The 71622-nt window shown below is 46.9% G+C and overlaps 3 protein-coding genes and 1 long non-coding RNA gene across 5 annotated transcripts in view; 1 reads left to right on the forward strand and 3 right to left on the reverse strand.

Moving 5' to 3' along the window:
* Window positions 1-1385: 1385 nt before the first annotated feature.
* On the reverse strand, window positions 1386-28354 carry arhgef3 (Rho guanine nucleotide exchange factor (GEF) 3). Of its 2 annotated transcripts, XM_084705290.1 has the most exons (11): window positions 28140-28354; window positions 26237-26299; window positions 11763-11870; window positions 10810-10983; window positions 10095-10157; window positions 9396-9492; window positions 9219-9295; window positions 6500-6757; window positions 6162-6332; window positions 3918-4104; window positions 1386-3657 (listed from the first exon to the last, which is right to left on the reverse strand). In XM_084705290.1, the coding sequence occupies exons 1-11, from the start codon at window positions 28170-28172 to the stop codon at window positions 3305-3307; spliced, it is 1584 nt and encodes a 527-aa protein (XP_084561416.1). In that variant the 5' UTR covers window positions 28173-28354; the 3' UTR covers window positions 1386-3304. The 2 variants fall into 2 exon arrangements, with proteins under 2 accessions (XP_084561416.1, XP_084561415.1); XM_084705289.1 differs by lacking the exons at window positions 26237-26299; window positions 28140-28354 and adding an exon at window positions 16054-16323.
* Window positions 12771-15952, forward strand: LOC146273148 (uncharacterized). The gene is made up of 2 exons (XR_014766601.1): window positions 12771-12828; window positions 15624-15952. It is a non-coding gene; the product is annotated as an uncharacterized LOC146273148 (long non-coding RNA).
* Window positions 28355-47737: 19383 nt separating the features above from the next.
* Window positions 47738-69397, reverse strand: il17rd (interleukin 17 receptor D). Its single transcript, XM_084704880.1, is given in 15 exon segments — window positions 47738-47875; window positions 48147-48323; window positions 48326-49061; window positions 49278-49406; window positions 49897-50081; window positions 50291-50401; window positions 51136-51190; window positions 51289-51354; window positions 52403-52554; window positions 52666-52710; window positions 52980-53100; window positions 53435-53553; window positions 56282-56407; window positions 57374-57434; window positions 69218-69397. Coding segments are annotated over 15 exon segments (2328 nt in total). The 5' UTR covers window positions 69338-69397; the 3' UTR covers window positions 47738-47750.
* A 1587-nt stretch (window positions 69398-70984) lies between these two features.
* The window catches only part of hesx1 (HESX homeobox 1), a 955-nt gene continuing 317 nt past the window's right edge, over window positions 70985-71622 (reverse strand). Inside the window, exons 2-4 of the mRNA XM_084705955.1 lie at window positions 71543-71622; window positions 71283-71384; window positions 70985-71092 (exon numbers count right to left, since the gene is read on the reverse strand). The exon at window positions 71543-71622 is cut by the window's right edge and continues 96 nt beyond it. Of these exons, the coding sequence (XP_084562081.1) occupies window positions 70985-71092; window positions 71283-71384; window positions 71543-71622 (290 nt within the window). The remainder of the gene's footprint in view (window positions 71093-71282; window positions 71385-71542) is intronic.

The following is a 71622-nucleotide window of genomic DNA, read 5'->3' on the forward strand; positions in this document are numbered from 1 at the left end:
TAGCAAACACATGTAAGTGCACAAGTTATGGCGAGATGAGTGATGGGAGAGGTGTCCATGTGGTCGAGGTTGTCGAAGGACCTGCAGATATGGCTCCATCTTCTGGACTGCAACTTCTTGCTGCGCCAGTGAAAGACCAGCACATGGCAGGCAAACTCACTTGGGCCACATCTTGGCCTTGTTCTCTAAAGATGGCTTTTTTTCATTTGGAGGCAGAGAGCAACCACAAGCAGAGAAGTTTGCGAGAGTAATCCACTTGTTGGTCTTAGATTTAGAATAACATTGAACACTACGTGGACCTTTGAGCTTTCTGCATTTCTGAGATGTTTTGTCTTATAGAACACAAAACATTGGAAAAACAATGAGCCCTAAAATCCCACTTAAGAAAACACAGATGTTTTCAGATCTTCTATTTGAAACAACAACCCTGGACTTTACATCTCACGGCAATACTACAGAACAATATGATTGTTAGCTGGATATCACTTGGAGACTGTGCCAACTGCAACTATTTCTGTTGTGAGAACATCAACTGTAATTTATCTCCAAGAGCTCAAGTGAACATGCAGGCTCGTTCCCCTGCTGGGCTCTTGTGACCTCTTGACCTCTGACCACCTCACCTGGGACAACCACGCTCAGAAGTTGTCTGAGAAAATAACTCAATGCTGTGCATTGTTTTCACAATGCATATATTTATGACACCCTCTAATCTAGTTGGATAACTATTTCCAGCCGCCCCAGTCATAGGATAAGGTTATAATTAAAATGACTGACATTGTACACATAGATGAAACAAGTAATCTAGAGGTAATAATCTTGCTATATGCTTCTGTATACAGGACATGGTGCAGCAGTGAGCATGGAGAGGAGATCTCTAGAACCATGGGACGAGCCATCTCTCTACACTGTTGGTTTGTTCTTGACCTTTAGAGGGAGACAAAGACCAGCAACTAGTAGCCAACCATTTCCTAGTGACCAACACAGACATTGGCCGGGTTTCCCAGCTCTTAACGCTAAGAGCTTCTTAGCGTTAAGAGCTTCTTAACGAATCTGGGAAACCCGGCCAATGTCAAGTATATGTGCATTCAGTTCAGGTGCTTTGACAACAACTGTTTTAACATTAAAAGAACCTTACAGATGGAGGACAGGATGTAACCAGAACAAAATAAATCTTTACGTGTGATCAAACGGGACAAGTGGGATCAATGTTCAGGATGTACACAGATATTTTCTTGGCATTGATGGCTGATAAATCACCATCCTTATTTCCTTCCTCTGCGTTAAAGTGGAGACTATGTCCCTCAGCATAGTATGGGGGTCATACTTCTATTGACAATGAAGGTGAAATGTTAAATAATTTGAATGATTTGAGTGATGACACAATCTCTAATGTATTGGTTCATTTATTTTATTTGGTACAGTCAGAATTCCATTATTTACATTTCCATGTTAATCTTTCTCAGTCCGTATGTATAGTGTATCTTCCAGGGCAGTCCTTTTACCGCTTACTTCCATATACAATAACTCACACAACATAATGCACTTCCTGTTTGGTTCCTGTCTCCACATCACCTGTGCAATTGCTTCAAATTTCTTCTCTCCAGAAAAAAAGAATAAAGTGAACAGACCTAACCTCAAGTCAAAGTGAAAAAAGAAACTATAAATAAACACACTAAACATTCTTTTTCTTATAAGACACATATAGAAAAAGATCAGTATTTTTGGTATAAATGTTTTTTTTTATCACTTAGTCAAGCATATTTGTTAAACCGATTTAAACAAAATTAATACAAAATAAAACCTTTGGGCAACAAGGAGTAGTCCCAGTGTTTGCAGCAGCACAGCAGGTCAGCGCTGATGACTGTATTGTAGCTCTGTAGGCCTGGTTATGGCTCGAGAAAAATACTGCTTTTAACTAAATTCTCCAATGAGTTCTCTAACACACACACAGATAACCAGTAGGCTCATATCAAGGATGACTACCTGAAACCCTTTCATACATCCAGCAATTTTACACTCGTCTTTACTGCAGTTCTGTCACTCGGTTCCCCTCCACAGGGAACAATCACTTCTGGGGAATGGCCTCACTTTACCATTCTGTCAAAGGCAGCTCTCCCTGTTTCAAGCCTCATTAGTTAAGATTGTCCATTTTATATATAACCATTTTACTGGAATGAAACTGTAGGTAGGCTGACACAGGAATAGGATCTGCAAATCTGTCTACTACGTAGATAACCTGACCTGCTGGTCTGGGAATTGTCTTTTGTGTATAACCCTGGGTGGTCATTAACCACATTCGAGTCAGTTACAACCGATGACAGAGCATGACGAGTAACCTTGCCTGAGACACAAAAACTTCCAGAGTAGGACCTACACTCAGTGGGTTAACACTGTCTAACACACCTGGGTTGGATACCGTCTCTCTCCATCACAACTCTCAAGGGCCGGACTGTCGAGTTCACTAGTGGAGTCACTTCCTGTTTTCAATATCACCAACACAGATTGTCTTCAAGGAAACATTCACCTGGTCTTAACAAGGTGATTATTGTAAAAAAAGAAGAAGAAAAAAGACATTGTGTGTGTATTTAAACAGTACACTAATATACATATATCTTATTTATAAAGAGGATAACTTAATATTGTCATTCTTCTCAAGCGACAGTAGTAGACCAGTGCACAAGGGTTGGGCAGGAAAGAAGGCTTTGAGATCTAGATTGTTCCAACTTCAGCAAATGCTTTCAAATTCATCAGATGTACTTGGTTTAGAAGCTTCATCAAACATAAGCAATGGGATCCTTTCCCATTGTGCACAACCTCCTTTGGCTGGTATGCCCAGATGACTATATCAAACACACCTCAAGAATTTGAGAGCATTTGTAAGGGACTCTCAATCAAGGTCTGTTATGATTCATGATGGGATGGTGGTAAGGCTGAGGGTGTAGCAGAGAGTTACAAAGAAAATCAAAGGAAACTCACGTAACCTTCAGAAGGTCCCAGTTATCACATGCACACACACACATAACCAAGATCCATGCCACGGAGACACAACAAAGTAACACCGGATTGTCTTCATCAAACTCGACACCACAGTCTCAAATTAACCGACCAGTGACTGACAAAATAAAGTGTGAAATCCAAAGTAAACCTGAAGTCAAAAGCTAAAGATGTGAAGTGCTCTGTACAATGCTACACTGTCTTCTTGCCCGCCCCCCCTCACCTCCCCTCATACTGGGAATGGCCAATTTGCAATACTGCACAGGTTCTCTTCTCCTCTTTTCGCCCACACCCTCCTTCCCTCCTGAGGTCACACGGCTTGCGGCCGACAGCTAGAGTCTGTGTGCTCCATCTGAGGGCAGTCGGAGCCCGCCTCGCTCGTGTCCATACTGCACTCTGAGGCCTCACTGTCGCTGTGGTCCATAGCTATGGGCTTGGCACTCTCCACACGCCCCTCCTCCCTTGCGGGGGGGGTCCCCTGTGGCTCGGGGTCTGAAAGCACACGTGTCCCTTGACCCACGGCCACGGCCACCTCCAGGGCTGCTCCTTTGGCTTGGCGGATGCAGTTGAGCCACTGCTGCTTGTTGAAGGCGTCGCTGGCCTGGAAAGAGTGGGACTGGAGCTGGCCTCCGCTACGACACCACACCCTGAAGAAGTTCTTGGCTGTGGGGGGTTGGGGGAATGGAGAGGAGGAGGGAGATGAATAACCAACTGAAAATTGCACAGGAAGGACATCACATAAACAGAGTGCTTGTTTCACATTACAGTTGGTGCCTGGGTGCTAACACGTGAAACACACAACAAGCTGGCTAAACCCAGCTTGGCCCTTGACTGGACGTCCAACCTAAAACTACAGCCCACCCAAAACAGTGGGTCTCTTTCGTTCTGTCAGACAAGGTGTGTGGCGGTCGAGAGGGACTCACTCCTCTCGTTGTTGCTGAAGGCCCCGCGAATAGACCCTCCCAGGCGGATCTCCCCGTCCTGCAGGTCCTCCCACTCCAGCAGGCGGACAGGGATTGGCTGGCGGTAGACATGGTAACGGAGCAGCTCGTTGAGGGTGATGGCCCTTGTGATGACCAGCACGTCCTGGAACAGGAAAACGTGCAGCTTCTGCAAGGAAACACAACGCACTCGATTAGAGACAGGGTGGAGTAGAGTACAGTACATTTGGTTAAAGTAGGATGGAACTTTAAATGGACACAGTAGCATGTGTGTACTGATTCTAATAAAAATACAGAAGAAACACCAGCAGCCATCTTAGCAGATTTCAAACCTTCACTGGTGTGACAGAACCAACACTATTCCTCTATTTAAACACACCCCGAGAGATATTTCATCTAAACAAATAGATAAGACTCGTCCCTTGTGTTTCTCTTAAATGGATACTTTCCAGCTTGCTCTGAAGACATCTGAAAAACATTTCACATAAGAGTGCCTTTTTCTTGTGACTCGCTTCAAGTAGAGAGGGAATCGGGAGAATGATGCATGGCCCCAACACTAACAGTGTTTGACTGAGAAGGGAGTTGTGTTTAGAGAAGGCTGAACAAGTGAGAGGGAGTAGGGATCTGGAGGGGTCACAGAGGGTTATGTAAGACAGGACAAATACACACAAAGTTATATTTACATATACACACAAGCTCTAAAGAGGGGGATTTGACTGTATTCACAAAGTGAACCACACAGCGGGAGTTCTGTGTTATTCTCTCTCTCTCTCTCTCTCTCTCTCTCTCTCTCTCTCTCTCTCTCTCTCTCTCTCTCTCTCTCTCTCTCTCTCTCTCTCTCTCTCTCTCTCTCTCTCTCTCTCTCTCTCTCTCTCTCTCTCTCTCTCTCTCTCTCTCTCTCTCTCTCTCTCTCTCTCTCTCTCTCTCTCTCTCTCTCTCGTTTACTCATACCGACAGTCTCAAGTACACAGGGTTATCAAGCCTTACCTTAGCTAACCTTCCCTCAACGAAACTCAACAGGCCCTCTCGTTCTCCTAGCATGTCATAAAATAAAAATCCAAATGAAACACAAAGCAAAAAATATATACAAAGCATAAAAACCTCTTTTCCACATCCTTACCACTGCTTCTACTCCTTTTTCCGGAGTAATGACTTTTGATTTATAGGTTTATTGTAATAAAAAACACAATACGGTTTTGTTTGCTTCCCACAATACATGAAAGGCAGAGTCTGACTGCCAGACAGACGAATGACCATCTGTTCTGTTACTGCCTTTCCTGTGATTACTCCAGCTAACTAACTGCCCTCTCATTATGGAGACTGCACAGTATGCAGCATGGGAACCATATCAAAACTATACCTCCCAGCACCACCCTGGGCCGGGTACATCTCCAGGAAGGTAGGAAGGCTACTTTAGACTATTGAAATGCCACCCAACCTAAGAAGCAGCATCTCCCAACCGATAATAACCAGATGCTTCCCATTAGAACATGGGGGCGCAATTAAGGTAAAAAAGATCAACATTAAGCCGAACATCAAACAAACGACAACCCCCCACAAAACCTCCTATGTTTTTGTTCATGTTACATACCTCCCACAGTCAACAGCTTTCTCTCCAGCTTGTTATAATGATCCCCAAGGTGGCCTTACATTATTGATCTGGAATTATCTGAAAAGCATACGAGTTTCTATTCTACTCTGCAATTGTGTGTATAGGGTCCCTGGTACATCATAGGTGAGCCATGTTGGCATAGAACTTTGATCCTCTAGTGTCCAGCTCCCTGTTATTGACACAGGCTGAGCAGTGAACTCCTCACCTCTACTTCCCTATTCTGCGCTACCTCTCTTTACTGTGCTTTGGTGCCCTTCATATGTTACTCTTATGTTACCCAACACGGCCTGACACCTGAGAACATCTATTTTGTGTCTTAGAACTTGTGGAACACCTGTACTTGACCTCTGGCCTGAACTGTACATCACACTCCCTGCCTGAGGTTCCAGTGGGGGGTTTTTGTACTGGAGTTGACATTCAGCTTGATCGATTGGCGTGTTGCGGACATGTTATCGTGTGTTATGGAATGTTGTGCGTGTTGGCGGGAGGGGGTACAGGATTGGAGGTCCGGGCCACAATGACTCCGTTTCGAGGTGGAAGTCCTCTCTATCCGCCCAGGTCACACGGAGGGGCAAACGCTAACTTCCAAACAGGTCAGGTGGTTGTCCACTCACCGCTCCTCGGTTATTCTTGAGCTCCCCGTGGCAGCTGAGTGTCCGGGAGCCGTCTATGAGCAGGTCCCTCTGGCTGTCCTCGGGGTACAGCAGACGCTGCTTGTAGAAGCGACACTCAGACTCCCCAGTTTGCCTGTTGATCTTTGCCACGATGTTCTGGATCATGCTGATCTGGAACGGAGCAAGACAACGTTTGATATTCACACGAGCGTTTCCGGGAGTCGAGGTGTGTGTGTTTGTGTGTGCACTTGTGTGTACACGTTTGAGCATGCGTGTGTGCACGTGTGTGTATATGTGTGCACGTGTGTGTGTGTATGTATGTGTGTGTTCCCACTCACTGCTTCATCCAGGTGCTGCCGGTCAGGGTGGTCGTTGGGCGAGTGTTTCAGGATCTCCCTGAGCAGCAGCGGGTACTTGACCAATCGGCTGCGTGGGATGTCCAGGAAGTTCCACAGGTCCAGCTTCCTGCTGAAGGGGGACTCCAGGCAGCGTTGGAGGAAGTCATGGACCCGATGGTCCTGCTTCTTGTGGTCCAGCAGGGCCTTGGCGGCCACCTGGTTGCTGCAGTAGCTGTTGTATGAGTCCAGGCACGGCAGCTGGGGAAGGAAAGAAGCTTCCAATGAGACAACTGATGTCAACAACTTGGTGACAGAGGTCAATGCAGTAGGTGTCCGGGGGCAGTCAAAGTTCTTAGACCAGGCTACTAGGAGAACAAAAGGGCAGGCGAGCGACCCATTTCAACGGAGCACCTCGCCCTCCCCTCGCTGGCTCAAGGGACACAGTTCACACAACAAGAACTTGGTCTATCTGTAGCCCATGATCTATCAACCAGCTCAATATATACTCACCAAACAATCAACAACATGGTAAGTGTCTATAAACTATCCCTAACCAGTGTTTATCAGCAGAGTTTTAGTTCTGTTAATACTTCCCTGGTGGCAAGAGCATCTATTGTACAGATGGTTTACTATACATGAAGTGTAAGTGAACACATCAGGTCAGTGGATCAAATCCAAGACCCAGATCCAGTGTCCTCCAGGTTAGAGCAGGTGAGCTACTGTTCTGTAATGTACGTGTGAAGACACAAACCAGGGAGGGAGGGAAGTCTGTACTGCCTCAGCCATCATCAAGTTTACTAGAACATTCTTCTGGAGAAACCGAGCGTGAATCCCTCCTCTTGTTCTTTTCGGACGCTAACTAAGCAGAGTTGGGAGTAGAGAGCCTGGTAGGACTCACACCCTCTCACATAAACAACCTGCCAAGCAGCCCTGACACACCCCTCGCTGCATTTGATTAGAGAGAGCAGGGAGCGGTCTGGTGGGGGTGCACCATACACGCTCTGATCTGAGGTTTCCACAAGGAGAAGTCCCCCTTCCAGCACTGTAGACGTGACCTGATACTCCTCTTCAGAAGTGACCAATCCAAAGCAAGCCGGTCCACCATAGTGAACCAGAGACCGAAGTGGACTTGGGAAACCTCCCCCTGGTTATGTAACCTTATTGATTGAGCTCCTGCCAGTCAGAGAGCTGTGTCTGTGGCTGGCGCTCTGCTGTGACGAGCACAAACAGTTCCTCCCTAGCCATGCATTGTTCGCCATGGCATCCCAGTGTCAACAGGAAGAAAGGATGGAGTCGGAAAACAGCATGCTTACACAATGAGACCCTCGTGCCCGGCCCCTGGAGAAAAGCTCCAACAGTCCTGCACAAGACCTGTCAGATCTAATGGGGAAGGTTTCTTGGTCTCATGATAGCTGGCTGGTAAGAAATATACTGGGAATGAATCCCTTCCATATTAGGATGTAAATGGACAACAACTTCGTCTAATGAAGGCATTTGTCCCTATCTCAAGTGATTTTGGTTGAGCTCTTGGAAGGTAATGTACTGCTCAATCCAAAAATGATACTAATATGAATCATTGTAAGTATAAGTAATAAGTGTCCAACTTTCTGAAACCTTATTGATTTGATAAATGATGGACATTTATTCTAAGCTGAAATGTACACCTCACTCACCCATAATCACCATTACTAACTTGCTGTCTAATCAATACACACCCTGTCCAGAGTTACAGCCCGATGCTGTATGACATGGAGCTGACAGCACAGTGATAACATGATGGTCAGATCTCTGCAACTCTGGCCGTGACATGACCAGGGGTCAGAACAGTACAACTATGTACGTCAATAGCTCCAGAGTGGTAGAAGGACCCCCGGGGGGCAGAGGTCACGGTTCACCTCACACCAAGGTCTGAGCACACAGCCAGATTGATAGCTGACGACTCAGCCAAAAGGTCACCGTCTTTGTTTTCACCCAAAAAATGTCCTCATTGAAAACAAACATCATCTCAAGGGGTTGTGGGAAGCCCTGGTTCTTTTTTACTAAGAATGTTTTGTGGTAATTTGTTGATGCTTCATGGTGTTCTACAGGGGTAGTGACATCTGTGGTTGATGCTTCATGGTGTTCTACAGGGGTAGTGACATCTGTGGTTGTCCGAAGGTTTATGTTCTAGCACCCTCTGTTCCATATCAATCCATCAATAACAGACATCTATTCACAACAATTTATATTGCTGCATCTTTAAAAGTGGGAAGAGAGTTGCATATATCAATGTCACTATTTCCACAGATTCCTAATACATGTTCAGGAGGTCTATCTATTATTTAGTTGTATTACATAATCAACATCATCTGAAAATGTGAGAGACAGATTGCAGATGCTGTGAGATTGACACAGGAAGCAGGCCAGATTAGGGACTCAGCCAGGCGAGAGAGATCAAGCTCGCTCTTCCCACTCGTCTCTCCACTGTGGCCAGAACACAGCACTGTGGGCTCCGACCCACCACAACACCAGGGGAAGTGAGAGGGAGCGGGTCAAAAAAGCGATGCGTTTGGCCTGGAGCTAGCACTGGTACACTCTCTCCCTGATACAGAGCAACGGCACGTTCAATAAAGTCCACGGCGTCAAGCCCAAACTCATAAAGGGAGAAAGCGAGAGGGAGAAAAGACAGGGAAGGGAAAGGAGGAGGAAGAGAAAGGACGCGGCGTCCAGATCCTCTTACCCAGTCCACCAGGATGTGTCCCACATGTTCGGTCGAGCCGTCGGGTTTACGGGCCTCTCTCAGCCGACTCAGCAGATCTGAGGGGCAGGGAAGAAACCCCAAAATGTTGAACACCCAGATGAGTGGTGTGTTTGTGTGGGTCCACGCTTGTGCGTGTGTGTATATGTGTTTCCTCACCTTCATGTAAGGGTATGAGAGAGTCCAAGGTCCCAAAGATCTGGTTGAGCTCCTGTTCTGTCATGATAGACAGCTTGAGCATGGGGTCATGGTAAGCCTGCAGGGACAAAAGCCGGTTATGCAACTGGAAACCAAGGGTACACAGCACCATCCCAACCTACGGAAGTTTTCTTTTTCAGTACTTGAAAACGCTTGAAATTCTCTCACATAAGAGCGATGGTGAATCAGAGCAAGGCGGAAAAACCCCAAAAGGTTCTTTCCGTGACACTGTGGTGATACTGACATCCTAACCTGTGGATCACCCATGTCAGTAACCAGGAAACCAGGTCAGCTCCAATGGCTCACGTAAACATCCCCCAAATACTGATGAAAACAACTTCACTCCTCTGTCCTAGATATGAGTCCCACCACTAAAAAAGGCAATCGATGTGTGGAAAACATGGAGGTTTTCCAGAGATAAAACTAACAAATATCTAGCAGGGGCAGACACTCTAAGAGCATATCTAATTTTAGCCCTAAACGCATAAAGAACCACACTGTAAATTCTCCTGAATTTTTCATAAAAGGTTAACACAGAAGACAAGGACACACAAGCATGCATGAAGAGGAAAGCCTGTCTGGTCAAAGGGGTTGGATAGCCAAGTCTGGTCAGGCTGGATGAGAAGCTGAACAATGCTGAATACAGAAAGCAGATGGTACCTTCTTGGCCAACTTCAGATCCTCCACCAGGTCTTGCTCCCCCTGAGATAGCTCAAAGATGGCCTGTCGGCAGAGTGGAAACACAGAGCAGTAGTGAGACCTGAGAGTTCTTCTATGTGCTTCACCTACATGTCATTACACAGACTACTGCTGTGTGTGTGTGTATTTGGGACATGCTTACACACATATAGACGCAGATGCATACGCGTGCGCACACACACACACACACACACCCAAACAGAAGTAAACAGGACCCATCTGACCACTAAAAACCCAATACTTCCATGTGAACATCTGGCATCTGTTATACACACCATATAGCCTTGTTCTTTGAAGCTTGAGTGTGTGTGGCCAGGAGGGATCTAAGAGAGTGTGTGTGCGGTGTGGGTGTGTATGTGTGTGTGTGTAGGAGGACAGCAGTAATTCCAGTTGATCTTTCAAACTAGCTCATCAGAGAAACAAGTCACCATTTTGAGTGCCCTGCTAAGTGACCCATCTGCTTCTGTCTGTCTCCAATTATAATGATAAGAATCAATAAGATACATCAATATTACTTTTGTATACTGTAGGTTCCTCTTCATTTTTAAAGGTGGTTTGGAGGAAGGACCGGGTTGGAAGATTATATGCCCATATCCCTTACAGTTTGGGTTCAGGGCGGGGTTCAGGTGTTTGGGTGAGGTGTAAGGGGTCACAGTTCAGAGTCAGGAGGTCTCACCTCCTGCCGTTTGATCTCCTTGGAGGACAGCGTCTGGTGTCCGAGCCGCACGTCAAAGGTCTCGCTCCACAGCTTGCTGTCACGCCGCTTGGCCATGGCTGTGGGGGCGGGGCGGCTCCAGGGGCGCGGGGCCATGATCTCCGTCCGACTCTCGCTACGAAAGCTGATGGACCGCTGTGTGGGGTGCGGAGACAAGACGGTGAGTTCTGGCGGTGGAGCTACTCAGCCAGCAGCTGCACTGTTGGTGGATTGGTGTGTGTGTGAGGAGGCTGTGGTTGTGACTGAGTCAGGGGTTTCGGCATTTGGGAGAGAGGTGGGGAGGGAGGGAGGATTGGGATGTTGAGAAGGAGGTGGTGAGGGAGGGAGGATTGGGAGGTTGAGAAGGAAGTGGAGAGAGAGGGAGGGAGGTTAGAGGGAGGTGGGGAGAGAGGGAGTGAGGTTAGAGGGAGGTGGGGAGAGAGGGAGTGAGGTTAGAGGGAGGGAGGTGGAGAGGGAGGGAGGGTTGGGAGGTTGAGAAGGAGGTGGGGAGAGAGGGAGGGAGGTTAGAGGGAGGGATCCTGGGAGGGAGGTGGAGAGGTAGGGAGATCCATGTGGACAGATGGCCTGTTGTTTGGACACCACAGTGATGACAGTAGCAGTCAGTCTGACAGTCCTCACTACTGAATGATACCATACACCTCCTTCACTCTCCTCTGAAGACTACCAGATGTGGACAAAGCCTTAGATCCCCCCCCCCCCTGTCTCTCAAAGCTCCATTCTGGGGTTGTAGATCTTGCTGCCCACCAACCATAACGTAAACAAATGCAGTCTAACCCATCAAACACATGACATGTTCATGTGAAAACATCTGCACCGAGTAAGACAAGTAAAAGGCAGAATGAATTTGAGAATATGAATTCAGTTTATTGCTCACAGTCAAAAGCAGAAAGGAGGGATTGAGATTATAGCTGTACCTGCAGAGTCTGTCCAATCCGTTTCAGTGGTGCCGTCTTCACTGGAGGTATGAGGCTGGCCAGAGATGTGACTCTGGAAAGGGGCTTCACCCTCTTGATACTGGGCTCCTGGAGAGGGGAGGAGAGGAATGTGGAGGGGAGAAGAGGAACAGGGGGGAGAGGAGGGAAGAAAACAGACAGGTGTAAACAAACAGGCAGCACATCATCAAAGAAGCGCAGCAGAGACTACAGGTACATCAAATACCTTCAGGTTCACAGTCTCCATCAGCCTCCAACACCTGACCAGTGCTCTGAGCCTGGAGCAGCCTGATAAGAACCAGCGCTAGCAGCGACTTTCGTGAATGGGACGATGTTCTTCATCGTATTCGTCCTCATCAACCTCAGTAATCTCGGCCCGACCCCCTCTTCCCGACCCCCCTCTCTTCCTCGTCCCTGCCAGACAGGTTCAGCCTCCCCTACGGTCACAAGCTGACGCACCAGTGGGAGACACCGCAGTCCCATCAACACTCGACAACAAGCTCATACTGGAGCCACTTCCCCTCAAGGTGATGTCTTCCCCTGGTCGTTCAGTCAGCCAGGCAGCCAGGCAGACAGGCAGGCAGCTCTCCTGCGGGTGATAAGGTACCCCTCAGCCCCTCAGAACTCCGCAGACACAGGACTCGTCTCCATGTCACCCCTCCCAGGGAGCCGACACTGACTTGTCAGTGCTCAGTCAGACATAGACAGGGGAAAAACGCAGTATGGGAGCAGGAATGTCAAAGACGACTCGAGAAGCTGCAGCTTCACATCCAAGCAGCATCAGTCTTCCCCTCTCGCTTTCCCCCTCTCTCCCCTGTCTCTCTCTCCCTCTCCTCTTCTCCCTCTCCCCTTCTCCCTCTCCCCCGTCTCTCTACCCCTCTCCCCTCGTGTTATTGCAGTTGCAGCATGTCCCTGGGTACGTCACTGCAGCAGCCAGATCAGTATTCTGGGAGCAGACTTCCACAGCACACTCAGCAGTATGGGAGTCCATGACATCTCAAACCAGACAGCAGAGGTTGAAAGCCGGAAGAGAACGAAGATAGTGGAGGTATGTGTACATGTCTTAGCCTTGTTAGAACCTCACATATTTTTATTTGCTCTTAAATAAGACTTTTACAGCTAGAGGGACATTTTAACATGGATTTTTGATTTTTAGGGATTGGATTTTGGATGTTTGTGATAAATTGTGTTTTTGTGATTGTGTTAAAACCCATCTTTTATGAGTTTACTTCTATACTTATGCAACAGTCATGATCTCCAGACTGATAGGATGGACCTGAACGTTTCACAGCTAACACACTTACAGAGACAGCTGAACATGTTACACAACCACTTCTTGCCCCATGCAGGCTGTCAATCAATGTCACCACATGTGCCACCCATCATAACGGTTATGCACGCGCGCACACACACTCACACACAAAACCACACACACAGTTGCACGCAGTCACACACACACATTGAAACAGGATGAAGATGCTAGTAGCTTGTCTGGAGATAAGAAGGCAGGGAGATATAAAACATCTATACAACCTGATAACTGCTCCTTTCTAGAGATTTGTAGGGCATCGAACCTAGGTATCTTGCATGCAACAGGCCCACATAAAGCTATAATAGCTACCTATGCAACATTGCCCTTTGATACTAATCTGAGTGAGTAATTAAATTCTTGCCAGAGAACATTGGCAGAAGACAAAACACTTTTCCTGATTAAAATATTGCGTGTGAGTCTCACAGATGATGAGGGTGAATGCCTTAACCGAGACACCTCTCTCATGCCAACCATGACATCCTTAACCACAGAGAACTGTCCAGGCGGAGCAAGAGGCTGGTTCCCATGGTGCTCTGATTGGTCCAGGCTGATTCAATCACTTCCTGACAAGAAGGTCTATTGTGTCTCAACTAAGGCTCCTACACATACAAACAGCCCCCCCCACAAACACACACAGGCAATGGTAGATCTGGTCGCACCCGCCACACACACACACACACATCAACACACCGTGACAGAGGGCTAAGAAGGATGAATGTGGCCTTAAGGCCAGCCTGCCCTGGATAGGAGCTAGCTTCCAATCAATGTATGCATGCAATGTATATTGGCTCATTATTGTGTTCTATCCTGGTGTGAGCATCAGCCTATATAGCCTATATAGCCTACAGCCTATAGACTCACTCACTGTAAATCTACTAGGTCTGGGCATTCAATCAAAACATTGGTATTGTACAGTTTAAAGGCTGTGAGGGAAGTGCAGTACTTGTACCAGCTGTGCTAACTGAGACATTGCAAGTCTTCCATTATGGCTCATTTTCCAGATAAACAGAGCACCAGATGAGATGGTGGCTAACCTTATTAGCTTGCTCAATTACTCCATTAACTTGTCTTTCTTTGAATAGTGGCATGTTCAGCTAAAGCAGAAACATTTTGTGAACTGGCAGAGTCCTGTACATTCACAGGAGAGAGAGAGGTACAGAGGGCAGTCCAGTCAGGTCCAGCTCTCAAAAACAAAACAAATATAGTCAATGAAGCTGAAACATGACAACTAAAACCATCTGTGAGACTGTGTGTGTGTCAAGTGATTCTGAGCCAGAAAGCGAGAGGGAGAGACAGAAAAACAGAGAAAGCCAAAGAAAGAGAGAGAGAGAGAGAGAGAGAGAGAGAGAGAGAGAGAGAAAGAGAGAGAGACAGAGAAAGAGAGAGTGAGAGAGCGAGAGCGAGAGAGAAAGAGTGAGACAGAGAAAGAAAGAGAAAGAGAGAGACGGACACCTCCAGGCTACTGCTTCTGCTGAGTACAGGGTCTGTTCCAGGGAGGAGCACAGCGATGAATCATAAGTCTGTCTGGAGAAAAGGCTTCAACACATCCAAACTGTGGTAGGCTCATGGCTGCTATGATTGGGATCATAACATTGTTTATATCTGCGTGCGTGTGTGCGCGTCTGTTTTCAGTGTGAGTTCTACGGGTGTCCCCCTAGCCTTCTCGCACCACAATGGCGTCCAGTAATAGGACATTAGTAACAGGACATTAGTCACCTTCCGTGAAAAGCCAGAGTAAAGAGCTGAGCTCAGTGACAGGCAGTGAGGGAGCCCAGCACAGGAGAACATAGCCTCAGGGGGGAGTCAGCAGGTCTTACAAAGCACTGTGCTGTACGTCTGCACTGACTCACTGACTGTGTTCCAGCAGACATAAACACCCTGCAGCCTCATCCCGGCATAACAGCACCATTCACCACAGGACTCACTTTTAGAGTCTGAGTGCCTCAGGATTAGAATGACTACATGATGTCCCTACTGAGGCCCCTACTGAGGTGAAGACAATGTACTGTAGGCTGGAACAAGAGGAGGCTGTCAGAGATTCAAACACGGGGCTCTGCCCAACTGGGACTGTGTTAATCGCCTAAACTGAAGCCTCAGTGGGCCAGCATAATGTTAGGTGGGCAAGCCCTCTTACATAAGATTGACTTTAGCCACATGCTGCGTGTGACTAAGCTGTACTGGGGCTGCCTGAACACAACCTAGTCTGGACAAGAACAGGTGGGAAGTTGGCTCTCACGCAGATGACAAGAACATACACATCCTCCGTCATTCTTCTACCTATCACCACCACAAAGAGAGGGAGAGCTTTCAGCTGTTTTGGGATAGTTTCAAACTTTCAAGTTGATGCACATTTGTTTGAGCCAAAGTCTTACCATTGCTCTGCATTCTGTGACAGAACGTTCCTTGGCATCCATTTGTACGTTGCACGTTTAAGAGCGTTTTTCTAAATGAAAAATTAAATAAGCATGCAAAGAAAAAATCTTATTTTACATTCTGTATTCTCACATCTGCCCATGCTTCTTTGTTTTCAGGTTCACACAGTGAGCTCCACGCTCTATAAATAATAGTGAACATCGTTTGTGGTCGCGTGAGAGATGACGGTCTGACAGATCCCACAACAGACGCACCAGATGTATTTGAAGCAGCTTTTTGAGGCTGGAGAGCTGGACCCTGACTGAAATACTAAAACACTGGCGGACCATCACAGAGCCGCGGTGGCGGATCTCACGCATGTATATGGTATAGCCTATTTTGTTGTTTCTATCACATGTACAGCCTGGTAGAACTACAAATACTGCAAATAGCCTGCACCAGTGATTTAGCATGTTGGCACTTTAACTAAATAAATAGAAGACCAGTTGATAGGATTTTTTGTTCAAAGAAAGAAGTATCTCGTGTCTGTAACAAGCAATATGCATTCGGTTTCACACATTTATCAGTCATCTTGAACTAAATGCCTACCTCAACTTCTTTACCCGGTTTGGTGCTCACAGTCTGCACTTCCAGGGAACAATTTGCCCTCTTCACGACAAGGTAAAACGGGTATTCCGTGGCCACCATGCTGTCACTTTCCGTTGTCACAGCGGTGCTTATTGCAGCAGAGTAGTCGCAAGCCAGTCTCGCAGCCACGGTGCCAGCCAGATCTGCAAAGTTCCCGTCTCTTGTCTACACCGCTTACATGCGTGTTCATTCCAGCGCACTGTTCGTCTCCTCACCAACTCAAATCGCATCTGAGAGGAGTGAGAGCCCTTGAGTGAGTGAGCGACCGTAAACTCCTCCTGCGGTGCGCTCGATCGCTCTTTGGAACACGAGAGATAGCGTGAGAAACAGCGCCCCACGTTGGCTACAAACTCTGAGCTACCAAGCCTGCATAGCTGACATGCAAAATATATTTTTGCAACGTCTCTCTCTCTCTCTCTCTCTCTCTCTCTCTCTCTCTCTCTCTCTCTCTCTCTCTCTCTTCTCTTTCTCTTCTCTTCTCTTTCTCTCTCCTTCTCTGTCTATCTCTTGTTTTCTGTCGATTATAGGCTCTGGCATCAAAAAAGCTAAAACATACAGACAGTAGGCCTACTCATGCGATATTGTTCGAACAACTCCCAAGTTGCATCGTAGTTTTAATAACTGTGTGTTGTTCTATCAAACTGTGATGAGAGATTTGGTTCAGGACCCCAACATTAACAGCACAAGCCTAAAGACATACTCAGCCATAAACAATGCTCTGCTCCTCTTGGGGTGCCTTGCGTGCTCCTGCTAATGATTTGGTAATTTGTTGTAAAAAAAAAGAAAAAAAAAAAAGAGAGAAAGTATTTACAGTATCTAACAGTGCAGATTAAATCTTTGCCCCCCCCCCCATCTCTTCTCCTCAATCTCCTCTCACAACTCCTCCTTTATTCTCCATCTTTATCACTCACTTACTCATTCTGCCCTGCAGCTCCTGTGTCTCTCAGCAGGAAATTGATCCCAGTTTTAAGAGGCTTTGTTCTGAGAGGCAGAGAAGTTCCTGTGTTTGTACTCTTATCCCGCACAGGGAAGTGTGTGTGTATGCGCGAGGCAGAGTGTAAAAGTTTGTGAGAGAGTGTGTGTCCCTGCACATGCTTGCGTGTGTGCAAGGCCCCTGGGTCCCTCCAACCAAAGCCAGACTAGAACAGTAAACAAACTGTGGCTTTCATAGTCACTCAGCGAGGTGTCACTCAAATAGACCAGAACACCTATGAAGCACTGAAGGCCTTCAATGGTGCCAGAAAAGCACACAGACTCAGTTGATCCTGGCCTGCAGGACATTATTGTTCCACCCTGACTGATGTTTTTCTCTCTCTAAATGGTTACAAGCGATAGTCTATTCTTGATTCCCTTTTACAAGTTCTACAAGATTCCCTTTTACAAAACTATCTTCTTTATTTGCAATAAAAGAAAGATACAAAAATCCGTGAGTTGGCCTATTACACATATCTCAGGGTGAGCAGACTGACCCAGTTGGTACTTGTTTGTAACTCTGCTGTTCAATTAATAATTGGAAATCAAGACCAAAAAACGATCTGTGTTAATTACTCCACTACATGGAGCTCTGCCTATTAGTGCTCCCTGTGAGCATGGTGGGTGTGGTGATTGGGAACAGCTTCACAAGCTCGCCAGATGTACTCACCTTAAAAGGAATTACTATTTTCCATGGAACATTATAGGAAAAGTTCTAGAATAACACTAAAATGACTAATCTGTTTCAAATGCATTATTCATTTCCTAAGGTTTGTTTTCATATCTTAGCCTTGTCACCAAACTCCTTCCTCTACTTAACCAATGGGAAGCCACCGATTGTGGAGAGATAGAGAAGACTGCTGGATCAGACAATCAACTGAAGTGATTGGCTAGGGATCAGGGGTCAAATCACTGCTCTGGATCAAAGCCTGAGTCACAAAAGTTCTAATTCCCACATTTCAATCCACAACAGGAGTGTATAGTATCTTGCTTTGTTGTCATGTTAACATAATGGACAATCAATTACTATAACGTATACACATGGTGAATTACTACACATATATGTATCTGCTTGTTTATCTGTTAAACCTTCAACAAAGGTCAGTAGTTCACAGTCCCCTGACCTGTCCTTTTGTTCTCTAAAACCTCTGATGGTATTACTGCAGCAACCCAGCTATTAATACATGACATTTCTGATAACCTTCCAGCCAGGTAATATTGATCATTAAATCCTTCACTGTTTTGGATGTGTAATAGGTCAGTCAAACTCCACTATTGTATTTGGTCAAATCATTACCATCCCTTGTCCACTTTATGTTATTCAAGTTATGTAACAAGCAAGCGATAACCGTTTTGTTTTTTTACTTGAATCCTTTGAAATCCCATTCAAAAGTCAAGGATATTTATGATGAAATAGAAATAACATTTCAGCAGTTCACAGAGTCCTTGTTGGTTACATAAATATTTCTCAAAAACTGATAAAGAAATCACCATTCTCATCGTTGGTTGGGATGAGTTTGATATGGCTTCACACGGCTACAACCAGTGAAGCAGGTCAGGTAAGAACAGTCAGCCATGCAGGGGAGCCCTGAGTACCAAATCAAGCTGCCTTCCTCTATATGAGCTGATCTCATCAGGGACTAATGAAGATCATTTTACAGCCCTTTTAAATAGGTACCTAGAATGACTCAAGATTTTCAGTTGATCGAATGGAGCAAAAAAATAATCATGAGCGACATTTTCAGAGTGCTGAGGTTCACTGCCATTGCAGAAGTGCACCCTGTCTTTGTAAACATCCATACATCAATATTCACAGTGGTCCTTTCAGCCAGCTGCCTCCTGGGGCTGTGTCATCTGCACTATGAGCACACATTCTGCTGTTGACGTTGGGCATGTCATTCTTTTTTGTCAATTTCATCAATGATACAGACCAGTGCAGTTTTTTCTTTTTCTTTCAATATGGTCTCCATAACTGGACCCTACAGAAGGATATTGCAGCGGAAACACATGACCGTCACCGTTGTGTATTGTGTCTTTTTGCTGTCTGTAATGATCCTGATTCCATGTTTTATGTTGCAAGTCTCTGTTGTGTAAGACATTATAATATTATATTATAATATATTGTAGTAGGACATAAATCATTTATTTCTATAACGTTTTCCTGAAAAACTATTTTGCACACACACAACACAAGCACACAAAAACGCTCTTGACCGTGTACACACACGAAGACATGCACACACACACAAAGACACGCCAGACTCAGGGCTATATATCAGTAGACTACAAGGCAGGTGTTATGCAACACTATAAGAACCCTGCTTGGGGCCCTGTCAGACACAACACTGCTGACTGCTTATAAAACCCAAGTCAAGATACCTCCATACCTCAAGGACACATGTGACAAGGTTGACAAAGTTGACTTGAGTAAAACCGTTTGCGGTTCTACTCATCATGTCGATGCTATGTCTGTGACTACACACGCCACAATGCAAATACGACCCCTTTCAACAAATGCTAAAAGAGACATATCTTATTTTTAACTCACACAGTACATTTGATACATCCTCTTTTATGTATTCTATACATTTGGACATGTGAAAACATGAAGAGAATAGAGCAAAACAGCTCTTTCATGTTGGAATTACATGTCTCGCTCCACAGGGCCTGTTTTCAAGCCCTGAATTACCTTTCATTCAAGAGTTCAGTGCGTTTATTACTTCAGTGTTCAGTGTTCTCTTGGTCCTCTGTTCCTGCCCATGGTCAATCTAATCATGGTTTTGCTTGAAGGACCAGTATTGCCTCCTTACAAACAAGCAGGATTACAGTAATAATGTGCCTCATATTCACTTTGTGACCATTGACAAGAGCTGAATAAGCACACTTGATTCAAGCCATATTCCTTTGACCATTTTGCTGGCCATTTTTCAAGTGCCTGTGACCTTTTACAGATGAAGTCGGGGGCCTTACAATCTCCAAAATAAGGAAGGGGGGAAAGAGGATGAAGGGAAAATTCAATTGTGGAGGATATTTGAGTTCTTCGGTCTACTATTAAATCGCTCCATAATTGTTTTCCGGCCCTTGATGAATTGGTAGGATGAGCATGATCATGTTGATATCATGGTAAGTGCACCTCCAATTCCTTCTTCATAATGAACCTTAATATGAAAATGTTGTTCCTAATGCTGGAGACAATAAGCATCTGGGTATTTCCCTAACATATGGAAACCACAATATCCTACAATCAAAACCCAGTTCTGTACTCAAACACTACATTATATATTGTTTTGTATAACAAGGATCATGAATGAACAGGTTTGGTATATAATCAGGTGTGTGGTAAGAGGAATGAGAATGAGAGAAAAAGAGAGAATGTCGGTTGGCACCTGGTTCTCTGGGCTTTCTGTGGTGCATGTTCTGGTGCACAAAAACATATCCCATGATAAGAATTGGGATGCGAAAGAGTGGACAAAGAGATGGAGCTCTTGGTGAAAAACTAGGTTAGGGGCGGAATGGCTGAGAAAGTAAGTATGACGTCGTCATCAAAGTGCCCAAATGCCTTTACTGTTGTGTTTGGGGTGGGGGAGAAGTTGAATCAAACACTGTATCTGGGTCAGAGCCAGGTGGGGGTTGCCATTGGGTCAGTGGGTGACAGGCACAGAGATACGGGGAAAGAGAGAAACAGTCTCTGAAGCCAAGTTCTAAAAGCTGGGTTTAAGGTCATGTTTATTCCTTTCATCTCATAAGAGATATAAAAAAATCTCGCTTTTTTAAACAGAAAGACGCCACATCTTCTGAGGAACAGCCTCCAGCTGTAGCCCCCCCCCCCCCTTCCTACCTCTGTCTCTGTGTGTGTCAAGTCACAACCAAACTCAAAGCAAGTTGAACAACAGATAACGTTGTCTCCTAATGGAATCTCACTGGAAACTTCCCTCTAGAGACTGGCCCAGTACAGGCTACTGTTTCAGCTCTCACTTATCTAAATGACAGAAGGGCTGTTTACATGCCACTGACTGATCCAATACCTAAATCTCACTCCGTATGGGAAGTCTTCATTGAAGCTGCCTTTAAGGAGACTTGGAGAAGACGAGGACAGAGGGAGAACCAGGAAGTCAGCCGGATGGGTTCATAAACAGCTTTGTCCGCAGGCCAGAGATATTTAAAGACTGGGTTTGGTGTTTGCAAGGAGAGTTTGTACCTGTCCATCTCGTCCGACTGGTCAGGGATGTCTGAAGAAAATCTTGTATGTGTGTGTATGTGTGTTTGTGTGTGTGTACCACTTAGTATTTATACAGCAAAAGAGCAGTCTGTCTCCCCGAGGCTCAATAACCAGTGCAGACGAGAATCCCCCAACGCTCTCGCACGCTAGGCACAGGAATGCTGCCCAGAACGACTTTTTATAACCCACAATTTCACTGTTGCCCTCACAACCTGTACAGGAACAAACACACACAGCACACACTCAGACAGATGGCCTCTTCTAACCTTGGTTTGACCGGCACACCTGGCTGCCAGCTCATAGCTTCAGCAGTCTTGGGCACTCCTCAAGGGCTAGCCCTGCAACACACACACACACACTCACTCAACCTACACACACACACACACACACAACAATGTTCTTTTTTGGACCACTTGGTCATAGGCATCGCCAATGATCTGTTGACACTCATCATGACAGGAGGCGACGGAACGGACCGGGGGTGGGGGGGGGGGGGGGTGGGTCTCTTTAAAACAATCTGGGGTGGACAGTAGGGCCTCCCAGCCAGTCCAGTTACACCCAGAAGGAGGAAGGAATGAGTCGGATACTAGAGACTCACTAGTCCTCACTGATATTTATGTATAATCCATCAGTCATCACCTTGAACAAAACATCCACAGATTGGCTAATGAGCAGTCTAAATAAATTTATTTTGTGTTGATTCAATTACATAAACCCCCAAGTTAGCTAGTGTCAGAATTATTTATAGGATGCCAGCTAATGTACACCTTCCTGTGAGACCCATTTCTATTCTCTGACTGGCTGATGAACACAGGAAGTACAACCCCTGGTCCAGCTCCTTGTCCTTGAATAGCCCTGCTGCAGAACAGATAGCCCCCTCTTCCTGTCCATACAAACTGATCACTGTTCTAGCTTTCTGACCCCTAAAACACAACGTTTTGTCTTTTAGGGGTCCTTTCTCAAGTTAGTTGTGTTTAGGATCAGTTTTGTTGTCTCTTTGCCCTTAAAAAAAAGCTATCTTGATTAGACTTAGTATACACTTATTGGAATATAGTAATTTCTGCCAAGATATTATTGATACTCAAACACACAGACAAACAGATTTTTCTCGTTGGTTTTGACCTGTCTGAGTGTCATTTGGGACTTTTTATGTGAATGGTTAGACATTTGTTTCTGTTCCTCATTCACAAATGGGGAGCAGAACAAATTCAAATCTAAACAGAACCATATTTTCATACTAAGTACCAGTGATGTGTTTTCATATTGCACCCAGCTCATGGGTCAGCTGATGGGCCAGGTTATGTTTGAGAGTTTTGTAAGATGTCATGCAGTTTTATATTATGTCAAGGGAGTGATTCTGACGACTTGGGCAAACTTGGCCAGACTATACAATGTGACACATTATAAATGTTTCCAAGTGTTGCCCATTTTACTCCAAGATTTCTATTTTTATGTTCGACTGTTAGTGTAAATGGCCAGGCTAGTTTAGAGTAGATTTGGTTTTAAGGCTTGTTTTAATGCTCTTTCCTGTGTTATTAATAGCCCCTTTTAGGCTAAACACTATTTGGAGTGCCAACTAAACTTGGGTCAAATATTATTTGAGATCCTTTTATGTGAATGAATATTTCATAAATGGCACCAGTAAAATAATGTTGAAATGAAAATTGTTGCACTCCAACAGGCTCAAGAATTTCTCCATAGTATGTAGCAATCTATGGAGGACTGCCTTTCATCACCACATTGACAATTTAGTTACCTAGCATGGGAGGCAACCATTCATTGTGCTTGAGGCTATTAGTCATTACATAGTCAGCTTCTATAATGTCATCTAGGGTTGGATTTATTTGTGGTTTCTCTTCTCACGTGAAGGTGCTCACTGCAATCCATCTATTGTTGGTGTAACCAGGATTACATTGTTCACAGCAGATCGGAGTTGTTTACTCTGGAAACCCTCTTGCCTTTGACAGATTTGTAGCTGATTTTTCACAGGCTTTTTTTAGGCTCATGATTCACGTGCACAGAGGACGGGGTCATGAAAATATATCGACAACTTACTGATCTTGTATACTGCTACCCTAAAAGTTCAAGCATGCCATTGTATGGAGTTAATCACAAACCCTGATCTGATCTGAAGCCCAGTTGGTGGGCTGCCCTGTAGATAAGTGACCGGCAGTCAGTCACCCTGGTTGTTGTTATGTTCCCTAGTGAGGCCCTGGATAACAACCAATACCTTGATTGTGGAGGAAACCCTGACGACCAGGAGAGGAAAACAATGGCTGTGTAGGGGTGGGGGTGTGGGTGTGTGTGTGCAGGGCTGGTGGCATGGGGTGGTGGCAGGGGTGGTGATAGGGGGGTGGTGATAGGGGGGTGGGGGTGGTGATAGGGGGGTGGGGGTGGTGGTAGGGGGGTGGTGGTAGGGGGGTAGGGGTGGGGGTGGTGATAGGGGGGTGGGGGTGGGGGTGGGGGTGGGGGTGGTGGGGGTGGTGGTAGGGGGGAGGGGGTGGTGGTAGGGGGGTGGTGGGGACTGAAACAGGGCTGAGCTGCTGGCCTCGTCTCCCAGCGCTCCCTGCCAGCAGGCATCTTGCCCAGTTGATACGGTCCAGGCTATTGTGTGAGCTGGCCGGTCACTTACGGGCACTGGCCAGACAGACTCGTGTCACCTTGCTCCCCTGCCCGTGCTGCCATCGACAGCTCAGCACGAAGGCCGGGACAAAACACACAGTTCCTTGGTACTAATCACTATAATACTCTTGTAACTTCTAGTTACTTTATGAACTACTATGTACGTGACTTTGGATAAGCGCATATTCTAAATGCTTCCTATAAATGGAGTCAGACATTGTTCTCACTTCTCTAAACAGGTCAAAAATACAAGTTGAAGTATTTCTACTATACAACATAATGTTTTTTTTTCTACTAATGAAAGTTATTAATAACACTCAAATGACTGACATGAACTCATCTGCAGTCATTTTCCAGTATCAACACAGAGCAGCAGATCTTATCTACTGTATTTCAGTCTGAGTGAATCACTGAGTTAAAGAAATGATGACTGAGGGGTACTGTAGCCTACACTAACAATAGTCGGTAACATCACAATGCTCCTAATTTAAACCTCTCCATACGACCACACTACCCCACCCAAGCCCTCCCACCACCATATCCTCACCCCCACCTGCCAATCACAGTCCAACCCAAGGCCACTGAGCAACATCAACATTAACACCGACCAGTGACTCCCTGACTGGTTCCTGTCCCACCCTGGACCTGCAGCCTCCACCCACACCACAACACTGCCCTGGGGGAAGATTCCTCAGGTTCACTGTTTAGACATGCTCCCTCGATCAGCCATGTATACTCATGGAAGGCGCTCTCCAGTTGAAAGGAGCTATAAGTCATCTTCTGGGAGGTTGTTATCCTGCCTCCGCCCACTTGACTGCTCTCTGGGCTGTCTGAGTAAGGAGAAGACACCTTCAGCCTGGCCTTTAAAGAAGTTCTTCTCGGCACAAATTGATGATGCGTAACATAGAAAAGGATTTGCAAAGTGCCTGATTGGTAAGGTGGGAGCTAACAGAGTTACTGACACAGGTCGCATCTGAGCCTGTAACCAATTCAGAGTCCAAACATTAAAACATGTCTGAGTCTAGTCATGTAACCACGTGCTCCTGGGCAACTGCAGGGGATCGTTCACCCATGTAACAAAAATCTGCTAACCCCTTCGATGATGTCTGTCCCCAAACAAGCTCAGCCATTTGATCAAATTCCTATTTTTAGACGGGTTGATTCTGAGGTAGCTGCGTCACAAAAGGCACTGGAACACACAAAGGAGAGGAAATGAGTTTCTACTATGTGTGACTCTTACCATGGCTGTGCAATAAATAGCCTGTTTGACCTTTGGGGAATAGGAAGACTATGATGTGCTTGGTGAGTTTTCATCAAGGGTGTTTTCATGTCTGGGAGATCTCAGTTATTATCACCATCATTATCATTAAGGTTAAGAACATAATTCCAGCCAGAGAGCAGAACAATAGAAACGAGAATGAGATGAGAATGAGAAGGTTCTGGAAAATATATATTTACACTTATATTTACACTACAATAATTGCTATATTTTTCGTTTATGGATGATAAGTCCAAGATGGAAACATCACTAGTTAATGCCAGAGACATTAAAGAGGATTATAAAAGTAAATGAGGGGCAGACCAATGATATAGTAGGAGAGGAGGGAGGGGCAAAGAGCAAGAGATGGAGAGAAGTCAATGTTCCCAAAGAGAAGAGAGGTATCGGCCACCAAATGGCCAAATCTGTCAAATGCTGAGGAACTCGTCCATGCTTTTGTCTCTTCAAGACTGGATGACTGTAACACATTTCTCATCAGGATCTCATCAGGAGCTACAGTATATTTAAAAACATGCCACCCGGTTTCTGATGAAGGGCAGAAGTATACCACCACATCACCCCCATCCAACTTTCCCTCCACTGGCTTCCCATCTCCCACCGGATTCAATTTAAACCCTTAAGCTAACCTTCAAATGCCTTCATGAAACAGCATCCACCTACCTCAGAGGATGCCTCTCACTCCACAACCCCTCCCGCCTCTTCAAAAAAAGTTTTCCTCCTTCACCCCCCAGAACAAACCTGGTTGTGATGGGCGACTGGACCTTCAGCTCTGCACCATCACACTGTGGAATTATTTGCCTGAACATCTTTGCCTAAGAGAACCCTAGTCAATAGATGTTTTAGAAGCTAGCATAAAATAAATTCTCTTTAAGAAGGCTTTTCTTCTATAATACTTCTATTTGTATGCACTTTTAAGTACTGTTCTACGTATTAGTCTGTGTACTGCTTGGTTCTTTTAATTTTTATTTTTAAAACCTGTAGATTGCCTTGATAAAAAATAGCGCATTATAAATTAAATGTGTTATTATTAAATGTGATGGAGGAGTACTTACATTAATGTCCAGGCTACAGAGACTGAGGGAGTCCACATCTCTCCTCCCCTGTTTCCTCTTCTTCTGAAAACACACACACACACACATCCAAAACAAACACAAACACACAAACACACAAACAAACACACACAACCAAACAGAGAGGGAGAAAAAACACGATAAGGATCAATCTGTGAGCAGCATAGTCCTCATTACTGAACGTGCTGTAGCTGAAAGACTGCAGTTAGCCCACCCTGACCCAAACTCTTGTCTTTTTCCAAGAAAGCACTTAACAAGAATACCTGAGGGCTTTCAAAGGTAAAATACAAATCTAATGGTTTTACTGGAGGCAGGAAGCTTGATAAATATACAGAATTCTCTGTTAGGGAGTTTGCTTGGATATTAGTGAAATATGTAAGTGCCAAAGGCTATTCGTAAAAGTTACAGTAAGTGAAACACGGCAGCATCTAATGGTTTTGGCTTTTTCCCCATTCTTCTATTTACAGTCGTAGCACAGCAGTTAACCTAAATTGATACCATCCGCTGTTTTTTCCTCTCTCTGTCTTGTATCCAGTGCAAGCCTTGCTGTGTTATTGTTGCCCTGCACAACAGTTTACCTTTCCATGACAACAAGCATTTCCCATCAGTAGGAGTGACCATTGTTCAGGGAACGAGTGGAGCTTGGACAATAGACCACGTGAGAGGCTGACGTCTACTGTACATGAACACTGATATATATCTTTGAGATATCCAGTACCTTAATATACTGTGCATACATCACAGGACTTGGCTTTCGTCTCTGCTACACAGGCAAAAAACTGTGTGGGAGCCTGAAAAGTAATTGCACAGTGACTAACACCGAAACTATATGAATTCGATTTTTGCAATAGCTCTGTTCCAAAGAATTATCAAGGGGACAATAATATGTAGTTGACTCATTATCGAGAATGTCCCCACCTCCTTTTTCCAGGCCTGACAGAACACTCCGTGTCTGACAAATTAGTGGTACATAAAAATGAAATAAAAAACATTTCTTAATTGACAGATTCACCCAGGTGGTCTCGTTACAGACAGAACATGTAGCTGAACTGATTTCTATGCCAAATCAATGTGGTGTCAAACATGTTAAAAGCCTGTTAACACCTCAGGACACCCAGAGGGGTGTAATGTAGAAGCCTAGTGAACAACCAGCCAGCTCTGGGGAGGGTTCTCTGCAGGTGCAGTTGCCCCAGGAACAAACCCTTCCTGGGAAGAGTGAAGAATGAGAGGATGGCCCCTCAGCCCCGCCCCAAAGCCCACCTGACCACTCAGGACACTGGATTCATGAGAATAAACCAGCTGCTCATTTCATCTGGGTTCCTTCAACCCTTAAACATGATAGATGGTTCAGTAAATATATATTCATCCCGCGTTACAGGAAACAGCACTGTTCATACGGCACTAGCATTCTATAGGGAAGGAAACATATATGTACCATATGATAACAAACAAGAAATGACCTCACATTAATTATGTACGTACAATCAATTTGAGCTTTCACACAATAGTAAGCTACTTTGTGTTTTTCTGTTGACAATTTCTGTGCCATTGACTTCTACCAGTTATGTAAGTAACCAGTTCAACTTTGTCTGACCTGGAGTCTAAGATGAGGGCCAAAAAGCAGGTTCATTTTCTATATTAATAAGAAAGCACAACCGTAGAGGAGGGTATTATCATATTGCAACACACACATTCAAAGAGTAAAATATTACATCATAATGATCTCACTCTCTCACAGTATTAACTCCCCTTGTCCATCACATGCTCCCTCCCTCACATCATCCCTCACTCCCTCACCCCTTCTCTCAGACCTTCACGCACATCGACCCTCACACCTTCCCTCCCTCGCCTCCGCCCTCACATCTTCACTCGTTCTGTCACTCACCCGCTGGTGCACGAACAGGCAGCAGCCCATCATGGAGGACCTGTGTGCTGTGGCTTTCCCCTCCAGTCCAAACTCACGTCCACCCAGACTGTCCCACCGAGGGCCACCGGCCACCCACAACTCCACACCCTTCGACACGCCACTCCTCGTATACCTCCTCTTGTGTGTGAAAGTGCACTTGCGTGTCAGAGAGAGTGAGTGTGTGCACTTGAGAAAGCCTGCGTCTGTGTGTGATGAGTTCATGTGCAGGAAGAGAGAGAGAGAGAGCCAGAGAGAGCGAGAGTGAGAGAGAGCGAGAGAGAGAGAGAGCGAGAGCGAGAGAGAGAGAAAGAGAGAGAGGCGAGAACCCCATGTGCGACGAGCCCTGCTTCACAACAGGATGTGAGAGAGGGGAAACAAGGCTGCAGCTAAATCTGGGTTCTGAGGAGCCGTGGTTACAGACGCTCGGCTGTTCGGGTCTCTGACACAGCGTCCAAGACAGACAGGCAGGCCGGGTCACCTCGCTGCACAGAGAGCAGAGCTCCAACTAGCCCGATGAGGACCTGGGATTAGGCTCTGTGTGGTGACAATGCTGTGTCAATAAAGGGCAGCCAATCTAGGCCTCCATCAGATCTTTAAAAGCTGTGTTTCCACTAAAGTCCATGTTCTTTGGGCCATCCAACTCTGTCAGTGGAGCTACAGTGTGTGTATTTACTCTAAGCTTTGAGCTCAATCTGATGTTTGTCAGTTTTACTGGACTCAAGGCAATAATGGAGGAATTTTTGGTGCTGTAATTTCCCTTCTCAAACAACTGACTACCTGGCATATGTGACAAAGGGATTGAGCTTTTGCATGCGTCTTGGTGAATGACGTGTCTGATTTTTTTTTTTACCAAATAGGGTGTGCTTGCTTGTGCAAACAGGAAGCCAAGACATTGCTTTGACTCAGACTTCCTGGAAGCATAAGAACTTCCTGAAGCATTTCCTGTCTGGGAGGACTACAAATGTAAACAGACGTCTTAAGGAGACATAGCGCTGGGTATGTCTTACATAAAACTGTGCTGTTTATCACACACCTCCTTGGGAAATGTATGTGATGTACCCTTGTGGAGAAATGTAGCCCTGGGTCACAGTACAGTACAGTATGTGCTGGCGATTATATAAACTATCCTGAGGCAACTACTGAACAGTGTCTTTACTCAATCGATCATTGATTGGAAAACAACCACCGCTTAATATTAACAGTAAAAATCATTTATAAAACATTAATGCAGTATAATTGTAAGAGGGAACTTCTCTGTATGAACTGTAGATACAAGATAATCTTAGTGCTCCAAAACTTTGAGGAAACTTTACTCATCATTGAGTAAAGTCAGTCAGTAGGACAGTCAGTATGACTGTAAATAACACTGACACAGCCGGGTGGCTGGTACAAAAACAGTTGCTTGATTTACAGCCATGAGATTAACCTTGGGGGCTAACGAAGACACGTTACTCAAACAGTCAAAACCGAGGTGTCATCCTGCCTCAGATGAGAGAAGATACAGGTGGAGAGAAGGTCAGAGACGTCATCTCCCGGACAGAAAGATGAGTGGCTGTACAAACCGTACTCCCACGGGGGAACACTGGAGAACATTCCTGGTAGGATCTCACTCGGGTTCCTATCTTAAGCAATCGAAGGACAGGAATATGCTCTGTTTCTAATTAACAAAGTTTGATGGAGTCGACGGAGAGGGGCAGAGGAATGAAGATAGAGAGGAAGCTGATGTGAAGCTTGTTCCTGCTCAGTGGACCAGTGGTGAGAATGAAAATAGTCAGTGTTCGATATCTACACATCCAGTATAGCAGGTCATTACTTTTATCATGACTTAATATCCCCCTGACAGAAAAACAGCCTGGGTATTTCCTTGAACAACAGGGAGGCCTTTGAAGACGAGCCAGCTAGGGAGGGAGTCCTGGTCAAGTTGTCCTGTGAGAATGGGTTGAAGCATTACCACAGCAGGGCCAAGACCAGGGACACTCTGAATCCTCTCAAGCTGTAACTCCCAGAACTCAGAGATAGCAACACTGAGTTCCCTCTGACACCCAGGGACCACAGGAAGGAAACCCAGAGCCTGATTGGTTGAACTTGACACAGCATTTTCTAGGATTCCCCAGGTTATTACATTCTTAGCATTAGCAAGCAGCCAAATACATGTAACCTAGTTACAGCAATCACAGAAACAGAGATTAGGCAAATCACGGACAGGTTGCAACAACTGTGTCTGGAAATATTTGGACAGCTCTCCAAATTCCTCTTTGCTTTCTAACTGAATTTCTGCAGGCAGGTACTTTGTTTAAGTGCACTGTAAATAAATACAAAGGCATGAAGTCACTCCAGCAATTTAAACATATAAAACATATAAATATATATATTATTTATTATTAAAATTATATATGATATACATACAGTATATTGAATGATATATAGTGTGTATTAGTAGCTTTCAAAAAGAATCATATGAGAGTAAAAACAGTTATTCTAACTGAAAAATAGTTGAAAAGCTGTTGTTTTTGGACTATTTTTAGCAAACAATCATCATACATGAGTCATAAGTCATTATCATGACTATCAGATATGGCATGGCTCTGGTTCTGTTGGTGAAAAGTCTCTTCCGCAAACCCCTTTCGCTGTCAGATCTACCAGCTAGGCAGACAGCAATGATACTGTTTCCCTTCACACTTCGGTACTGGCTCCGATAGCATCAAACCCCCACAGCCAATGTAAACCAGGGCCAAGCTACACTAAGTAACTGCAATGGGTTTAATCATGGAAAACCAAACAGAGAAGAAAAATATGATCAAACAATGAAAACGTGCATATGTGTGTGTGTGTGTGTGTGTGTGTGTGTGTGTATGTGTGTGTGTGTATGTGTGTGTGTGTGTGTGTGTGTATGTGTGTGTGTGTATTTCAAACTGTTCCTTAAGGTCTCCAAATAGGGTATGTAACATTGGTTGGGGTGAAAATGGCCCGGGTGCTGTTCTATGCCCACTGATGCCTCCTGTGAATTTGTCCTGGGGAAAAAAACGCTTGGTTTTCTCCTTTTAGGGTATGCTCATGAATATATAGATCAGCTGCGCGCTCACTGGTTGGTTTACAACGAGTGACGCAAAATGGCCAACAGCACTCACTGAAACTAGAAGGTGGAGACTTGAAATAAAAACGTACAAATAAATCTATTGTGTGTACACAACACTGTTTTCAACAGATTGACTACATAACATTTGAAATGATTACGTTAGATGTTTCCACTTCTGTTGTCGAAGCAAACAGGATCGACTTAGGTGGGTAACGTTAGCACTACAGCTTAGCAAACAAACTATCGTGATTTAACTTAGCTTCAGTTAGCTCTAGCTATCTTGCTGAAAAATAGATCTAGACAAACATGCATCTTGAATTGTAGATGTACATGAGAACACGGGTTATTTATTTGGTTGAATCTACTCCCCCCATCCCACCCGGGACACAATCTGGTCGCATGATGTACCCCCTCAACCAGCACATACACCCCCCCCCCCATACCCCCAGGACGCAATCAGGACGCGCGATATGCACCTGTCTCTATCCAAAATGGCAATTGGACAGTCTTTCGCTTGCTCTAAATATAAAATCCCCAATTTCCAGGAGATTGTATAGCATTAGCGGGCGTCAGGGAGCCACTGAAATTGAATTGAAATGCAGGAGACTCCCGGAACTTCTGGGAGACTTGGGATGTCTGCAAACATCACAGCTCGCTCCAAGCTTTTGATAACATTTGATGACCCTGATTTTTTAATTGTGAGATTTGCATAGGAAAGAGGTATCAATGGACTTTGAGGTTCACTGTATGTCCATTTTACCCACTGAGCTGTCGTCATTCAACTGTGACAAGGTAAATTCGGTTCTGCAATCAATAACCCCTTTAAAACACTGTCAGTTACTATCAATGCTTCCGCTTTGTTCTACAGGAGTGCAATTTGGATGTTTGGAAACAGTCAATATGTTTTCATTTATCCAGAAAAATCTTACAAATAGTTTATCGCAAGGGTGTGTATATGGGTGTGTGTGCGTACGGTGTCTTTTTAGCTCGGCCAGGTCATAGGAGGGCAGTAGATAAGTGCTGTGCAGTGGACCAGCGGGAGGTGATGGGTAGATAACCCTGACTGTCACCCTGAACGGCCCCATTGTCCTCACTCAAACACACACACACGCACACACACACACACACACACACTGCTGCTGCCAGGCAGACTGCTGCCTATCCGCAGTATTTACAGAATCTATGCAATACTAAGTGCCAATGTTATTGGCCACTTCACTGTGTGCACAGAAGGGAAATTTCAATGTGGGCTTGCAATGTACATGACACTTTACACTAATACGTACATTTACATTCCCATACTGAGCACACACTGAAGTGGATGATAATATTGACACTTGGACTTGTGGACCTTCCAGAATGTTGACTGTAGTTTCATGCAGATGCTGTTACTGCCATTTGGGACGTATTCAGCACCATCCTAAGCATCGGGCAGATACAAGACTTTTATTTAGACAAGGCCCTCTTCAGGTGATTTACATGTATTGATCTTCATTGCTGGGCCTTCCATGGTGAGAGGCTCCAGAGGAAGTCTGCCTGGCAGCACACAGGGTTCTGTGTGTCCTGGGTTAGGGTTACACACAGGGTTCTGTCTGAGCTCATCCCAGCCTGGGAGATGCCAGGCTGCCAGCGTGCCAGTGTGTGCATGTGAGTGTGTGTATGAGAGTGTGTGTATGTGTGTGTATGAGTGTGTGTGTGGGTATGTGTGTGTGTGTGTGAGTGCCTGTGTGTGTGTGTCTGTATGAGTGTGTGTGTGAGTATGTGTGTGTGAGTGTGTGTGTGTGAGGGGGGGGGGGGGGGCATGTTTTTGTTGGCTGATCCAGCACCAGACTGTATGTCTACTGGGCCAGTATGAGCCATGACTACGGGCTTCATAGAGTGCGCAAGGGAAGAATGGAGAGAGGGGTGGAGAGAGGGGTGGACGAGGTGATCTGCAAACTAAAATGCAGACTAAACTTCTGAAGGGTAAGGTTCAGCTTCTGGGGTAGAATTACATTCATTTCAAGCAACACAAATACATACAAAAAGAAAGCAGACTAAATGTCAAGGCAAAAGGGGACATTTGAGTAACACTGAATCAGATAGAAAACAAGACAGAGAGCTGGTGGGTGGCAGAATTACCCATGGTGCTTTGAGGGAGACAAGGAAGTTAAATTCAGACCCGACCAGAAAGACCCCACTCAGACCAACACATCCCCTCCTACTCTAGATGTTGAAGCTTGGTATGAAGTCAAACCAAATACTCTGAAGTACAAAAATGCTTGTTTGGACAAAACGGATCATTGGTTTTAAAAGAACACTGAATCCAAGAACCAACAGTAAAACACAGACACTTCCACCTTCCATCCTGCCTCTGACACCCGCTGTGAGAAACAGCCAAGTTGCAGTCTATTAACACACTCTATTTACCATCCCACTCCACAATGTTCCCTCTGGACCTATTCCTGGCTGAAAATGACATCATGTCCTCCAAATTTGATTTGAACACAGCCATTTAAGTGTTATTCTCTTTTCTTAGTGGAAACCAGAGATGAGGATCACGTTGTTACATAAGAAACACAGAGGACAGAGGCAGACAGCCAGTGGTAAGGAATACCACACCAAACGTGTTTGGTAAGCTGACTGGTTTTAGCTTTTTGGCACTCACCCCTCGAAACATCCAGCTCTCAGGGGAGGGCAGGAAAGAGAAAGAGGTTCTCTTCTGGACCGTCGGCCTGCGGGGAGGAGAGGAAACTTGTTAAACCCTCCAGTCTAAACAAAGAAGTGCTCCTACAATGACATTGTTCTGTCAAAGTCCCTCCAGAAGGACAGAAGGATGACATCACTTCCTTACTGAGACAGGGATGGACCTCTTACTGCCTCAGATACTTGAACTTCAGGATGTGGTGTACAACCCCCCCAATCCTCCCACCTCCCCAACATAACCACTGAGGGCTTGTGGAACCGCACCTGTGCCACACCCTAATGGAGTCAGTGAAACAGCAGCTGTCTGATGCAGCCAAGTTATCTACAGGGTGACTACTTTTCAGATCAAGTACCACATAGGATCAAACAGAACAATCAAAGTGTGACCTACAAGTCGAGATCTCAAAGAAACGACAGAAAACGGACAAAGCCAAAGCAGCCCTCTGTATTCTAGTGTGACAGTGAGAATGTGTTTATTCATTTGGTTTCGTCATTTTTGTTGCAAACACAAGGTCTTCAGCACAGCTAATTCTATCAATAAGTTATACAAATATCTGAAACTGGCTTATATGTCAAAGCACAGTCGCACACAAACCACATGTGTGCATTACTTTACATCATTTAACGGGGCTTGTCATTGAGGTGATTTTGATGCTTGCCATCTAGCCACTAGATTTTCAGCTACTTGCGAAAACTGTGGACCTACTGTCCCACATCATCATAGACATGTCACACCCACACACAGGCTCAGACTTTCCCTGTGAGGACCAACTATTAACACCCATTAAAAATAGTGCTATCCCTAACCCCTAACCTTAACCTTAATGTAATTATAACACTAACTCTAGCACTAACCACTAACTCCCTGAAAATAGTGCTATCCCTAACCCCTAACCTTAACCTTAATGTAATTATAACACTAACTCTAGCACTAACCACTAACTCCCTGAAAATATACCTTTGTGTACAGGCCTCTTCGACACCCTCTGAGAGAGTTTTCTCCTGGGCAGGACATGCCATAGGTCAAGAGAGGTGTCGTATCTTGCCAGAGAAGGCAAATATCGTAATTTTTCTGCAAAAGAACCGCTAAAGTTTGAAGCTGGTTTAGTTGGCATAGTCAACCTTTATTTTGTTGTTATTTGTTAATAGTGTAACTGTTATTTATTGTTAAATTATTGTAGTTGTGTGTTAGGTGACTTAGGTTTACTTATTATGTATTTAAGTAGGCTTCTTTAACACTTTAATATATTGTTACATTTCAATAATTTTCCATTTAAAAAAAAAACTCTAAAAGAGCCTTTCTTTGGTTACTTTCGTTTTTCCAAGAATCGGTTTAGGAATTGGAATCATTTGAAAAGTACCGGTTTGGCATCGGAATCGTATAAGTCCAAACGATACCCAACCCTAGTAATAAGCTAAATGGTGCAGTGTTACAAACGGCCAAACCAACCTCAGAGAGAAAGAGAGAGAGAGAGAGAGAGAGAGAGAGAGAGAGAGAGAGAGAGAGAGAGAGAGAGAGAGAGAGAGAGAGAGAGAGAGAGAGAGAGAGAGAGAGAGAGAGAGAGAGAGAGAGAGAGAGAGAGAGAGAGAGAGAGAGAGAGAGAGAGAGAGAGAGAGAGAGAGAGAGAGAGAGAGAGAGAGAGAGAGAGAGAGAGACTGACTTCTGGGTGCATTATAGGCGGAGTCACTCTTTCTATATTTCAAACTGGTAACTTGCTGAATAACATCAGTAGACTGCCAACTTGAAGCTTTCTACTTCTGTGTGAGCCTTTGTATCGATATATACTACAACAGGACAAGTGACCTGAGCATTTTTTATTACAAACGACTTGAGCAAGAAAAGCGAGACCTGACCTGAACACAGAAGCCATATTCCGTCCTGATCAGAATCTCTTCCATGAGAAGAAGGTTAGCGGGGCCGAGTGGGAGGCTCCAGGACGTGGAGAGACAGACTGAGGTGACGGCACGATAGCAGGGGAGCAACAGACCCATGGTAAAGGTTTCAATTATACAGCTGCTATTTATTGCTATCAAGCAAGCCAAATTAGTTGGCTGTTAATGTTCTGTTCCATTTGTTGTTCTTGGTGAGCCGTTGCATCCTGCATTGCCAGTTTTGGATTTAACTCTGGAGCCAATACTTGGCCTTTTCTTGGAAAGGATTGACCTTCACCCTCTTGAACACAATGCTGCCAGTTATGTAGAAATTAAAATCTGAATATCCCCACTTGCTTTTCCTGTTTCTGAATGCAAGGTGACGTGAACTACCATGGACCATAATTAAACAAACATACCATCAGAGTCAGCTGTGGCAGGAACAGGAAAGAGTATTCAAAAAATTGCAGTCAGATTTAAGTTTAGTGTATTTGAAAAAACCTTTCATGTTTTTGACTGTAACAAAGCCTTCCTCCTTCCAAATGCAATATTTTCAATAGAAATTAGGTCGTAGTACACCTAGTTTTGTATGTTCTGTTTCTTTCCACATTATATCTGTCCACTCTTTGTTCTCATTTTAGCAGGTCTCTGGGACCGGCAAACATAGACCACACCATGTGGAGGAACTGGAAAACAGGTCTGTGCATCACAGGGACATGGTTGATCTTCAGAAACATCAGACCCAATTCAAACGTTGAGCCTTACATCTCTCCTTCTCGCGTCACCTGCCCTGGTCAACTGGTCGAGGACACTCTGATGTATGGATGTAAGGTCTTTCAGGTCGAAGAAGCTCAAAATTAGGGACTGACCAAAGATCAGTTGGGATCAGATTTCGGGATTTGAGGGATTATATTGTCTTAAAGAAAATAAGGATACAAGGTTGATTACTACAGTTGTTTGATAAAGGATGTGTGGGTTTAGTTAATTGTGGGTTAGTTATTGTGGATGACCCGTCCGTGAATCCTAAACAAGTAGAGTAGAGTTTTTTAAAGTCAACTATAAAGCTTTGCTGATCATTCACTCTGGGAATATTATTTTAAATATACGTTTGAATTGTATAGTTGTTATTGCTTCAAGCTACTGCACATGCATGTCTTATTTAAACTTCCAAATGTGTAACGTTAAATAACTAAGAAACACTTGCCGGTATTCTTGGGTGCTGATTACGCAAATGACCCTCGCCACACCTCCATCCCCGGCCCTTCAGTGGGGGCTGCATCTCAATAGTTGCATGAAACTACCTTATCAAACTACCTGATCAGACCAGGTAAAAAACCTGACACTAAACCTTTCCAACTGAGCCTGTGCGTTCTCGTGCTTTGCAGGGGCCTGTCAGAGTGTCCACTACACTCACAATACACAACACATGAGTATTACACAAAATCGTTCTGCCAAAGAAAACCTATATCCAGGTCAATTTAACATGTGTTGACTTCCTTAAACGGGGTTACATCATTGGGTCCAATAATTGACATTGACATAATCCCCCATGTTCATGTGAACTTCCCTCATCTCCTAGCTTCATACTGTTACCCGTGGCTAATGGGCCAGGCGATTCGAGTCAACTGATGTCACAGTGGACCCCTGGCCTGGTGACTCTTCAAAGCCTTGTAAAAAATGAGGATTCCACCGATGCACTTAAACCCACGGTGAGTCACAGACCATTTAGGCAGACAGGATGACAAAGACTTCAAAAGGCTGGTTTGGGTGGTCACAGTAGAGTGAAATCAGGTAGGGAGGGGGAGGGAGATGAGTGTGTCAGAGCGGGCTACACCAACGTAGCAGTCACAGTTGATGCTGATGATAAAAACAACTGAGTTAACCATTAAACCAGCTGAGCTTTCTGGAGAGGCCCTTCCCATCCTGTAGGCCAGAATCCTGTGGTCTTTAGCCTTTCATGGCTTAGTCTTACAGACTCACAGAAGACCGAACAAACACCAGTCTACGGCAGGCTCTAGTGGAGACCCTTTGAGAACCTGTTGCACAGCCAGATGCCTTGGCTCCTGTGGGGGACAGCCATTGGTCTATGTGTTCAGGATATGACTTTGGCAAACAAGGACGCAGAGGAAAGAATGTCCCGTGTCTGAAACTACCCAGTATCCTCGGCATTCCAACATTCCAGAGATCACCTCACCAGGCTGCCCCTGATACCAAGCAGGCAGATGCTCCAGCCCGTCTGTGTGGATGTATGTGTGTCTCGTCTTCTGAGATTGACCTCCTTACCGCTGGAAACATCCTCCGCAGAATTATGGTCCAAACACGCACACGTACAAACACAGCACTGCACACACAGCACAGCACAAGGGATACACCACTTTGTGTTTTGCATTAGCGCTTTTTTTTCCTTCTTCAAAATCATTATCATCAAGAGCTTACTTTTATCTTCAGCAAGAGGTAAAAGTGTATCTTATTTGTCTGTTTCCTTCTTGTCTTTGATCACGTTGAGCCTCTCCACAGCAGGATTAGAGCCCTGGCATTCTTCAGATGGTTTGTGTTGGGTAGCTAATGGACTCCTCCCTCCCTTCCCCATCGTGCTCTGCCTCTCAGCACTGGTGGCCTCATTGCACAATCTTTAGCCAGCACACACACAAACACACACCCACACTACACACTATATATACTCTAGTAGACAAACACACAACACATGTAGATACACACACATGTAGTATCCTGTACACTTGCATTCACACTCTCACTCATGTTTCTGTGTGTGTGTGTGTGTGTGTGTGATGTAATATGTGTGTCCATCTTGACCCTTGCCTTATCATGCTCAGGGTTCTTTCCCACAGCCCCAGGGGTCAGTGCCTGGCAATGGCCAGAGATAAGGTCAAGCTGGGCAAAGACGCCGTGGTGCACATATTGATAACTCGCATCCTCTCAGATAACCAGCCTGGAAATGGACCCTCAACCCACACCTCACCGACATCCTCAAACCCCTTTCCAGTGACCCCGTGCCGAGCAACGGCTGTCTAAAAATACAGAGTCCCAGATTTCCTGTCCGTGCTGTGTGCCTTGACACCATAGCGACGGACAGCCAAGGCCTGTGTTGGTCGGTGGTTGCTGTGGAAACAGACATGACTGGCTGATCAAGAGAGCCCATCATCTGATGGCCCGGTCATACAGCACACAATGATGCTGAATGGAGCATGGTTTTAGGTTGATCTCAGAGAAAAACACCTTGCTATTTAAAGAGTTAGAATGAATGTGAAGGTACATAATTCATGTAGGCTGGAGGATGTAATATGAGCTGTCATTATTGCAGTAAAAAAAAAAAAAACTGATGGACAGGGTCCCCAAAGACACCAGCAGGAAATGACCATATAAGGATTCAGATTTTATGACTTAATCAACAGGGCTACTGTGTGAGTCGTCATCGGGAAAGCTCTGCTTTCATGACCACTTTCACGGTCTCCCTCTCCCTCTCTCTCTCTGAGTCTTTCTTCCTCTTTCTTTCTTTCTTTCTCTCCCTCTCTTTCTCTCTCTTTCTCTCTCTCGCTCCACATTTCCCCACGTTTCTCTATTTATACCGGCTAATCTACCAGCTGACTAAATGATACATAATGTTAAGTTACGTTTTTTTTTTACTACTTCAATACTTCAAAAAATTAAGATGAATCAAGTCATGATCAACAAAACACCACCCAGCACTTGCCATAGGAGGTTTTTGGAGAGTTGGGTTCCAGTAAACAAAAGAATGCTACAATAGCAGCTTGCAGTATGTTTAAACTCTTCCTGACAATGAACTCTAGCCCCACCCAGTGGCCAAAAGCTGTAAGTATACTTTGAGCGTGGCCCATGTGTGCATGGGAGAAGGGATTGGTGTGTATCTATGTATGTATAATTATAAGATTAAAGCTCTCCTCTGCTGATTGCTAGTCTCAGCCCCCCAGGTCTATAAATAGTAAACACCACCACATGAAATGGCAGCCTGACAGCACTCAGTCTTGGCAAGAATTTTGGTTTTCATTTGAACCATGCTGCAAATTAACTACGGTAAACGTCCATTATCTAGACCAAGACAATATTCCACCAAACATGCTTTTAACCAAAGCTATTAAAGATAGCTATATTTTCTCTATTTTATTTTTGTAATTTTTTGTCAAGGTAGATAATTGGAGAAGGGAAAGAGAGACAGACAATTCACTCTACCTGCAAGATGAAAACCAGCCCCCCCCCCTTCCCCCCACACACACACTCCTGACACACATACACACACCTAACCCTCTACTAACACACACACACACAGACCTCCCCTCTACTGACATACCCCCCCGTCTGCCCCTCCTATCCGTACAGCTGCATCCTCTCTGATGGCTGACCTCATCCCCTTGCCAGGCCGTTACCACGGTAACTCACCTATCCAGGTACAACTATACAGCAGCTCTCCATGTTTCACTATACACTCAGCCACCATCCAAAACATTACACACTAAGGGCTAATAATCAACTGAAACATAGTTATTAGTATTGTACTAAAACATATTAAACATCAACGGTGTATACAGCATACAGCAGCAGATAACAGCTCACTGGAATCAAAGAACAGACAGAAGCACTCTACTGTATATATCACTGGAACAGCGGAGGGATTACGAGGAGAGAAACATGAAGAAAGAAAACAAACCTCTTTTTGTCTTCCTCTGGGGACTGTCACAGAGCCAGACCAGGGAAGTAGGATTGGTATCTGTCTCCCTCTACTGTGCCCCGTGTTCGGCTGTGTACATACGTGTGTACACACACACACACACAGAGACAAAGGTGAAAGAGTTCCGTTTGCTCTCATGCACCTGAACTGTGTATTATGTGGAGCTGCCCTCCCCTCCCTGCATCAGTCAGTGCATCCCAGCTCCTTGTCAGATCCTCAGTTCTCATGTTCCTGTCTTAGAACGTCTCTCTTCACACCGCAGAGGATGACATGAGGAGCTGGGGGGGGGGGTGTTCTCCTTTGGGGATATCCAGTATCAGAGACTGGACTGGGGGTGGGGTGGACAGGTCAAACAGTCATATTTATTTCATGGATCCAGGATCAATGTATCCTCTGCTCTCCACTACAAACCATCTGCCCCAGCCCTAATCCAAAAAGCTCTAACCCCAGGCCCAGGTCCAGCCCTAACCCAAACAGCTCTAACCCCAAGCCCAGGCCCAGGTCCAGGTCCAGCCCTAACCCAAACAGCTCTAACCCCAGGCCCAGGTCCAGCCCTAACCCAAACAGCTCTAACCCCAGGCCCAGGTCCAGCCCTAACCCAAACAGCTCTAACTCCAGGCCCAGCCCTAACCCAAACAGCTCTAACCCCAGGCCCAGGTCCAGCCCTAACCCAAACAGCTCTTACCCCAGGCCCAGGTCCAGCCCTAACCCAAACAGCTCTAACCCCAGGCCCAGGTCCAGCCCTAACCCAAACAGCTCTAACCCCAGGCCCAGCCCTAACCCAAACAGCTCTAACCCCAGGCCCAGGTCCAGCCCTAACCCAAACAGCTCTAACCCCAGGCCCAGGTCCAGCCCTAACCCAAACAGCTCTAACCCCAGGCCCAGCCCTAACAGCTCTAGCCAATCCCAAGGCCCAGCCCCAGGCCAATAGTTTACATGCTGGACATGGAATGGCAGAAGTGCTATGAATGTTGTTTTTCAAGATGTGCTGAATTATTGAAAGGTTGTTTGTGACTTCAATGTTTTGCGTGTGTGTGTGCGGGTGTGTGTGTGTTAATGTGTGTGTGTGAGTGTTAGTGTGTGTGTGCGTGTTTGTGTGCAGTATATCATGTGTATGCTCATGTCTGCATGTTTGCATGTCTTTCAGTGTGCTCTTTGTGTTTAAGGAATTAAAGGGAGTGGTCTCACTACACAACATGAGAGCCATCTGGGTGTTCAATTCCCACACGACAACATGATGTAGAGAGCGCCTGTGTGTTTAGTGCAAGTTTTAGACCCATAAGACTATGTGTATGTGTGTCTAATGGTGTGTGTGTTTGTGTGTGTGTGTGTGAGTAATGAGTAATGAGTCTGTTAGCCTCCCAGCCCAGGGATCTCTGCCCTGAGCTCTGCTCTAACTCTTTCCAACAACACACATCTTCCGTTTCCCCATAGAGGGAAACAGCATGACTTCCATGTAACTGCTGCCACAGAGCACCACACACACACACACACACACACACAAACTGCTGTTTGAACCCATTAACACCCATGTATTTTTCAGTTCTCCATCAGTTCTCACTGATCTGACATGGCTGGGGTAGATGTAGACTCAACAAAGCCCTTGAGTTAGCCTGTCCAGCTGGGTTGGAGCAGAGATCGCCCCTGGGGAGGGAAAAGGCTGGTCCATCTTTACAACAGAACCCATGAGTCACTGTCTGGATCAAAAGCTCACAGTATAGATGGTGTTTCTAACACGGCTGCTGCTCTGAAGTGACTGTGGCCACAAACCCAAATTTTTACTTCACATGTACTCTGCAAGCTAACAGTGGACTACACTTTAATCAGTAAAATGCACTTCAGGCCTAAGTTATCTTGAGTGTGCCAGACTTATCAGATGCTGATAACAGTCCAGGTGAGGTCACGTAATAAATTCTTGAACAAATAATTACATCATTTGACTCCCTAAATGTTACTTCCTAAAATTAGATCCGTCTGGGTTCGAGATAGGGTCGAGATGTGGGGGGACAATGTTGTGTGTAGATGGCAACCGCATAGATACATAAACAAATTCACACACACATGCATGCACGCACACACACACGCTAGCATACAATGCTGGTCAGCTATACCAGTAAAACATTTCTTATCTCTCTTTGTGATAAAACATCTCATCTCCACTCCTCCACCTGCCTTCTGCGAGTCAAAGATCCCTTTCTCATGTATATTTATCCCTCGTGTCAAACTGCTGTTAGCGCTGGGCTGACCAGGGCTTCCCATCGTCCCTCCCAGGCAGCGAGGTCGATACCCCTGCCCACCAGGCTTACCTCCCACCCAGCCCTGCCAATCACGAACCACCCCGCTCCTACCCTCCCTCCTCTCTCCCAGGCCATAACTGGTAAACAGGAGCAAAACTGATGTTCCAATGCTGAGGAGTTATCAGTGGCTTGTTCGTTCGTTGACGGTAGCGGTGGGAGGGGGCGAGGTTTTTACTAAGAGTGCTGATATAATCTGTTCTGCAGTTCTCAGTTTGAAATATAGAAAGAGTGACTCCGCCTATAATGCACCCAGAAGTCAGTCTCTCTCTCTCTCTCTCTCTCTCTCTCTCTCTCTCTCTCTCTCTCTCTCTCTCTCTCTCTCTCTCTCTCTCTCTCTCTCTCTCTCTCTCTCTCTCTCTCTCTCTCTCTCTCTCTCTCTCTCTCTCTCTCTCTCTCTCTCTCTCTCTCTCTCTCTCTCTCTCTCTCTCTCTCTCTCTCTCTCTCTCTCTCTCTCTCTCTCTCTCTCTCTCTCTCTCTCTCTCTCTCTCTCTCTCTCTCTCTCTCTCTCTCTCTCTCTCTCTCTCTCTCTCTCTCTCTCTCTCTCTCTCTCTCTCTCTCTCTCTCTCTCTCTCTCTCTCTCTCTCTCTCTCTCTCTCTCTCTCATGTTGAGATTCAGGGGGATAAAGCCCGTCCTGCCTCCGAGCCTGGGGGGCAGAGCCAAGCATTACCCTTCCATTATGTTTGCTTATCTGCTTGGCCAGAGCCTGTCGCTCTCTGTCGAGAAGTCATGGATGAAGACTGGGATCATTGTGATTGAGCACCAGGCCTTCCTTCAGCCAGATCCGTTCAAACAGAAACCCTGTGTTGAGGCTGAAGGCTCCTCTTGCTGGAGGCCAGAAGAGCACTGTCAGGGCTGAATCCTCTCCATGTCACCGTGGCGATGCACGGCTCGAACCAAGGACAAACACATCTGGGTGCAACATGGCCACTGTACTTGTGCTGGGGCAGGGACAGACACATGCAGACCCCGCCCTCCTGTTTCATCTGGCAGGAAGAGTCTGACCAGACCAGACCTGACCACAGTGCTCATCACCAGAGACACCACATACTTCTCCAGATACTTTCCTATGGGAACCAGCACAGCTATCTTACTCAGCCACTCCCCACACAAACAGACAGTCACAGAGTACTGTATGTAGTGTGAACCTTGTGTTAGGTTCAAGACTAAACTATTGTCGTGCAATCCAATCGTCCAAAATGCACTTTTTCCGTACAGCCTGGGTCATAGCAATGGTCTACAGTACAATGGACTTTATTTTCTGTGGAAGAAAATAAAGGGAAATTTTACTTTCACTTCACTTTAAAGCAGTACAATAAAAAATACCCCAGGCTTTCTGGTTGACTTACTTTCGATTCAGCCAACATTTTGTAACTTTTTATAGGGAATAAACATTTGAGTGTATAGCTGAAGAGAATGTGCCATGAATGAAAAGCCAAAATACGAATAAGGAACAAGTGACTGAAGAGATAAGAAGTTTCCCACAGCACTCAGCAGGTGGCCACTCAGTTCCAGAAGGGCAGGCACCCTGCAGAGGTTCACCCTCCACCAAGGAGGGCTCCCGACTTATCTCTGAGTCACAGCATGCTGATAAGGACCCCACAATCTCCCCTGCCTGCCATTACCTCACAGAGAGAAAAAACAGTTGAATTACAGAGGGGGAGAGAGAGAGAGAGAGAGAGAGAGAAAGAGAGAAAGAGAGAAAGAGAGAAAGAGAGAGAGAGTGGGGGGGAAAGAGGGGGAGAGAGGGAGAGAAAGCAACTCCACCCGAGTCTGCCCCCCCCCCCCCTCCCAAACCTGACCTGCAGGCTCTGGAATACCAGACTAATCCTGGTATGCAGCACCAAGGCTGAGACTTTGTGTAGACAGACAGACAGACAGACAGACGGACAGAGAGAGACAGACAGACGGACAGACAGAGACAGAGGACTCTGGGGCCTTCCAGGTACAGCACCTGCTGATTAGACAAGCCATGTCTTCTTAAGATCAAGACCCAAAGTATTTTGCTGACGTTAAAATACTTATTAAATTGCAGTAGAAATCGTTTGAAAAGATAAACGACTTGTATAATGACATTAACATGTACACTGAACACTGAACACGACTTGTGAATCCAGAGTGGACTAAAATACAAGTACCAGCGGAATCTCCCATCCTGTAACTCCCCGATCAACACAAGTGCATGAGTGGGTTTATTCACTTCCTTTCTTCCTCAGGTCTGTCACATGGCCCCGTCATCCACAGAGTGGGAAGATGTAGAATGGACCAGAAACTCTACCCCCATCCCTGTATTCCCCTCGTGTCAACAAGACACAAAGAAGAACAATTCCACACCTTGACGAGATGTTTGTTCTGTCAGAGGGTTGTAAGCAAGGTACAAAGACCTGACGAACGACTGGCAGACGTGCAGCATCTGAGGTCATCTAACATGTCAGGCCATGCTAGAAGATACAGCATATGATTCACAGTTGACTTGGGAAACTTGAGTCATGGAGAACAGAGAGGATCCTAAAGTTTGTTGTTTTAACCATTAAGACTATATATATTATATATAGAGAGAGAGAGATATAGGTGATATCGTTCACAAGTGAAATCATTCTCTGCATGATGTTTTGTCAGGCTTTGGCGTGATACTGGGTTGAACAGATTCAGTGAATGTCAGATGATCAGAAAAAACACTGGTTTGATAACTTATAAACAAATGCAGCATTGTGGTCACTAAAGCACAGTTCGAGTTGTATGTCTACAATTCTACAATTCAATAGAATATGTTACAAGCGAGTTAGTGACATGTATATGGATTTATGGCATATGACACAATGGAGTTATAGAAAGGTTACAGAGAGCAAATTGTATTAGCCTACCTTACCCTGAAACTTTATTGGTTCCATCAACTGTTTGCATGTGATTAGATCTTCGAATACGCTGTAGTCCGAAAAAGAAAAAACGACTGATAGAAAGAGAAACAAATGGAAGCTTCACTTATCATACACAAACTGTTGCTTAAACTGCGATCTATACGATCAGTGAATAGTTTATTACTTTGTCAATATACGAAGTCGATGTTTACATCTATTCGACCTTGAAGTTGAGCTGTCGCTGCTGAGCCATGAGCTTGTTATCTTTCTGCCTGATGTTGTTTCATGCATTGACGCTTCAACGCACAGAGACTATAGACTCCTGTGAGTTGCATCGGCGAAGTCCCGCCCATCAAGTGTATGACTGAGGTTTTTTCAATGAGATAATGTAAATGGACATTACTCAGCTAGATTCAGAGGAAGCTTAAACAACGGCGATGTCTACTTTCTACAGCCTAGTTTTCAAACCAAAAAATCTAAAAGGAAATGGTAAGTGCACCGATTACCCAATTGCAAATATAACTTCATTTATATAGAAAATAACAGTAATAAAGTATACTAGGAAAAATACTTCCATTCAGGTAATTTTTTGGAAGAAATGTAGCATAGATGAACATTGTTAACCGGCTTAAAATCGCATTTAATCATGATACTTGTATGATTATAATCATACACCTTTGTTGCCACCTAAAGGATGAATTTTGACACTGCAACAGCAACATCAAAAGGTTTGAGGTCATTAAGAAGGAATCATACATGCTTTATGGAGAAAGAGAAAACGTTTATTCACTTGATGCCTAATTCCTACATTGGGGTACTATAAAACAGTACAAAGGTATATATATATATATATATGTATGTAGAAAAAGACTAATAATCTAACAACAAGACAACACATTAACATAACCAATATTTCCGAACCACATACGTTATATTTACAATAGCAAAATATTGAAACTTCATTTAAAATTCACCTCTACATGTGTTCCTTTCCAAACATGTGAGGATTCATACAGGTGTACATTTACCTAACTCTGAAATATATTTTGACTTGGAAGTTATCAAGTACGAAATTAAAACATAAAAAAAAATACTGTTAAAGTGAAATTAAAACTCAAAAAAAAAATCGTAAAATGAGGGGTTTGGCAAAATAATTCACACAAAAGTATTAGTGAAATTGTTTTCTGTTACGGGAAAAACTGTTCATGAGATGATCCATTTCACAATGTTTAATATCGTAATACAATCCCAATCTAATGAGGATTTTAGAATAGTAAACCATGTTGTGTGTCAATAAAAGGAATATCACATTACAATGTAAAAGATAAAAAAGTGCTTCAACACAAATACTTTTGAGCACGTTGTAACCAACCCTGTTTGTGTGCCTCCAAACTGATTTAATTGACAATAAATTAAAGAGAGCTATGCACAGATTGTCCCCTCTTCATTCCACATTCTACCCAGTATAGGACTGTAGCACAGCCAACACCCACTGGCACTCAGTCTAAAAGCACTTAGCCGTTAAGAAAAATGTTAACCTGGTAAGAGCTGACAGGTGCTAATCTGAAGTACTTTGAACCACTAACATATGACATCTAAATGGGGGTAGGTTGTAAAATGATACAACCACTTTGGTTAGATAGCTCCTTGCTGCTGTTTCATGGTTCACACCACTACAGGAACTCCCACAGTTGACAAACATACGGATTATGACATCAACCCGATTTAACCCACGAATGGTGGAGCATGTGACAGTGCACTCTGGGTAATCTGTTGTCACTTTCTGGAGCCCGCCCCCCCCCCCCCCGCCAGAGGTCATAGGAGTGTGTCTGTTATTAAAGTTGAATAATCACACATTAAAGTGGCGTTGCAAGTCCAGGGTTGTGTGGGTCGTGAGCTCCCCTCGTGAACAGGGGAGTATTCCATTTCACCATTGTTCCCTTTTAGGTGAATGGTAACGCCGAGGGAACAACACCGGAATGGATCACAGCCCAGGGAGTCATGAGGGTGGTGTGGGGGGGTGGTGTGTGTGTGTGGGGGGGGGAGGTGTGGGGGGGGAGGAGGTGTGGGGGGGAGGAGGTGTGGGGGGGGAGGGCCCACTACAAGGGTGCTACAGGAGTCAGTCCTTCACTCTGCTCTGGGTGGTGGTGGTGGTGCAGTTGGGCTTTACACACGGTGGGGACGGTGCAATGCAGGGAACCAACAGCAGGGGGCTCCTCGTCTCCTGGACACACACACACAACACACACAACACGCACACACAAGACTACAGTTAGGCAAGCTCCACATACAGCAGCCCCCACTAACAGGAGCCTTAGTCTACGTTCCTTTCTCACGGCTGCTGATAGAATCGGGTTAAACCGAGCCTATAGTAGACAGATAATGTAAGTGGGCAGGAAACATCAGCTAAATAAAACAGGAAGCTTAACTGACTCTGCCATCTCAAAATGTCGGATTGCCCCAACGAGGTGACACGCCTGGGGGAGGAGTCTTACCCAGTCCCGAGGAGGAGGATTCGCTGTCGGCCAGGGAGGAGGTGTCAGCTTGGTCTGGGGACAGCCCTTCCATCAGGGGGATGGACAGCTCTGATGACGGCACGGACGAGTCGTAGATGCCCGAGTCCCGGGGCATCTCAGGGGGGCTGGCGGAGCCGTCCCCTGGGGAGAGGTTCTAAGGGGCGGGAAGCTACCATGCGAGGCGGGGCCCCCAGCCCCGGAGGTCTCCTCATGGGCCTGGCAGGAGCTGGGCCCGGGCAGGGAGCAGTGTCCCAGGCTGAGGCTGGGGGGCAGCACCAGAACGTTCCTCCTCAGGGTCCCCTCGCCCTCCGAAGGAGACTTGAAGACCACCTCGTTGAGCACCAGGCCCGAGTCAAACTTCTCCAGGGGAGGAGTGGCCGAGCTGGCCACGGAGTCGGAGGTGGAGGCGGTGCGGAGGCTCTGGGGAGGGAGCTGGGGTGCGGGAAGCGGGGCCGGCATCAGCCGCCTCTCGAACCAGTCGGGCTCGGTGGCCACGTGCTGGTGCATGTTGCAGATGGCCACGTAGAGCGAGCGGCCCGACTTGCTCCGGAAGTAGTTCCTCTTGGAGACGTTGAGGGGCTGCGGCTCGTGCTCGGCCGGGCCGGGCTGCCGAGAGTGGAGGCGGGAGAACATCTGCGGCAGCTGGTCCATCAGCTTATACCTGGGCGCCAGGCCGAGGAGCGTGGGCACGTCGCTCTCCTGGGAGTAGTCAAAGTACACCGCCATGAAGCGAGACAGGTCCTGGGAGCTCTGGCAGGCCTCGCGCAGCTTCTCTGCGATCATGGCCACCGCCACGATGAAGAGCTCGCTGCCGCTGGAGCCAGCCACGCCCGGGGAACCGGCGCCGCTGGAGCTCCCTCGGCTAGCCGGGGCCTTGCCCTTACGGCTCCTCTTCTACAACAGGTGGAAACACATGAAGAAGAAATGAGACACTCATACTGTTTATATGTCAAATACGTATGAAATATAAATACGACCTACAATATTATTCCATATTTTTTTTTTCTTTTTTTTTTTTAAGGGAATTAACTGCATCTTTCAGTCTATAAAGAGCAACAACAACAGTGTACATGACGTCATGCTTCCTGCCAGACAGCGGTGACTAGGTACCTCCACGTAGTGCTTCAGGCCCCTGGAGCAGACAGTGATGATGAAGTGAGCCTCGTCTATCTGCCGGCTCAGCCACGACATCTGGCCCTCCTTACAGATCTCCAGGTGCTCCCACAGGTCCAGCACCACCTACACACACATCCACACACATTCTGCTCGTGAGCTGGTTGATAAGCTGAATCACGTTCTATACAACTGGTTTTGGGAGTGAGAATCTACAGGAGGGCAGATCTCCATATCAGATGGTTGTTATAAACACACAGCAGTACACTTTTAATGGGCGGCATCACCTCTGGTACACCTCAAACATAGCAAGATAATTAGGGGTAATAAGTGGTACTGTCTCTTCATAATTATGAAATAATTATGACTGTCATTCCGGGTTGAATTATATTTGGATCAAAGTGGAATGACACATACTGAAACGCTGAAACATTCAAAGTGGCATTTCCAGACATTAGCCAGTAGGTGGCACTCTAAACCTGCTCCTGCTTGTCTCTCTCAACCATATCCACCTAAGTTATATCGCAGGTCCACCTGCTATATATACAACAAATGATGACCAAACAACGTTTTATGATGATCTCATCTGTCATCCAACCACCCCTGTGGGCCTCACCTCACAACCACAGAAGTCCTGGAGGAAGAAGGCAAAGCTCTGGATGACGGCCTGGTGTTTGGGGCAGTCCTTGGAGGAGTAGCAGACAAACACCTTGGGTCTGGGTCTGGGTCGGTCGGCGTTCAGCGCCGTGACGTGAGAGGACGACTCGGAGCTTTCCTCGTCCAGGTGGGAGTAAATGTTCTCTGCGTTCGCACACGGGGAGGAGACAGAGATGAAGGGAGAGGGAGGGAGAACCGAGCCTGGCAGAAGAGCAGCACCGTGTCCACAGTCTCATCGGAACCACCCCAGTTAGAAACAGACGAGTCACCTCGGGAGCATCTAACTAGGCCTGAAGACCAGAGTCCTTCCCTCCCTCTCCTCCAGCTCTGGTCTACCATTCGTCTGGACTCACCTTGTTGCTTCTTGCGACACATGACGGTGAAGAGTGTGGCGAAGGCCGACATGACCACCAGCGGGACGGTGATGGCCATGGCTCGGATAGGCCCCGCCCACGGGGACTGGACTGCACAAGACAGGAGAACAAACTCACCTTCAGAACTGGACATACTGTACATCTCTATAATGTAATGCTGTGACATACTGAACATCTATATAATGTCATACTGTGACATACTGTACATCTCTATAATGTAATGCTGTGACATACTGTACATCTCTATAATGTAATACTGTGACATACTGTACATCTCTATAATGTAATACTGTGACATACTGAACATCTCTATAATGTCATACTATGACATACTGTACATCTTTATAATGTCATACTATGACATACTGAACATCTCTATAATGTCATACTATGACATACTGTACATCTCTATAATGTAATACTGTGACATACTGTACATCTTTATAATGTAATACTGTGACATACTGTACATCTCTATAATGTCATACTATGACATACTGAACATCTCTATAATGTCATACTATGACATACTGTACATCTCTATAATGTAATACTGTGACATACTGTACATCTTTATAATGTAATACTGTGATATACTGTACATCTCTATAATGTAATACTGTGACATACTGTACATCTTTATAATGTAATACTGTGATATACTGTACATCTCTATAATGTAATACTATGCATGTAATACTATGGAATGAATAAAATGGCATATACTGACTGTATTCTAGTAAGTCTGGAGTATAAGTATGATGGGAACTCGAAAAAAACAGATGTGGTGTTACTGACATCTGTGTGTGTGTGTGTGTTCCTACCTTGGCTGACATGGTACTGAGCCTGTCTCCTGGTGTTGTTGCTGTCATCTCTCAGCTGGGGGATGAAGAAAGAGAAACTGAATGAGCCAACATGTTTAATGACGTATGCGTGAATGCTGTGTTTGTTTGTTTCACGCGCGTGAACATCTGTACCTCGATGGCATACGTCCCTGGTGTTACGTCTTGGAGGACACACGTCGTTTTAGGCAAAGTGAATTCCTGCAAAACACAAAAAAGGACGGGGGCCGTTAAACAGAGTCCCGCCATGTTGGGATAAACACAGGTTCGGCGGCGGACGCGGCCCGATCCGCACCGTGACACAGCTGCCCGGCCCGGGCTGGAGAGGAGGGGTCTGGCCAAGCGCTCCCAACAGGAAGACTGGGAGTGCCTCGCTCTACCCAGACAAGCCCAGACAGGCTCTGTCTCCCCTCTGTCCCTGCTCCTGCCTGTGATGACAGGAACAGACACGGCCTGGTCCAGCTCCACGTCCCTGCAGCTTGTGGATCAACGTCCCCCGTGGCTCCTGAGGAGCCTTAAACCGTTCTCCAGGAGCTTTCTGTGAGCATCCATTTTCCACAAAGGGACGTAGGCATCTTGGACAACAACCAGTGTTTGCAGCTCACGGATTGGTCGTCAAGGTATCACCGAGACCCGCAAAGGGGCTCAGAGCTCTCCTCATTGGTCAGAAAACCAGAAGCAGACCACGGGATAGGGTAGATCAATGGAGACCGCAGGAGGATCGGGGGAGTTGACGTGCTTTTCCCAGCAGCTGGGACAGTCCAACAGGGGCCCATAGCTCTCTGCTGCAGCCTGAGAACTCTCTCCTCCCAAACTCAGCGCTGCAGAATAATGAGGCCTGGCTGGGAAAACACTCTAGCACTGACTTTCTGTTTGTGTGTGTGTGTGTGTGTGTGTGTGTCTGTGTGTGTAGGGGGATGGGCTTGTGAGTGTGTGTGTGAGGAGGGTGCTTGTGAGTGTGTGTGTTTGTGTGTGGGCCTTGTGAGTGTGTCGACCCCCAGTCCGAGAGGAATGAAGGGTCATCTGTCATCTCCCATGAGGCCCAGGTACTTCAGAGTGGAACATTCCGGTGTACCAGAGCTATGCAGACAGTATCCTTTCCTACCATACCGTACAGAACCAGACCATGTCATACAAGACCAGCTCAGGTCATACAAGACCAGACCAGGTCATACAAGACCACCAATTCCTCCATGTCTGATAAAAAAACATCCAGTATCCTCACTGAGGTTCTGCTTGAAGTTCTTACCGGTTTGCAGCGTTTTAGCCTGAAGGGGCCTTCCTGGCGTAGCTTGTAGTACAGGTAATAGATGCTGAAGCCAAAGGTGGAGGGGGCAGGGTCAAACGCCACGTGCAGACTGGAGCCGAGCTGGGAGATGTTGAGGCTCTTAGGCTTCCAGACTGGACAACGACGGGAGAACGAGAGAGAGACAAAGTTAATGATCCAGAGCAAAAATAGCTTTGTTTACCTTGTATCTGTCAAGCAGTGTGAGAGGAAATATTTGAACTCACATGGTTTGCATACAAGGTTGTCTGGTCCCAGAAGCACCTCGCAGGCTGGGGGGGGGGGGGGGGGGAGGACAGACAGACAGACAGAACCGGTTAGAACAGGATTCTCCATCAAAACAGTAACAGGATTCTCCATCAACACTCCCAGCTACCACTCTTGTGAGTCTTTGAGGACATGTAAAACCACAAACCCACACACAAGGTCACACATGGCTGCCCACACCCATACATACACACACAGACACACCCATACATACACACACACAGACACACGCATACATACACACACAAACAGTTGGAAGGTCCAGGAGGCTTACAGTTGGTCCTGAGGAAGGATGGGGGAAAGAAGCTGTCGTTCATGAAGGTGGGGAAGGGCACGACCCGGACCATGAAGTCCGTCTCAAAGGCGAGGCCAGCAAAGGGCTGCGAGCTCAGCCTCTGTCACACATAAACAGACAGAATGAGCCGGAGGAATTGTCTTCTGCATCAAACAAACATCCTAAGACAGAATACACGCATTTGATTTTTTTCTATCGTTTCACATTACTGTTTACCTTGGAACATTGAGTGTTACATTCATGTGAATGTTACATTCGTATGTTACACAAAGGACCAAGCGCAACAAAAAAAGGAACAATATTTCAATATGGCTATGCGGCCTCTCACTGCCCGCAGAGTCTTTCCCCACAGGTTATTGGTCCATTGGTCTGACATGTTTGTTACCCATCTTCCTATCCGTTCCCCAGACAGTTCACAGGTCAAGGTTACCCACCACGTTCTTGAAGGAGAAGTTGAGCTGCCGTGGCTCTTTGAGGATCATGTGCTGACACTGCTTCCCCTCTGGGTTCTTGTCCTCCAGGTACACCCTGAACCCCTTGATGTGTTCGATACCTGAGGACAGACACATGCCTGGGTTAGACACACACCTGGGGCACACACGCACACACACCTGGGACTCACACCTAGAACACAAACCTGGGTCAGACACACACCAGGGTCAGACAGGGCAGCGTTTCCTAAAGTGTGGTGTTGACTACCTGTAGCGGATATTACTCCAGAGACAAAAATGTAAATGGTGGCAATAAACAAAGCTAGCCTGAGGCTAACTAGAGCCCGTGACTACACCTAGAATTCACATGCATGTTGGGTGATCCGATCGCAAGGGGACATCTCTAAGTACGTCAGGTCTCACTTGGCATTATAATGCATTTCCACCTGCCTTCAGTGACCTCTTGTGATCGTACCTCACTTCCCCTCTCTATATACACAAGTACATCATGTCCATTTGCATCCAAAGGCTGATTTGCCGCCGTTGGCCTGCAAATTAGTTCTTAAGCAGAGGACATCAGTTGAGTGGGCAGTCCTTCAATATGGCACACCTGTACTTAGCCTATAGCTGTCCAGCTGGGATGGGATCACCCAAGACGCATGTGGATGCCAGGTGCAAACAGGGCAACAAGGCAGGTATTAACTAGTGTGCAAAAAAACAAAGGAAAACATGCTATGCAAAAGCATTGTTCTGATTATTCCTCGATTCAGACGAAGGTATGAGGATGGAAATGGAAAGACCATGAGGAGAGAGAGAGGGAGGGGGTAGGGAGGGAGGGAGAGCAGGGTGGGGCACAGGACGAGGCTGCTACTTGGAGCCTCTCAGAACTTGGGAGTAACCTGCACTTAACACTGTTGTGTCTACACACGCACAACTTTAGAGTTTCCAAGGCTGCGACTCCAGGGAGTCCGAACATTTCACACACGCAAAAAGGAGACAGTTTAACCCCACCCCCCTAAGTTGTTGTGTTTTATGAGTACCATGATGTGACTGTACAGAAGAGGCTGTACTGGCCGTGCCACAGGACCCTGCGTGCCAACAGAGCATTCCCCTGCCCTTCTACCTGTGCCAGCGCACCTCTCTCCTAATTGCATTTCTGTCTTATCGAGTGCAGCGGCGGCGCACAACACACACGCTCTCTCTCTCATCCTAACACACTCACGTCTGCACGCACACACACACACACACACACACACACACAGAGGCTCGCTTTCGAGCAGAAGCCCACACATGCACATTAAGAACTCTGTTCCACAAACACACAGAGACACAGAAACACACACTCAGTGTGGTTCCTATTACCCCAGTGGGGAGCGGAGCTGAAGGAGCCTGGTCTCTTTGTGGCGGGTGTAACTCCACACCACCTCTGATAGCATCAGGCTGCACAGTCAACATACTCGCAGAGACACCAAGGGTAAGATCACGGAAACGAACACACGCACGCACACACACACACACACACACAAAAGCTGTCCAACTGGTTGTGCTGTCTTCAGGCATGTTCTCCTCTCATATGCAGTTAGCCTTTCATACCCCCACCCCTCCCCTCCCTTTGTGTCTCTCATCTTTCGCAGTCCGTTTTTATTTTTCTTCCCTTCACCCCGTCACTCTCTCTGTCTTTTTCTCTGTCTCTCTGTCTCCCTCTCTCTGTCTCTCTCTCTCGCTCTCTCTCTCTGTCTCCCTCTCTCTGTCTCCCTCTCTCTGTCTCCCTCTCTCTGTCTCCCTCTCTCTCTCGCTCTCTCTCTCTGTCTCCCTCTCTCTGTCTCCCTCTTTCTGTCTCCCTCTCTCGCTCTCTCTCTCTGTCTCCCTCTCTCTGTCTCCCTCTCTCGCTCTCTCTTTCTCTCTCTCTCCATGTCCTTATACTCTGTGGGCCCACCTGAGCAGTGTTGAGCCCTGAGCCAGAGGGATTAGGGTTCCAAAGACAACAGGGCGCATTGTCACCGGGCCGGGGCTGAGGCACTCACGTTACCGGATTCAACAGACACCCCCCCCCACACACACACACCCCCCATGCACACCCCCATCACCGGAAGCAAAGGAGGCTTCCCTCCCTCCTCCCTCGCTGTCTCTTTGGTCTCTGTCACACGCATGCATGGGCGCACACTGAACTCTACTCTCTACACTCGTTTAGACACACCCTCACACACTCCTTTCTCTCGCACGCACACACACACATTCTTCCGGAGACAAATCACGGCATTGTGTGTGTGCAGGGATGGATCCCTTCCTTCTGGGCCAGAGTGGTGTGACAGTCAGGGTTAAGGAGTAAGCCTACAGGGGGAGGGAGGGAGGGAGGGAGGGAGGGAGGGAGGGAGGGAGGGAGGGAGGGAGGGAGGGAGGGAGGGAGGGAGGGAGGGAGGGAGGGAGGGAGGGAGGGAGGGAGGGAGGGAGGGAGGGAGGGAGGGAGGGAGGGAGGGAGGGAGGGAGGGAGGGAGGGAGGGAGGGAGGGAGGGAGGGAGGGAGGGAGGGAGGGAGGGAGGGAGGGAGGGAGGGAAAGGAGGGCCTGGCTCTTTGATCAGGACAGACAGAGCCAGCACAGCTCAGGGCTTTGAAGCTCCGGGCCTCTCTCTCTGTCTCTCTGTCTCTTTCTCCCTCCTCTCTTCTCTCGTGTTTCCTCTCTTCCCCTCAACTCAGGTCCGGGACACGGAAGATAAATCACTGTCCTGTGAGCACCCAGGCATGGTGAGGGAACAGGCACAACCTCATGGGTTTGGCCATGAGGAGAGAGAGCCAAGGGAGAGAGAAAAGAGAGAGAGACAGAGAGAGCCACAGGAAAGTGAAATACAGTACCTAGGGGACTGGGCATCCAGTGAACCACCACAGCAGCCTGGCTGTCACAGGCCAAGTGGCTGAAGGTCACGTTGGTCACCTCATGGATGGCGTGTTTCCCCAGCGGGTTCCAGTTCAGGGAGCAGTCTGGGGACAGAACAAAGAGGGAAAAATAGTTCATCGAAACAATTCCTCTAAAGATATAGCTGGAGCTATATCCGAAGGCCTTTCACAATGTTTTATTATTATCGAGGAGGTTGGAGGTTGGGTCATCGAAAACAATTGCTCCAAAAATGTCAATGGAGCTACACCCCAAGGCCTTTCACACTGTGGTATTATTGAGCAGCTTTCTCCATAACAGTGACCTTCTCCTTGCTGCTTGGCCGCTTTGGTTTGGGTACTCTTCAGCACTTTTTGACACATTGTTTCAGCGGGATACGGAGGGGTGGCAATGTCCAGCCAAGCAAGGCGACTTCTCACCTCTCTTCTCCTTCTCCTCCATGTCTTCCCTTCCTCCCCTCCCCACACACTCCCCCTCCCCCCTCCCTCCCCGGTAGCCATCTCATTGGGAAAGAGGCAGGTAGAGGAAGAGGGAGGAAGAGGAGCAGCCAGTCGTGTCCTGCACACGCCCACCCCCCTACAATGCCACCCCCCCCCCCCCAGCCCCCCCACCCCCGGCCTCTGAGCTCAGGCTGATTGTGATGCTAAAGGAGCAAAGCCGTTCCCTCCAGCAGTCAAGGACAAAGGCCAGCCACCACCGGGGGGAACGCAGGATTTGGCTACAGGAGAGAAACTTGACTTCTGGACTAACAAAGGTTAGTTAGGACGGGGGCTGGGGGGCATGGGGGATTGGAGGATTGGGGGCTGGGGGTTCTCCACTGAGGCTGGGAAGATTTGAAAACACTCCCTCAGCGGCAAACAAGGAGTCAAAATGCCTGAAAGTTTTCCAAACTTGATGTTTGAATACTGAATGGCATTTTTGTGTTCAGAAGAGATCGGTTTATAAGAGTTCTTCTCTCCGGACATGATATACGTGAGCTCTTCTAATCTGAACAATATATATTTAAGTTGTTGAGTTTGGAGCCTGGTTCCAATGCGTGCAAGGCTACTCACTGTCATTGCGGAGCGTGATCCCGAGCCTGCGGCCGCTCTCGTCAGAGCTGGACTGGAGCACCTGTGCACAGAGACAGACGGAAGTCAGCAACAACAGCAAAGACCAAAGCCAGCAAAGGCTTACAAAAACGTTACAGAACTGACATGTATCTGACAGAGAGTAAACCGATAGTTGGATTATCAGATTACTTTCCATGAAACACACATATTTGACAATAATATACGTACATATACAAATATAGCAATATATAATCAATATAAAAGAGAGGGGAGAGAGGGGGAGAGAGGCCGGCTGGCAGAGGAGGGAGAGAGGGGGAAAGAGGAGAGAGAGAAGGGGAGAGAGGGTGGCTGGCAGAGGAGGGAGAGAGGGGGAGAAAGGAGAGAGAGAAGGGGAGAGAGGGCGGCTGGCAGAGTTGAGAGGAGAGAGAGGAGAGGGGAAGTGAAACAAGCTGGCAGACAGAAAAGAGAGAGGGGGGAGAAGGGAAGAGAGGCCGGCTGGGAGGGTTGAGAGGAGAGAGAAGGGGAGAGAGGGGGAGAGAGGCAGGCTGGGAGAAACCGACAAGAACCCCCACACACACACCCCCATCAGAGATCTAATCTCCTCCATCAGGCTGGTGCAGAGAGAGGAAGCCCTTATCAGCAGGGCACGATACGACACAATTAACCCTGACAAGGCAGCCAGACAAAGCCTGGGACAAGATCCGGCGTCTCCACTGAGAGACCGGAATTTACTACAAATACAGATAACTGTGGGACAACGTTGTGGAACTGTGAAACAACTGGCTGGAAAACACAGTATAAGTGATTTTATTACAATAATCAGCCAGTTACTGATTAAATATGGATTTAAAAGAATGCTTGTCCAAGTGAATCGCCATTCATTAGAAGGTTTATAGCTCTGTCTATGAATGTACCAAGACCAATAAAACTCCACTACCCATGTTCCCCTCCTCCCAGGAAGTGTATTAAAAAGGCCTCCAGCCAGGTCAACCCCCACACAAAACCCACACCTCCCATCTCCCACCCCCAGGCCAGTCCAGACCTGCAGCAGATGTTAAAGAAGGGTTATAAACGAGACAAAAAAGGACCACAGTTGGACTGAAGCCATTCGCTTTCTCTCTCTGCTTTCTCGCTCGTCCACCGAACCCAAAGCTGTGGCCTCAAGTCTCCGTCATACTAACAGGTTCTCCCACATTTCAACAGCTTCTGCCAGGTCCACCCTCCGGCTGCCAGTTCTGCTGCATTACCACAGAGCTCCCCTTCCAAGGGGAGGACAAACTTGAATCTCTGAGAATGCTATCGTAAAGTCAAAAGTCACTCCGCGGCCCCTTCCCAGTCCTTCTAATAGGCAAATGTCAGTGAAGGGACGTTGTGTTTACTGGCAGGGGGGAGGGGGGAGGGGGGCGGTGGCAGAGCGAGGTGTCGGGAGGCGGGCCGCAGGGGCTGTCTAATGGGCCTGGTCTCTGCTCTCCTGGGCTTTAACACCCTGCTCCCAGCAGGGGTCTGGGGGGGGGGGGGTCCGTCACAGCAGACGGGCAGCTGCGCGGGCCCCCCACGCACACCTGCAACCAATCAGAAGAGACCCACAGTCATTAAACCCCTCCCCCTGACCCCAACCTCGAGCCTCACACCCCCACTGCCGCCGTCTACAGCCTCACACCTCCAGAGCAGCGGAAAGGGAGGAGGGGGGGGGCGCAACGCTTGCTAATAAGCCTGTCGCACACGCTACCCCGCAACACCCTCCCTTCCCAGCATTTGCACACACACAATTTACAGGCTCATACATACACACACGCGCGCGCCTCACAAACAAGCCCACATTCAGCCAGACACCCACGCACACACCCCTTAAAGTATCCCCCACAGCTGTCATAAACCGAAGAATGCACACACCAAAACAAGCCCTTTTTAGTTGTATTAAAGATTGAAATTAGGAGTTGAGGGTGAAGACTTTGGTGTTTTGTCTGATGGCGCTCCTCTCATACTTGTAAGTAATCCCTCCCTCCCTCCCTCTCCACAACGAGTCAACAGAAGTCTTAAAAACATCAAATGGACACAGCTCAGGGGGTGCCCAGGGCTGTGGCAGGGCTCCATAAACCCCCCCTCCCTCCCTCCCTCCCTCCCTTCACAAGCAGCGTGGCCCCGGAGCTGCTTTCCTGCTGGCGGCGAGGTGAGAGGAGGGTCAGAGCACGGGTCACCTCGAACAGCGGCTAACACATCCTGGCTGCAGGGGGCACCGAGCGGCCCAAACGCAGGCCCAGGCGGTCACAAGTCAGGAGGACTGCCACTGCTCTGAACGGGGATTGATGGGACCTCGTTGGCTCTCGGTCAAACCGCGCAATTTCCTTGAAACGATTCCCCTGAAATTCCACGGCTGACGATGAGAGGATAAAACCAAAGATAAAAGCAGGGAGGGAAGGGAGGAGAGGAAAGGGTGCTGAGCGCGAGGAGCGCCGGATGTAGCATGAGAGGGTGGCGTGCCGTGGAGTCATAAAGCAGTGAGACAAGTCTCAACAGAGCCAAGCAGCAGGTGAGAGACTGGTGTGTGTGTGTGTGTGTGCGTGTGTGTGTGTGTGAGTCTGTGTCTGTCTGTGTAAAGGCACCGTCTGAAACCAGGTGTTCCATCTTCCCTTCTGTCTGAATAATAATAATAATTAAATCATCAGAGAGAGAGAGAGAGAGAGAGAGAGAGAGAGAGAGAGAGAGAGAGAGAGAGAGGAGAGAGAGAGAGAGAGAGAGAGAGAGAGAGAGAGAGAGAGAGAGAGGGAGAGAGAGAGAGAGAGAGAGAGAGAGAGAGAGAGAAGGAGGGAGAGAGAGAGAGAGACAGAGAGAGAGGGGGCAAGGGAGGGAGGGAGAGGGCAAGGGAGGGAGGGAAGGAGAGAAAGAGTGAGAAGGAGAGAAAGGAGGGAGAGATAGAGAGACTGCTTCACAGACATGCCCGTCCCTCCCATACACAGCCCCCCCCCCCCCCCCCCCCCCCCCGAGGCACCAGAAGACCTTTCCGGAACATTCGTCCTCCAGCACAGTGCCTCTTCTCCACTCAAGAGGAAATTGCCCAAATGGCTGCTTAGCTAAGTGAGGGTTGGAGCTGGGAAAGGTAAAGACTATAATGCTGCTCATGATAAAGATGGGTGTATTGTTTGTTGGTTGGTCACAACCGGTGTTTAAATGACTCTGGTCAGAATCAAAGTCTGGCTGTTGTTGTTTTCTCTGGCAGCCAACTTCACACCTGAAATCAATCGAATGAGAACATACGCAGGGCGGCAGAGTTATGAGGGGAGATGGTTCTCTTTAAATAGCCCATTAGCAGCAAGCCAGATGGAGACAACAACTCCACACACACCAGCTGAGAGATCTGGAAAGAGTAGGGGGAACTATGTGTTTGATCCTTTGCTTGGGAACCCCTCCACACACCCCTCCACCCCTCAATACACCCCTCCACACACCCCTTCTCTGCCCCTCAATACACCCCTCCACCCTTCCTCCAACCCTCAATACACCCCTCCACACACCCCTCCTCCACCCCTCAATACACCCCTTCACCCTTCCTCCGCCCCTCAATACACCCCTCCACACACCCCTCCTCCGCCCCTCAATACACCCCTCCACCCCTCCTCCGCCCCTCAATAAACCCCTCCGTCCCGCCACACACCCCTCGAGCCCTTCACCCACTCCTCCACCCTTCCGTCCCTCTTCTCCAGGGGGGCGGCGCGGCGCTGTGTCTTCTCTTCAGATGAAACATGGGCTCCATCATCTCCTGTCGACTGAACGGAGAGCAGATGTGATGGGGATCCATCCCCCGGCACTGATTCATTAAAGCCCCCCTCACTCACAGCTGCTCTCAGGGGAGGGAGGGAGGGAGGGAGGGAGGGAGGGAGGGAGGGAGGGAGGGAGGGAGGGAGGGAGGGAGGGAGGGAGGGAGGGAGGGAGGGAGGGAGGGAGGGAGGGAGGGAGGGAGGGAGGGAGGGAGGGAGGGAGGGAGGGAGGGAGGGAGGGAGGGAGGGAGGGAGGGAGGGAGGGAGGGAGGGAGGGAGGGAGGGAGGGTTTTGTAACTACTAATCTTACTGCCTGGTGACGGGGCGGGGGGCTTGGCGAGGGGGGCAGGGGGTGGCATGTTCCTAATGACCCAGGAACATTTGTTGGGCTCATGTGTGTATGGTGCTGCACCCCTGCTCTACGAGCCTAGAGCCTGCGGGGACGGGCCTTGTGTAGACACACTGTGCAACTGGCATGAAGAACACACAGAAAAAAGAGAGAAAGAGAGAGAGAAAGAGAGAGAGAAAGATAGAAGAAAAAGACAACAAAAAAAAGACACAAAGAAAATTTCACATGTATCTGCTTAACTATGATGTCAGTTATCCAGCAATAACACAATGATTTCAACAAATGATTTGCTCCAAAGGCCTTAAAACTCCCGGAAGTGAAAATAAACTCATGTTGAGGGTTTTGTTTACACTGTTTGTCCAAATGCCGAGAAGATCAAAAAACCGCAATGGTGGAGCGTTACTGTGGAGAAACATCAACACTCACACACCAGGACACAAGTCCCTCCTAACACCGGATCAATAATCACAGACAATCATGCCTGAGGGACCATTTAGATAAAGAATTCATATTATAGATAAACACTACAACATTACTGTTAGTCAAGATGGTGGCTGGAGAGACACGCCAGGTCCAGCACAGCCCTACCCCAGGTCCAGCCCTACCCCAGGTCCAGTCCAGCCCTATCCCTGGTCCAGCCCTATCCCTGGTCCAGCCCTATCCCAGGTCCAGCCCTATCCCTGGTCCAGCCCTATCCCAGGTCCAGCCCTATCCCTGGTCCAGCCCTACCCCAGGTCCAGCCCTACCCCAAGTCCAGCCCTACCCCAGGTACAGCCCTATCCCTGGTCCAGCCCTACCCCAGGTCCAGCCCTACCCCAGGTCCAGCCCTATCCCTGGTCCAGCCCTACCCCAGGTCCAGTCCAGCCCTACCCCAGGTCCAGCCCTACCCCAGGTCCAGCTCTACCCCAGGTGCAGGTCCAGCCCTACCCCAGGTCCAGCCCTACCCCAGGTCCAGCTCTATCCCAGGTCCAGCTCTACCCCAGATCCAGCTCTACCCCAGGTCCAGCCCTTCCAAAGGAGGAAATTAGTACCTCTGTGGGAGCGTCCGGCCTAATCAGGCCTCTCCACGCTCTCCTGTAATCCCACATACCCTTCTCATTACCACAACATGTGTCTCCCATTTTAGACTCCAAGCCCCGCTCGCTCTCCTCCTCTCCGCCACAACTGGCTGTGTGTCCTTTATCAAGGTCTAGCAATGCTAATCAATCATCACTCCTTACCCTGGGCCGGCTGGCTGGATTTCCTCCACGACCAGACATCTTCTACTAAGAAAAGGCCAATGAGATGAAACAGGTGCCTGTGCGAAACGTGAGTCTTTCGCCCTCCAAGTCGATATTCCAGTGGTCCAATTTGCATTGTCTTTCAGTCGTTTCATTTCCTCTCCCGTCCCACCATCCATCTCCCTCAGGTCAACATGTGGCACTCATGGGGCTAGCTAGCTCGTATCAACGTCCCAAATCTAGGCAATTCCACTCGACTCAAGAGCTGGTCTTTATAGCCTCAGCAATTACACACATCCTGATCGCTGCAGCTTGTTTGAAACAGGGGAGCAGCTTTGATGAGGAGCCTTGGAGGCAGCCAGGGCTGAGGAGCGTTTGATGCTCATTTGTGTCTGGATGTGGTTGCTTTGTGAATGAAGACCTCCTGTTATCCAGGGAGCTGGAAAAAAACAACTTGGAAACCAGAGTCCTCTTTCAAAGGTTTTATCTCGTGAGGGAGAACGTAAAGATAGATACGTGGCCGGGGAAGCGCCTGCAACCTACGAGCTGGTTTGATCATCGCTGACATCCTCTGAGGTGATATGTGTAGACCGTATTCGGGAAACGACACAGTTAGATGTCCAGTCTTTCCAATAAATCAGTGGTCGGTTTGTTTTACGTTGAGGTCTTTATGTCCGCTCGCATGATTGAGGAAAGCAGGCCACCGAGATTGACTCCGTGCTTAATAAAGTGTGCTCAGTAACTGGAGGACAGTAGAGTAAAATTTAGCACCCATCTAGAAAAAGGCTTAATAGGCTCAAAGTCTAAATGGAGAACACATTGTTACAACATCGCTAAACTGAACGTCCTGTGCCTAACCTCTGTGACTTTGTGTCTGAAATCACATATTTGGGAAATTAACTAGAGAAGGCTGAGAAGGAGCATGTGTGTGTGTGGGGGTCTGTGTGTGGGTGAGAGTGTGTGCGTGTGTTTGTGTGGGTGGGTGTTTGTGTGTGGGTGTGTGTGTGTGTGGGGGGGAGGGGGGCAGAGAGTTGTCCATTGTGATGAGGGGGGCCTCTGGACTGTGGTGGTTGATCAGATGCTTCAGGCGATCTGGCTGGTCCCTCTCTCCCCTGACTCTGACTCTGTTTTCCTTAATGCCTTTCCTGTTTCCCTCCCATCAACGTCTGTCGCAGCGACCTGCTGAAGCACTACCACATGTTATGACATTACTGAGCAAGAACTTACAGAAAACCTTCTCTTTTTTTCGGCGCACAGCCGAGCCTGTTGGCGCATTGGTCTCCACTTTTTCTCTCTCAGACACACACAGACACACGTTGTAAACTGCTCTGGAAGAACACGCACACAAAAACAAAAACACACATACAAAAGGCTCTGGGCCTCAACGGGTTTCAGCAAAAGACAAATCACCGATGTTGAGCGGTAACGACACCCCAGTGAGAAGATGCCAAGTGCAAGTGAACGCAGACGTTTCGCCGTACCTCATACCTTCGACAGACATGAATCCTGTCATTCTATGAAAGCTGGGGGATCTTTGTTTAACTCATCAGACGCCTGATGAGTTCTCCGGCCCCAAACACCATCTTCTAGTTCACTCAGTCACCCACAGAACCGAGCAACTGCTCCCTTGCTGACATCTTGGCTCGGGGAAAAAAAAGTTTCGTTTCGAGTTTAGAACCTTCAGTTTTCTCCAAATGGAACATAATTGAATGAAATATCTAAACCATTCATTCCTCCCAATCCTGGGTGAACCAAACACACACAGTAGCCACATACTCCGACCACCAGTCTTGTGGAGCAGATAGATGGAGAAGCATCTTCACATCTGACCTCCAGGCTCTCTCCACACGTGGCTGCAGTTGACCCTTGGTTCTCACCCTGAAGGAGGACAGCCAACATCCCCATAGTGATGAATAGTGGACACCTCCCTCCCTCCCGCCCTCCTCCTGCTCCCAGGGGAAGTGTTAGTCTGCTGGCCAAAAACCAAAGCTCGTCTGAGCCTATGGAGCTGGTCTACTCGACTCTGCTCTAAAGCGTTTTGAACTCTGACGTGGTTTTGGAGCTCAAATGTAGAGTGTGTGTACTTGACGATGTCCTGTTGACATTTGAGAACATCCTGGACAATTACTTGCAGCTGATTTGTTGCTTAATTGACACGACCGGAAACAATTCATTCTGCTGAGGTACAGGAACCTGCACTGTGACTATTGTCTAGAAATCGGATTGACCTATTTTACGTTACGCAATGGTTTTGCATAATACTCCAGTGTGACATTCAGCATTGGTGCCTGAAGGAGGGAGCATGTGAAGGCATGTCTTTCAACAACCTACCAATATCTAAACAAGGCCTAGGAGAGACTTAGTCAACTTAACACACCACTAAATCTACTTTTTCTTCTGGACATGGATAATGGGAGCACACCACCCACAGATGAAGTCTTTGTCACTCAACCTCTGTCATCCTCCCAAAAAAATCTAAACCCTTTCCTGAGGTGGGACAATGAACAGTGGACTGGCCCCAGACTTGGCCCCCGACTCAGAAGTGACGCGAAATTTGAAAAAAAGGAGGACATCCTGTCAGCTCCCTGCCAACTAAGCCAGGTTTCACAGAGCAGCCATCTTCCAGATGACATTACTGCACAATACATTTCTTCATGGGGAGAAAGAGGGCTTGTGGGATTTGGAGTGTAGTGTTTCATGCAGTAAGAATGCTGGGCGACCCAGGGGCTTCAAGCTCTGAATAAGGACCAGGACACGAGCCTGCTCCCTTAATGGAAAAGTAGAAAAGCTGCAATTTGAGGCACGGCAAATGGAGAGAGCTAATGGAGATATAGATCCACGCTGCACCAACACACACACACACACACACCCACACACACATCAGCAACTCTTAGAGCTAAGCTTCTCTCCACATCTACATGTATGTTTCATCTATATATATAAGATACAGAATATGCAATATAATTTTGCAACACAAAATCATTTGATTCGGACACCCTTTACATACAGTATCCCACCAGTGTTCAGTCTGGGTCAACTTTCATGTCCACTCAATGTTTCCTGCAGCCTTTGAAGAGGCCAACTGCGTAATCTCAACCTCTGCTCTCCAGTTCTTGCTGGCAGGAATCGCCTAAGGGCAGCAGATCCTTGATGAGGTAGGAGGAAGGAGCAGCTAATTGATTGTAATGACTTCAATCTGTCAGGAGCAGCCATGAGTCATCAGTCACCTCCCTGGGCTAGGCTGGGCTGTTGGTCCATCGCAAGTCCAAACAATTGTGTTTGTGTGCGTGCGGATGGGTGTGGGGGTTAACGGCCATCACACACAATTCACAAATCATAAAAAGAATAATAAAAAATAAAAAAACTGTCAACTCCTCAGACACAAACAACGTGGCTTTCGTCGTGTTCAAATCATTCATTTTTTGTGCTTGCTAACACTTATGAGCAGCGTTCTTTCAGCAAACCCCCCCCCCCACCACCACCACTTGGCCTCGCTGTGACAACAGCACGACGGGGCCCGATCAGCTGCACCCTGCTGGGGTCAACAAACACTCTGCACTTTTAATTCACTTTTAACATACCTCCCGTTTACCAGGGAGCGTAGGCCTTTCTTCCTAAGCAGCGGGACTCCGCCAGTCAAAGGCAGCAGAGCATCTGAAAGGCAGCGGGTCCCTCATTCACCAGGCCAGGCCAGGAGAACGGCCCTGATTCAGAACTAACCAACCAGAGACTTTCCCACAGCACACACACAAAACTGCTTCCAAGGTTACGGGCTGGTTGGGTGGTTTTCAATGCTTCCCAGAAGGAGAGCGCAGGAATAACTTGTGTGCCCCCCCCCCCCCCCACACCCGTGTCCCCTCCCTCGGTACATGAACTGCACACACTTTCTTCTTTTTTTTTTCTTTCACCTTCTCGCTCTCTCTCTCGCTACCTCGCTCTCCCTCCACACCGTGGACGCACCCCCAATATCATTCATATGCAGCCAGATGTTACAAGACAGAATAATAGGGGTGTTCCCTTAAAGGTCTGATTAAATATATAACGGGAGAGAGAGAGTGAGAGAGAGAGAGAGAGAGAGAGAGAGAGAGAGAGAGAGAGAGCTGGGGGGAGAGAGAGGGGTGGGAGAGAGAGGGTCGGGAGAGAGAAAGAGGGGGGGGAGAGAGAGAGAGGGGGGAGGGGGAGAGGGTCAGGAGAGAGAGAGAGGGGGGGAGAGAGAGAGAGGGGGGGGAGAGAGGGTCGGGAGAGAGAGAGAGGGGGGGAGAGAGAGAGAGGGGGGGGGAGAGGGTCGGGAGAGAGAGGGGGGGGGGGAAGAGAGAGGGTCGGGAGAGAGATAGAGAGAGGGTAGAGGGTGTCCTGTCCCACATGTGCAGTCAAGCCAGGGGCCGTGTAGGCTCACCACTCCAAAGAGTCTTGGCCGGCCCTGTGTTTGTGTACGTCTGGGGACATTGTAAAACATTCCCCTTGTTCCCTGGCTGTCTCTCTGACACTGTAAATCCCAGGCAGACTCGGGGTCAGTGATGGGGACTGGAGCACAACACTCACTGCCCTGAACCACTCGTTCTCTCACACACACAGCACCGGACACAGGCAGGTCCTTATACCACTATAGGAAGGAATCACAACAACAGAACTGAAATAGGTGGTTCTGATTAAAGTTACTAAAGAAGGAACAGTTCATTATTGAATTACTATCACTTGACTCGCAAACAAGTTCAAACTAGGTCCTGGACTTAAAAAGATGTCCTTAACATCTTCTGAAGCCCCCAGTGTCACCACTATTGAACACCTGCTCTGCTGCACTCTTCAACTTTATAATTTGTGGATGTATGTTTTGGAGTCTGGCTGACGTTGCTTTCACCAGCTGACTGAATTCATCACTTTACATCCAGATGTGGGGAATAGGATTACACAGCTACTAATATCCATCCCATAATGAGCACCGGCTTACTGGAGTGTTCCTTCTTTTTTCTTTTGGGGAATTATGGGGGGGAAAAGCCATGTATTGAAAAAGCAGCCTCCATTCTCCTGTAGGAAGGGAGGGATTTGGCTCATTCAGAGAGCACTGCACATACATTTGTAGTCGTCCTTCTTAGCGAGCCCCATGGTGAGCCTGGAACAAAACTAGCATTGAGGTCCAGGCACTGGGAGACCCGGAAGACAAGAGCTTTAATCCAGGGCCAGCCTCTCTCTTCCTCTCTTCACAACCAACCTCCTCAACCTTCACGGAGACCCTAGCTCAGCCAGGCAGTGCTCAGCTGGACTGTCGGCCCCCTTTAAAGCCCCTGCATGGGAACTAGGACACTACTAAGCTTCAACATCAATTTAACTATACCCATTCAACAAGGCCTACAATGAATATAGGCTTACACCCCCTACATAGGAAAAACTAATAATTTGCCTGTAATGTCGTTAGTGTGATATTATAGTTCCTAATGTGGAAGCTAAAGGTAGGCTATTCACTTAGGAAATGGCATTTGGCTGGCAGAGTGTATATTTCTCTTGCAATGGGAATGTAACTTTATGATTCGGATGAATAAAATACTACCTGACACCTGCAAAATAGCACTCTGAAGTGTTTCCTTCAGCAATAGGTCTACCATCCTCGAAGACTTTGAAGTGGCTGTTGAGGGAGGTGGCCTGTGGTTCGACAGAGGAAGTGGCCAGGAATTTTAATAGAGCAAACAGTCCCTGCGCTTCCTATGGGGAATCACTTCAAAGGCCACTCTTCCCCAAGCAGACAATGCGTTGTGGGGGCAATCACTCACTCAATAGCACGTCTGCCACAGTCAAACAAGCGAACGCCGCTCAGGAAAAGACAACAAACGATACAATACGGGGTGAGGGTATTCAGCATACTGCCCAAACATCAAACCAGACCCGTGGATTCGGGAAAATAGAAATAGATGTGTTCGTTAGCTTACTGCAATTTAAGAATAGGTTAGCCATGTAATATCCTATTCTTAATATGTACTAACAGTAATTCATTTCAAAGCATACCTACCTCTAAGGCTCTTTAACTGAAGGTGTCATCGATCTAGATACTGTTACTTTTTACTTCATCAAATTAGAAGTAGCTGGCTGAAAGGGACAATTCATTGAACAAATTGGTGAGTTTTTATTTTTATTTTTACAAAAACCTGTCGCGTAAATAATCTCTCAATCCCAAAATGTTCAACTGCTCAGGCCTATTTTATTATAAACGTTTAATGCGCTCACGGATAACACCGCCGTAGCCTACATCAGGTAGTCTATTGCAAGTGAGGGATAGGTCACATCAACGGGCTGGAAATAGATAGGAGTAGGACAAATAATATAACCCTAACCTGAAGACGTCTTAGAAAAATAATTTCAAGATATACGCGGCGCCATTATATTCTTCTGTATTGAAATGTTAACTCACTATTGAACATGGAAGGCAAGATGTGCCGTTACTAGTTTAAAGTTTCGAAGACACCCTAAAACTTTTCAGACACTCGAAGCAGTGTCTGTCAGCATATCTCGGATAATTGTCATGTTTTACCTTATAGTTGCATTTTTCCGAGCTTTCTGTCTTGGTGCCAGTGGCTGGCGACGCAGAAAAGTTGTTAAAGAAAAGGTATAAAGTTGTAAGTAGGTAAAATAGTCTCGCTCGCGCAGCCATCCCCGCTCTAGTCCATCAAGACCATCTGATCACGACTCTGGATCAAGCAGCAGATGTTATCGAAGAGACTGACTTCCCGCAAGGTGGGGCTCTAGACATATACCCGTAGCGCAGCACTTGGATACACAAGTACGTCCCTCAGAGTTTGATAAGTTGCAGCAACAATAGCATATCAGCTGTTTTCTTCCTACATCCGCCAGAAAGAAAGTTTCATTTCGAGTCGAGTCTTAACAGTAAAGGTATAAGCATGCTCTGCCGCAAACACAATACATGTTCTTAACGCCCCATTCCTACAAACACCTTGATGCGCAGTAGGCACAGAAACTATTGAACGTGCGCTGTCTTACTACCCCCAACTTACTACCTTACCTTACAAACTATACCCTTAGAACAAATGTATAAGTTGACTTCAGTTCATGAATACAAATTATCTAATGTATCAAATATGAAAAGAAAAAAAAGATCTAGAACACATTACAGACAACTTGTTTTTCCGTACACATGTTCAGTCCCACATGACATGAAGGCCTTTTATTGTTCCAAAACAAGGGTTACATGACTGACGACCCTGTTCACCAAGTTTCTCCAATTTCTCCAACATATGACATTAAGATCAAAGAGGCGTTTACCCCAAACCTGCATGGGAAAGCTTCGTTTTCTGAACAGCTACAGCCATCTCCCCTTTCAGGTGCTCTTGTGTTACTATTGAAGTCATCATGAGAAAGAAAGATTCCCCTTTGGTCATGCAAAAGAGAACACTTCTTGCAATCCGGTATAGGTTTGAACCATACACCTATTATGGGGTTAGGCATTATATATCCAACAAGAAACAGAATGAGAAAAAGACAAATTGAGAACATTATGAAAGAAAAAGAAAAAATAATTTTCTCTCATATCTTAACAGAGGAAAAGTTCTCTGAGTGCTCTTGAGGGACCTTAAAAGAGGTCGGAGGAGAGTTCAAGATAGATGCCATGAGCACCCCCTTGTGATCGATACAAACCTAACACCACCCTTGGAGGATGCGGGTGCATGGTGCATCCCTAATTGTAAAACAGAAGTTTGTGATGTGAGTTTACTCATGTGAGAAAAAAAAAATGGAAAAAAAAATGTATGCACAGCCATGTCTAGGAAATGACAACTGGCCGTGTAAACACGCGAGGGGGCAGGTCTTCTTTGTCTACTGCCCAGCACCCGTCTTTCCTGTGGCCTGCAGGGCTGGCTACCTCCCCCTGATATACTCCTTTGTCTCTCACACCATCGACTTTTAATTACATAGCTCTGACGCTGACAAATTGGTTCCTCTCTGGGTATGTGTCCCAACAAAAGCAGTGGCTGAGTTAAGCTTAACTCGGCCTCCACAGGATCTCAAACGGGGGAGAAAAGAGAACCTGTAACCTCAAGGGCTCTTTCACCTGTCCCTGCACAAGCCATCTAATGTTTAATGAGGTAAATGCTATTAAGCAGAATGAGAAAAATGCATTACAATAAATTGATCCAATGTGACACCACAGAACAATAATATTATCTATTTTATTAATCGATATTAATAAGACACAATTCGTCATTGACACATAAATAAATGATCAGAATATTGCACTGACAGAGAAAGATATACAGACAGAAATAGAAAAATACAGTGTTCATTATTATTCCTCCTCTTTTGTCTTGAGACCAGAAATTACTTTCTTCACCATGAGAAACTGAGACTCTCTGTCGGAGCGTTTCCGCTTGGCTCTGCGGTTCTGAAACCAGATCTGTGGGTAAGAGGGACAAAAAGTCAGAATCAGATTATATTCCAAATCACATAACTGTCTCTATTGGATACAGCAACACAACAGGCGATACATTAAAATGGTCCACATTGTAGAATATGATTGGGCTTCTCATAAAACTGATATCTTACATTGGCTTTAAACTAAACTGTGCTTGTCCAGGTAGACAAACCTGTATTCTGTCCTCCTCCAGGTGTAGTCTCTGAGCCAGCTCCTCTCTGACGTCGATACCTGGGTAGGAGTTTATGAGGAACACGCTCTCCAGGATCTCAATCTGAAAAAGCACAAACATCAGGAGAACATTGACAAGTAGTGACAAATAGGCTGAACAAAGCTTCCAAAGTATAATAACGATATAATAGTATGTATTTTTATTGTAATCGATTATAAATCTGGAAATCTACGCCAAATTCACGCACCAGTACTGCTTACCTGAGCGCTTGTGAACGCTGTGCGGGGTCTGCGTCCGACGTACCAGTTCAGTCTTCTTCTATGTGAATCCGAGATGTTCT

Source organism: Hypomesus nipponensis, chromosome 9, assembly GCF_054491055.1.
Source record: "Hypomesus nipponensis isolate SF chromosome 9, ASM5449105v1, whole genome shotgun sequence".
In the NCBI taxonomy this organism is placed as follows: Eukaryota; Metazoa; Chordata; class Actinopteri; order Osmeriformes; family Osmeridae; genus Hypomesus; species Hypomesus nipponensis.

Bases quoted from the DNA above. Each gene is read 5' to 3' on its own strand.
- arhgef3 (XM_084705289.1), bottom strand. From the start codon at position 16,152: ATGGTGGCCACGGAATACCCGTTTTACCTTGTCGTGAAGAGGGCAAAT. The intron at 10,984-11,762 runs GTACAGCTATAA...CACCCCACACAG, and splicing joins GGATTGGACAGACTCTGCAG to CGGTCCATCAGCTTTCGTAG. The intron at 3,658-3,917 runs GTGAGTCCCTCT...AACCCCCCACAG, and splicing joins CTTCAGCAACAACGAGAGGA to CCAAGAACTTCTTCAGGGTG.